We start from the raw sequence: 60,948 nt of genomic DNA, 5'->3' as shown, positions 1-60,948 counted from the left end.
AGGCTTTGAAAGTGGCTTATAAATGGGGGCACGTGTAACACAGGGGCAAACCGCGACTAGGCTGGATCATGACCTGCCCAGCGTCACACAGCGAGTCAAGCGCTGTCAGGTCTGGAACCCAGGAACTGGGAACTGCTGCTGAATCCTGTGAGTCACATAACACCATGTCAGGCAGGCAGCGCCTGTGACATGTTTGGAGGATAAGGCAGTAGGAGCTCGGCTGTTAATCCCATGAGGAGCAAGAGCACGGGCCAGGAGTCGCATGGCCCAGGGCAGCCTTTGTGACCGTCTCGGTCTGTGCCTCAGTTTCCCCTTTGGTGCACTGGGGTAACACAGTGCTCACAGCACAGCTAGTTCAAACCATTTGCCCTCCACAGGTGCACCATGCCAGGGCTCAGCCTCCCTACAGGGGCCCCTGGCTCCCCCACACAGGCTTGTGGGTGTTGTGCTTGCACTATGAGGCACCTCAGTCCTGGTGTGGCGACAGCCCCTGTCGTAACAGCACAGATGCTCGTCCCAGCTGCTACACCCCGGGGACGGCCCAAGGGACGATGAGCCCTGTTCCGCTCCTGCTTCTCCAGTCCCTGCCTCAGGCAGCCACTTACCCCAGTGCTAAGGGACTGTGGGGCTCGTATGCCCACAGGCCAGAGAAACCCTCAGCATGCACAATGTCCTAGGGCTGCCTGCCCAGCCGGGCGAAGGGCCCTGGGCCACACTGTGCCTAGCTCAGGTGATGAGCCTGCAGCATTTCCCCTTGGCCGCGGACACAGGTGGGCTGTGCCCCAAGAACCAATGAGGAGGGGTGCGCCCAGCCCCAGAGCACTGGAACTGTGGCACTGGGCCATGGCAGAAGAGCACCGCTACAGGCAGCACTGAGGGGTCTGTTCAGCCCTGGGTTGCGTGGCCTGAGGCTGGGTGGTTCTGGGGATGCGGTGCCCTGGTCGCTAGGGGGGCATCTACATTGCCACAAAACCCATCCAACAGTGGCGCCTCCAAGCACCTGGCTCTGCTGCTGGGTTCACACTCGGGCACTTAAGCTGGCAGGGTAGCTGTGCCCGGCGGGGTGGCGCTCGGGCTCTGCGCCCCATGGTGAGGGGTGTGCTCCAGAGAGAGTGGCAGCGTCCATACTAGTGTCAGTGGCCTAGTGCAAGCCCCAGGCTGGGCTCTGAGACCCACCACCGCTGCAGGGGTTTTGTCATATTGACGTCCCCTCAGTGGCGAGGTCCCACCCAGAGCCCGGGTCCACCTGTGGGTTTTACTTTGCATGGCCACAGCCCAGACCAGCAGCAACTGGTCCCCTTGCTGGGGTCCCAGCATGGCCATGGCCATGACAATCTGGCTGGCCCAGGTGCCTCACCCTGCCACTGCCCGGCCTGTCTGAGCCAGCCCCAGCACCACATGAACCACACGCCGGGCCGGCCACTGTTCCTAGACGTTTTATTACGTAAACATGCTAAAAGAGCCAGTCCTCGCAGCAACTGTGTCCGCGCTGCGGGCCGCATCGTCTCCCCAGGCGGGAGCTCTCCCCCCAGCGCTGCGGCCAGAGGACGGTGCGGCCTGGCTCCTCCGATCACTCACAGCTGCACGGCACTCCCTGGTGCTCGGGCTGCAGCTCCTGGCGGGCTGGGGTGGAGGCGGGGTGATATCAATGCTGGGGAACGCCGAGGCCTTACGGTGCTGGGTGCTGGGGTGGCTGTGCCAGCAGTAGGGGGCACAGCAGTGGGATGGTGTCAGCCCAAGGCTTGAGAAGGGCATGGGTGGAGGGGGACAAGCAGCTGAGATGCTGCATGGACTGGGGCCCTGGAAGGGAGAGAGGGGAGCCCCTATGGTTCCTGCCTAGGCTGGGAGGGACTTGGTGCCTCTCTTAATTTTTTTTTGGGGGGAGGGGGCACACCATGGGCTCCCAGTGCCTGGAGCTCCCCTCTGCTAGCTCCACTGGGGAATACCACCCCCTCCGGCTCTGGCTTACTTGTTCCTTTCTCCCTACCAGCCCTCATCTCGCGTCGATCCCAGCCGCCTTCTGCTACCTCCTCTTGCTCACAGCTGTGCCCCGCTCGCGGCCTCTCCCCAATCCCTAGTGCCCCCAGAGCCCTCCCTCCCCACACCTTGGCACCCAGCCACACCCATTGCGCTCAAGGTCGGCGTCCCCACTGTTCACAGTGGGGGAGGAGAGGTCCCCATTGTTCGCAGTAGGGGACAGGGGTCTGCATTCTCCCCAGTCGAGGGCGGGGAGTCCCCATTGTTCTCAATGAGGGACAGGGGTCTCCATTGTTCCCAGTTGGGGGGGAGTCCCCATTGTTCGCAATAGGGGAGGAGGGGTCTCCATTGTTCCCAGGGGGGAGGGGAAGGGAGTCCCCATTATTCCCAGTAGGAGGTGGGGGTTCCCCATTGTTCTCATTGGGGGACAGGGAGTTGCCATTGTTCGCAGTGGGTGACGGGGGTCTCCAGTAGGGGGGAGTCCCCCTTGTTTACAGTGGAGGAGGGGTTTCCATTGTTCCCAGTCAGGGGGTGGGGGAGTCCCCATTGTTCTCATTGAGGGAGGGTTCTCCAGGGAGCCAGGTGCCAACACACCCTGTGCTCGCTACGTGGGGCTCAGAACAGGAGCTCCCCAGCCGGCCGGAGCAGATCAAATCCTGGTTCCTGCTCCCCCACAGGGCCTGGATATTCCCTCCTTTCCCTCCTCCCCCCTCTGTCCATGGCCCCAGGCAACACCAGCCCAGGGGAGGGGTCACCAGCTGCCTCTGGCCCCCATGCTGCCTAAGCAAATCCTGGAGGGAAAGGTGACCTTGTCCCTCTCCCCAATCCTGGCCCAGACCCCCTCCCCTGCCTGGCCCCGGAGGGAGCCTGAAAATTTGGTGGGGCCTGACCTGTTTAGCTGCAATTCAGGCCTAGTCTCATGGGATTGGGGGCACCCTACAGCATCCCCCCAGCCTAGGGCCCTTCCCCCTCCTGGCCTGGCCATAGGCCCTGTTCCCCCACCAGCCCTGCCTGCCCCTCATGGTCCTAGGCCCACTCACCCCACTTGGCTCTGATTCCTGCCCCCATCTGGCTTTAGGGCCCTTCTCCTCCCCCTGTCTGACTCTGGACCTCTTCCTGACCCTCTCCTTGGCTCTGCAACCCTGCCCCCCATCTGGCCCTGGGCCTCTGACTGTCCCGGTCCCTGCGGAATGGGCCGGGGTTGATGGGAAGCCGCTCAGGATAGTGGGTGCTCAAGAGCAGACCCCCTCATGCCAGGAGTCGGCTTGGCCTGGGCTGATGGGCAGTCATATCTGACTGGCTCTGAATTCCAGCCCAGGACGCTCCCAGGGCTGCCCCCCTGTTGGCCTCCGGCCCGAGGCCCCCAAGAGGCACTGTCCACCCGAGGGCCCATGGCCCCTTCATGGCTTTGTGAGGATGGCACCAGGAGCCTGCCGTGCCGACATCATGGCTATAAGAAGAGGATGCCCTGCTTTCCCAGGCAGGAGCTTGGCATGTAGGTGCAGCTGGGTCTGGGGAGCCCTCATCCCCCGAAACCAGGTACATAGAACGTGCAAAATACCAACAGCCCACACTGGGCTGGGCAGGAGCGAGCAAACACGGGGCTGTGCTGGCAGAGGGGGGAAGGGGGACTGTGGGGATGGGGCAAGAGAGTTGCTCAGGGGCTGGGGTCCTTTTTCCGTTTCTGGAAGCGGCGGAACTTGCCCTGGATGGCAAGCGCGGCCTTCTCAGTCTCGGGAGCGTTCAGGTCGATGTCTATCTCCTCCTCCTCCTCCTCCACCTTCTTGGCGTTCCCGGCTTTGGCTGCAGGGAGAACCAGCTGGCAGTCACCCCTGTGGCTCTGCAGGGGCCCACACCACTCAGGGCAGCAGGGGGTGCTAACCTGCAACTCCTGCCAGCATCCAGCCCCCCACTGGACCAGCCCCACACTGCCCAGGGTCCCCCACCCTACTCCCATGGGCTTTGCCTCTCCAGTCAGCATCCTTGAACTTGCTCACTTAATGCTGATGAATGCCAAGTAATGCACATTAGGAAAGTCGACGTATACACTGGCGGGGTCTAAATTAGCTACTCCCACCCCCGAACGAGGTCTTGGCATCTCCTCAGACAGTTCTCTGGAAATGTCCACTCCACGTGCAGCAGCGTTCCCACGGCTAGGGAGGTTGGGACCTACCGCAGCCAGGCTGCTCCCAGGAGGTTAGAGAGGCAGCGTGGGCCAGGTGATAGCTTTTCTTGCACCCACTTCTGCTGGCGAAAGAGACAAGCTCCCAGCTCCACAGAGCTCTTCTTCAGGGCTGGGAAAGGTCCTCGGAGCATGGCTTTCCTCTTTTCCCAGCAGCAGTGGGTCCAACAACAGATATTACCTCAGCCCCCTTGCCTCTCTAGAAAAGGGACAGAAAATATCAGAATGCCTCTACAGTAATCCAGGGGGTCCCCACACTTGAATACTGCGTCCAGTTCCAGTCACCCCATCTCAACAAGGAAATAGTGCAACTGGGAAAAGTTCAGAGAAGGGCAGCAAAGGTGACCAAGGGTCTGGAATGGCTTCCAGCTGAGGAGAGACTACAAAGATTAGCGCTGTTCAGCTCAGTAAAGAGACAACTAAGGGGTACCTGACAGAGTCTATAAAATCTGACTGCTGTCTAGGGAAGTGTTATTTTACTCCCTCACACAATGAACAGGCAGAAGGTTTTATACAAAACGAGGAACAACACACAACTAACCTGTGGAACTCATTGCCAGGGGATGTTGTGACAGCCAGAAGTATAGCTGGACTTCAAAAAGAACTGGCTAAGATCCTAGAGGATAGGTGCATCAATGGCTAGAAGCCCACACGGTCAGGGACACAACCGGGGTGACCCAAACCCCTGACTGCCAAAAGGGGAAGATGGGGTGGATCACTCAATAATTGCCCTGTTCTGTGCATACCCCCTGAAGCTCTGGTACTGGCCATGCGTACAGACAGGAAACTGGGCTAGATGGACCACGCTGTCATCCAGTATGGCCGTTCTCATTGTCCCCCAGGAGAGGCTCTCCAGTCCCCCAACCCAACCTTCTCCAGCAGCTGCCTGTGCCCAGAGGGCGTGGGCAGTGTCCCCCTCCCAGGCTCCTGGATGTGTAGGGGAGAGGCCCAGCGGGGACGCAAGACACAGCCATGGCCCCAGCAGCCTGGGATGGCGTGGCATGCAGGTGGGGTGAAGGGACGCTGGGGGCAGCTCCCCATGGTGGGTGGGGGAGGGCGTGCTGCAGGCTGGCATAGAGAAGAGAGTGAGTGCAAAAATAGCAGCTACATGCCCCACACATAGGCGCCGACTTCTACCGGCATCAGTGGGTGATCCCCCTCTGCCTCTGGCTCAGTCCCGTCCCCTCCCACCCCTTCCCCAAAGTCCCTGTCCCAACTCCGCCCCCTCCCTGCCCCATTGGACTCCTTCCCCAAATCCCTGCCCTGGCCCCGCCTCCTCCCGAACGCTCCGCATTCCCACTCCTCCCCCCTCCCTCTTGGAGCTTGTTACACTGCAAAACAGCTGTTTGGCAGCGGCAAGCGCTGGGAGGTAGGCGGAGGAGCGGGGACTGGCGCACTCAGGGGAGGTGGCGGAGGTGGGGTGGGGAGAAGAGGGGAGGGGAGCTTGGCTGCCAGTAGGTGCAGAGCACCCACCAATATTTCCCCTCGATGGCCATGTGCTCGTCACAGTGATTTCCCTGCAGCGCTGAGGGCCCAGGTCAGGCTCTGGCATTCCGCGTGCCCCTCGTTAGAGCCAAGCACTTAACGAGGTGCAACGGGGGTGGGGCAGCTCCAGCACTCAGAGGCTGCAGCCAGGAGAGAGGGTTCTTCCCCAGGGTGAAAGAAAACCATGGGAGACCCGGGGCTGTAAGCTCCCCCTTCCCACCCCGCCTGTGCCTGCCTCCAGTCCAAGCCGGGTGCAGCCGGCAGCGAGGCTGCGCTGGTGCCAACCTGCAGTGTGTGCCCACTGGACAGCAAATGGACTCAATGTTCCCCATGGCAGGTGCACAGAGTCAGGGGGAGGGGACATCTCTGCCCCTTCGCCCCATGGATGGATCTGCTAGGCATGTGCCATGAAGGGCAGAGCCAGGTTCTGCTGAGCTCTCATGCCACCAGTACCAATGCCCGGGCAGGGCTGGTGGAGGGCAGTGATTTGGCTGGCTTAGACAAGACAGCAGTAAGACCGGCTGATCCCTGTCCTGCTGCCGCACCATGGGGAGCTGCTCGCTGGCCCCCTGTGGATGCAGGCTGGGGAAGCCAGGGGCAGCTCTGTCTCCCCCCAGGGAGCAGGAGTCCCTTCACAACTATGCTGGGAATTAGTTTCCTCTTTTTGCCCCAGGCCAATCGGATGAGAGTCCTGGGCTGTTTGCAGGGGGGTGTCCCTCTTTCTGGTGTATTGGATCCCCTGAGCCCTGCCTCTGGAAACACCCTGTGACGTTGCACTCTATATGATTTTATGAAAATATGCTAATGAGTGTGAATATAATGTAACTGGAATATGTTTCACGCAAAAGGTCTCTTGCATCATTGTATCATTACAAATGATACTTGTATCATTACAAATCTTATAATCCACTGAGTGTGGTCATCCTATTTGTATGCATGTATCTTTTTGTATCTGAAACTAGAAATATGAAACATAACTTATGGCCTATTGTAATTATGCAAAGTGTGGGCCATTAACAGTGGTTTGGAATCTTGGTGGCTCCCATCAATCAGGACAATTGACTGGATGGCTCTGTGAGGAATGAAGGCTTGAGGTCTTACAGTGCCATGTGATCATGTCATCTGAACTGGAATCCATCTTTAACCTGGTGCTTTTCCATTTAGAAGGGGGGTGGGAACCCAGAGAGGGGCAAAGGATTCCCACCTTGTGCAAAAGATATACAAGGGGGTGGAACAGTACAGAGGGGGCTGCAGTCATGAGAAATGCCCTAGCTACCACCTGAGCTGGAACAAAGACTGTCAGGGAAAAGGATTGTTCTCAGACTAGGAAGGCATCCAGTCTGTGATAGAAGCTGATTGAAACTTCTGAGGGTGAGGTTTTATCTGTATTCAGTTTTCTTACTGTACTTGGCTTAGACTTGCATGTTTTAATTCACTTTGTTCTGTTATCACTGGGAACCACTTAAATCCTACTTTTTGTATTTAATAAAAACACTTTACTTATTAATTAACCCATAGTATGTATTCATACTGGGGGGGCAAACAGCTGTGCATATCTATCAGTGTTATAGAGGGCAAACAATTTATGAGGTTAGCCTGAATACACTATACAGAGTAAAACGGATTTATTTGGGGTTTGGACCCCTTTGGGAGTTGGGCATCTGAGAGTTAGAGACAGGAACACTTCTTAAGCTGTTTTCAGTTAAGCCTGCAGCTGTTCGGGGACGTGGTTCAGACCTGGGTCTGGGTGTGCAGCAGGCTAGCGGGTCTGGCTCAAAAAGGCAGGGCTCTGAAGTCCCAAGCTGCCAGAGGAAAAATGGGCTCTGAGGTAGTCTCAGCCCACCAGGTGGCAATTCCCAAGGGAGTTTCCGTAACCCAATCCATCACACTCCCCACTGGGGCACAGGGCTTGAGGGATGGGAGCAGCCAGAGGAGCTGAAAGCCTGTGGGGGTCTATGCAGTTTGGCTGCACGTGCCATGGTGTGGGGATGTAGCATCTAGTGGCAGCGGTGCAGAGCTGAGCTGTGATGAGGGACACCACGGCAGGGCGACTCCCATGTGGAGCTAGACGGGTCCAAGCACAGCTGCAAAGTTGTTGCTCTGGGAATTTCCTTAGTCTTGGAGAAAGCGTTTGTCAGAGCCCTGCCCCAAGGGAAGCCACCAGATTGTTACATCCGCTTATGGGATCTGTGCCAGGGCAGAGTCCTACCAGTGAGTTTCTAAACCCTGCCAAGGCCTGCACTTTACAAGGGAGGGGCATCATCTCACCCCCAAGGGCGGTTAACTTCTGCCCAGTGCTTCTCAGCGCCCAGGTGTCCGCAGAGCTGACGGATTTCGGAGGCCTGACCTCAAACAGCTGCTCCCCTGAAATGAAACCGGTTCCGTCCCCAGCTAGGTGTCCAGGGCCAATCCCTGACATTGGCACACTGGCATAGAGCAGTCGAGGTGATGCCCAGCCATGGTGCCAGCGACAAGGACTCAGGAATGGGAGAGAGCTCATAGTAACTAGCGCTGGATGGAAGTTGTTCATACACCGCACTGCCCGCCCCCGCCCCCAGGGCCTGGGCACAGCGGCAAGCTCTCTGCCAACCCCCCATGAGCTGCGGCGGGGCAGCCTCTTCACTCACCTTTCTCCTCGCTGCCGGGAGCCTGGCTGGGGGCTGGGGACTCATTGGAGCGGAGCTGCAAGAGGAGAGAAGGCGCCTGTTAGCACATACTGTGCACAGCCAGGCTCTCCGGCACCCTGGCACTACCCGCCCCAGCACACAGCTGCCATGGCTGCCTGCCAGCAGCCCACACCAGGGGGCTTGGGATAACAGCTGTTGCAGAGGGGGTGTGGATCATGCAACCAGCAAAGAGGGACTGGCACAGGCATGGAGGGGACCATGGATCACAGCCTGTGGGGGCCACCCCGTCTCTGTGTTTTCTAATCAGAACCTGAGAGCTCCCTGCCTCTGCTGTGATCATCTTCTAGCAGTCCTGGTCGTGGAGGGCCTCACCCCACGCCTGGAGGACCCTGCTGGCTTGGCCAAGCAGCAGAGTCTGCGCACACCCAGTGGCTGGACACACAGTGCATCCGGGGACCTGCCCCATCAGCTCCCCACACGCAGCCACTCGAAGAGCGGGACCAATAGGCAGCATCCTCCAGGCCAGGCAGGTAGCGGGGAGACAGCTGTGCCAGTAGAGGGCGCACTGAGCCAGTCCCAGCCGGGAGCGCCCCCTGGCTGTGCCGGTAGAGGGCGCACTGAGCTCACCCAAGCTAGGCGCACTCCCAGGCTGTGCTGGGAGGGGGCACATCGAGTCAGTCACCTCCATGTGAAACTCTGTTATACAGCACACTCACGCCCCCCCACCCCGACTGCTCCATCTGGCAGGCAGTTGGGATCCTAGGGGCTCAGCCAGGGAGGCAGCTCTGCCTACTGCACGCCTCAACAGCAACTCCCAGGAGTCCTGCAGAGACCTGTCCTGCATTCCCGAAGGGATCATTGTGCTCATCTAGTCCAACCCCCTGGGTAACCCAGGCCAGAGACCTGCCCCCAGCTAATTCCTAGAGCAGAGCTGTTAGAGAAACATCCCATCTCAATTTTAAACTGGCCAGTGACAGAGAATCCACTGCAACCTTCAGTCACTTGTTCCAATGGTTAATTACCATTCCTTCCAGTCCGGATTGGTCTAGCTTCAACTTCCAGCCGTTCCAGTGTTAGACCTTCCTCAGCTAGACTGACGAGCCCATTGTCAAATGTTTGTTCCCCATGCAGGTACTTCTAGACTGATCAACTCACCTCCTAAACTTCTCTTTGTTAAGCTAAATAGATTGAGCTCCTTGAGACTGTCACTATAAGGCCTGTTTTCTATTCCTTTAATCATTCTCGTGGCTCTTCTCTGAGCCCTCTCCAATTTATCAACACCCTCCTTGAATTAGGGACACCAGAACTGGACACAGGATTCCAGCAGCGGTTGCACCAGTGCCAAATACAGAGATAAAATAACATCTCTGCTCCTGTCGAGATTCCCATTATGCACCCCATGATTGCTTTAGCTCTCTTGGCCAGTGTCACACCTAGAGCTCATGCTCAGCTGATTATCCACCACAACCCCCAAGTCTTGTGCAGAGTCCCTGCTTCCCAGCATTTCCCCATTCTGTAAGTAGGGCTACATTTCTTCTCCTAGATGTGCACATTTAACCATATTAAAAACACACTGTTTGTACCCAGTTTACCAACCAACCCAGATCGCTCTGTATCAGTGACCCACCCTCTTTATTATTTACCGCTCCCACAATTTTTGTATCATCTGCAGATTTTATCAGTTGTGATTTTATGTTTTACTCCAGATGTTAAATAGTGCAGGGCCAACAACCAATCCCTGCAGGACCCAACTGGAAACACCCCTGCACAATGACAATTCCCCATTGACAGTTACATTCGGAGACCTGTCTTTTAATCCATTAATATGTGCCATGTTACTTTTATATCTTTCTAGTTTTTTTAATCAAAATGTTGAGTGGTACCAAGAGAAAAGCCTTACCAAAGTCTATACATCAACACTGTTACCTTGATCAACCAAATTTATAATCTCAAAAAAAAGGTATCAACTTAGTTTAACAGGGTCTATTTTCCATAAACCCATGTTGATTTGCATTAATTACATTATGCTCCTTCAGTTCTTTATTAACGGAGTCTGGGTATCAGCCACTCCAGCATGTTGCTGAGGATTGCTGTCAGGCTGACAGACCTATAATTACTTGGGTCATCCTGTTTGACTTTTTAAAAACTGGCACAACATTAGCTTTCTTCCAGTCATCAGGAATTTCCCCAGTGCTCCAAGATTTACTGAAAAACAACATTAACAGTCCAGCAAGTTCCTCAGCCAGCTCTTTGAAAACTCTTGGATGCAAATTATCTGGACCCTGCTGCTTTAAAACTGTAATTTTAGTGGCTGCTATTCAGGCCTTGTCCCAGGCAGAGTGCCTCAGGATGTGTGCTGGCAGCTGTGCATGGGATCTTCCATGGATGCTGCCGGACCCAGACAGACCCTGTGCTCAGTGCTTAATTTGTGCCAGGGATTAGCCACATCACCTCTGGGCTTGGCAGTTCATAGTCCTGGCATCTCTGGGCTTGCTGCGTCAGGTATGAAAGTTAAAAAAAAAAAAAAAAATTGCTTGAGCCCTGGCCCTTCTTTCATTACAAATTAAACACTGCCCATGGTCCTCTGGCTCCCAGCCTGCGTCACGACACAGACTCCCTACGGCCTGGCTTGGAGAGAGCAGTCCCAGCAGGGCTCTAGGCCCCAGCTCAGCCTTTCTGTGCTTCCTCCCCCTCCCCACAATGGCCCATGCAGTCAGCCAGAGTGTTATGGCACTGCTGGGGCCAGAGATGGGCCTGATCTGCACTCTGTGGAGCTAATGGAGAGTGGGCCATTTCTCCCTCCCTCAGCTTCTGCTGAATCCTGGGCCCTAGTCTAGCCAGCACAGGGCCCAGCACTCCCCAGTGACCTGCAGCTCTCTGCCTCTACCCACGTGGTGTGCTGCAGAGTGCGGCTCCTGGTCAACGCCTATGGCCAGAAATCTGGATCCCACTGAGTAACCAGCCCCTCCACCAGTGCCCCAGCTCCTGGCTCCCCGAGAGTGAGCGCCAGGAGCATGATGTGTGGGAGGGATATGGGGTGCAGGAACTGGATCCCAACCACCAGGGATGAGCAGCTCAGTGCCCAATGAGACAGCTTCCACTGCAAACCCCAGCCAGGGAGAATCAACCCATCGCCCAGCCTGGGCGGCAGCAGGAGAGGAGAAGTGCAGACACCACAAGGACCCACCTGGGGCTGAGTGGTGGACGCAAGGCTTGACCCATGACCCCTTCTGCCTGCAGCACTGGAGTGGGGGCTCTGCTATCCCCAGGGCAAGCAGCAGGGCCAGCCTTTCCCCCCCCACCCTGCTTTCCACCAACCTGCCTCAGCCCAAAAGTGATCTGGTCTCCCCAAGCCTTGCCCTCTCCGCTGAGGCAGCCAGTTGTGAAGATGGGAACGGGACAGGGGCCCTGGGCTGCAGCTGGGCTCCTGGGGCCCCACAATGAGATAAACCAGGGGTTTTTGAATGGAGGTACAGCCTCCTTTGGCCATCTCCAACATAATCCGCAGACCACAGGTTGAAAACCACTGCACTAGGACAACAGAACAGACTGCCTGCGGAAGTCATGGAAACTCCTTCACTGGAGGTTTCCAAAAGGTGGCTGGAGCCATCTGTCTTGGGTGGTTTACACCAGTGGTTTTCAACCTGTGGTCTACAGCCCCCTGGGCAACCGCAGACTATGCCTGAGATTTCCAAAGGTGGCCACACCTCCATTCAAAATATTTTAGGGGTCCACAAATGAAAAAAGGTTGAAAACCACTGCACTACTGTTCTTACCATTAGGAAGTTTTTCCCCGAGATTTCATCTAAATTTGCTATGCTATAGTTTTAACCCATTGCCTCTTATCCTGCCCTCCATGACAAGACAGCAACTTTTTTCCATCTTTTTATGGCAGTCTTTCAAGTATTTGAAGACCTCTATCATATTCCCCCTTAATCTCCTTTTCCAAACTAAACATACCCAGTTCCTTCAGTCTTTGCTCAGATGGCCTGTATTTCCTCCCTCTGATCTTTGTCGCTTGCCTCTGGATCCTTGCTGGCTTTTCTACATCCTTTATATACAGGGGTGACCAACTCAAAACCGGACTCACTACTCCAGCTGAGGCCTAACCCGCACTGAGTAGAGCAGTTCTATCAATTCCCGTGACTTGCAAGCTTTGCTTCTGTTAATGCAACCTAAAATTGCATTTGCTTTTTTTTTTTTTTTTTTTTGCAACAGCATCGCATTGTTTACTCATGTTGAATTTGTGATCCACCACAACTCTCAGATCCTTCTCAGCAGTGTTGCTGCCAAGCCAGGTATCCCCCAGGCTGTATTTGTGCATTTGGTTTTCCCTCCTTAAGTGCAACACCTGACATTTGTCTTTGTTAAAATTTCATTCTCTTGTCTATAGCCCAGTTCTCCAATTTATCAAGATCCCTCTGCATTTTAGCTCTAGCCTCATAAGTGTTTGCCACCCCTGCCAGCTTTGTGTCATCTGCAAATTTGATCAGTGTGCTCTGTCTTCCTACAACCAGGTCATTAATACAGCTGTTAAACACCAGATCCAGAACAGATCCCTGTGGAACCCCACTTGAGAGCTCCCTCCCATCTGACACCATTCCAGTAATAGCTGTGCTTTGTTTGCAGTCATTTAACCAATTATGTATCCACTTAATGGTAGTTCCACCGAGCCCACATTTCTCCAATTTGCTTCTGAGAACATCATGTGGGACTGTCACCAGCCTTGCTGAAGTCCAGGTATGTTATTTCTACTGCGTTCCCCCATCTACCCTGTGTGGAAAGCTCTGGGAGGCAGTGGTCCCACTGCCGAGAGACTCGCACACACATACAGGGCCGGTGCAAACACTAGGTGAACTAGGCGGTCGCCTAGGGCGCCAAGTGGTTGGGGGTGGCGGTGGAGTGGAGGTGAGCTGGGGCGGGGGGTGCGGGGAGGGCTGCCTGCAGCAAGTACTGGGGGGTGTGGTGCAAAGGGGAACCGCTCCCCTTCCCTGGGGGCTCCCCCCACTCTGCCAGAGACCTGGACTCCCGCCCTGCCCTGCATCAGACACAGGCGCCTCCTGCTAGGGCCCCAAGCTGCTTGCGCTGTGTTTACCAGCCTGGTCACTGCCCTCCTCCCAGGACCTGATGCTGCAGCCCCCCGGCCCAGCCCCGCTCCTTAGGATGGGATGCTTCAGTGCCCCCCACCCAGCCCCAGGACAGGATGCTGCAGCGTGCCCCTCCCCCCCCCAACAGGATGCTGTGTGGCTACAGCAGCTGGTTGTTTATTGCTCCCTTGGGGGAGGGGGGGTTATGATAAATGAAGCTGTTAACTCCCACTATGCAAATGCCAGCAGTGCTGTGGAGGCAGAGCCAGAGCACAGCCTTGCATGCAGCCCACTGGGTCAGGGCTGGGGGAGCTGCACCGGGGCAGGGAGGAGAGTGGGGGGAGGGACCCCTGGTGCAGGGAGAGGGGCTCACAGTGGAGGGAGATGCCCCAGGGCAGGCTGCCTGTCTGCAGCTCATCCCCCCACTAAAGGCTGGGGCAGGATCCGTCCCACCCCTCCCTTGTGGCTGACAGGGCTGCCCTGCCTGGGACCGAACCGCTCGCAGGACCAGGGCTGAAAGGGTGGGAGGTGAAATGAGGATGGGGATTAGCCGGAGTCCTGGCATCCTGCCCCAGGGGAAGGCTGGAGCTATGGGCGAGGCTGTGGGGAGGGGTACTCTCTCCCCCATGCCTCTGACTGGAGCCCAGTGCTTGGGCTCTGCATGCAGGGCCAGGCCCCGCTCCCCGGCTCATTTCTAACCCGCTTAGTGATCTCTTTATTGGTTTTGATCTCATTAGAAACCCAGCTCCCACCTGCCCCACACGGCTTTGGGCACATACCCAGTCACATGGCAGGAGATCCATCTCTGGTTGTTGGTCCACCCCCCCCCCTCGACCTCGCTCTTGAGAGCACTGACATCACAGCGACCCTCTGATTTCTAAGGGTGCTTAAACCTGCTCTGTACACCCCTGGGAGCCTGCCCATCCCCCTTTCAGCCCCCCAGAGCAGCACTAGGGTCCCTACATGACTGTCATTGAACCCAAAAGTCTACACTGCTCCCCACAGTGCCCCCTGCAGGGAGGGGTGGGTGCTGCCGCCTTCTCCCATGAGAAGAGGGAGAGTGTGGCTCCCCTTTGTTTTCAGGGCATGTCCTCCCCCCTGCCCCAGAAAGAGCTCATGGAGCAGTTTGGTTCCACTCCATTGTGACTCTCCCTGGGGCACAAGCTGGCAGCTCTGTGCAGCAAACCAGCTCTTTGTTGCCTGTGACAGGCTCCCATTACTCACACAGCCCCTTGCTGAGATAACTACCCAGCCTCTGCACAGCCTGGGGCCTGACTCCACTCCCCTGCCCCTCGGCCTAACGCGAGGGACAGCTGCACCCCAGCACTAGGGGCACTGGAGCCCTCCCCTCAGGCCAGGCTGCAGTGCATGAGTTGCTCCTGGTCCTGCCAGGGAGCAGGGTGGGGTTTGCATGGGGCTTCCACCCCTGGCCAGGGGATCGTGGAACAGCACAGCCCCGATGGGTCCCCACTGGCAGCAACAGCCCTGCCTGGGAACTGTGGGGATCCCAGCCAGGCTCTGCAGCTACCTGAGCTAAGGGACCACGCCTGTTAGCGCTAACTGGAGTGCCTCTCACCCCAGAGGGGCCTGAGCAATACAGGGGCATCATGTGGGGTCATCCAGGTATATTACTGTGCTATGCACAGCCCCCTCAACTGAGATCAGGGTCCCCCCTGGCATCACATAGACCCACCCCTGCCCTAGCTGTGGGTACCCCAAGGCACCAGACACCCCACCTGCCAAGATCAGGGCCTCTCAGAGCACCAGGTCCTGCACAAACACCCAGCGAGAGCCAGTCCCTGTGCTGAAGAGCTCAGAGGCCAATAAACTAAACAGACCTGGGGCCATTCCCTTCCTGTGACACAGCTGAGAAAGAGGGGAAGGCGCTGCCCCAGGTCACACTGAAGGCCCAGGTCTCCCACATGCCCATGTGGTGCTGTATCCATTGGAGAACACTGCCGGACAGAGGTGCCACAGACCACTGGTCCCAGAGATGGCACTGTGTGCCACATGCCCACATGCATTGCTATCCCTTGGCGAAACCCCCTTCCTGACCGTTGGCTATCCCTGCCCTGAAACTTGTGGCACATGAGCCCTGCTGTCCCTGCAGCCTCCAGCCCAGCCCCCCACAGCATGGATGGATCCAGTGCAGAATTTTCCCATGCCCAGGGAGGAAGGGGTTGGCTCGCCCCGTGACCACGTGAGATGGGCCCAAGCAGACCCAGTGCTCAGCCTAGTTCCCAGGGACTTGCCTCATAGCCCACAGGGAAAGGGCAGGAGCTCTGCCTGTAACAGAGCACCTCTGAGGCAGAGCCAGCCCTGGAGAATGGCAGCTGAGCTGGGCAGGCTAGCCAGAGGCAGGAGGAGCAGAGGAGTCAGCGATGCTGCTCCGGGGTGTAAGAGCCCCCCTCGGCCGCATGTCTGGGCTGCCCCAGAAAAAGGGGTCCAACCCTGATGGAAGCCGCAGAGCCCTGAGCTGCTGTGAGCACGTGCAAGGGTCGAACGACTAACAACCCTTTGCCCGGCTCTGAAGCCTGCCCCGACACAGCCTCAGGGTCCAGACATCAAAGCTGCCCTTATATGGGAAAAGGGCCCATGCGCTGCCAGCCCCTTGGCATGGTGGATGCAGCATCCAAGACAAACAGTCCCAGGGAGAAGGGGAGGCCAAGAGGGATGGGGCAGGGGTCCCTCTGCTCTGCTGATGAGCACAGCGGAGAGCCCAGACCTGGAGATGTAGGGGTGTCAGCCTCCTCCCCCTGGGCACCATGCCCACTGCTCCCTGCAGGCTGGGGAAGCAGCATACCGCTCGACCAATAAGCCGCTCAGCATGAGAAAATCCCCCCTCCCAGGACAGGCTTCCTAATTACCCTGAAAGCCAGAGCGCACCAGGCTGCCAGCTGCTGACAGATAACTCCCCCCCCCCCCCCCCCCATCCTCAGCACCCGGCTCCCCACTCCAGGATCCCAGCACCGCATGGCTGGCTCTTCATCATCCCCCTAGCTTCCCCCTCCCGCCCCACTCCAACCTGTCACTCACTGGGCCAGGTTTCACCCCCACCCCAGCCCAGATCAGCCTCTCAGCGCTGCCCCCAGGCGCTCCCGGCTCAGATGTATTTTTCCGCAAGACGGATTGCTGCAGTTAGAGGCTGCCAGTCCCCCCTCCCCCCCACGTGCAGCACAGCGGCTTCCCCTGCGCTGGGGACATGCTCTGCTACCTGCCTGGGATTTTCCATCTCAGACTTGGCTCAGTCACAGAACCATTGTCTGGAGCCATTTGTTCTAGGTGATTAAAGACAACTGTGTGCTTCCCAGGGCACCTACTACACCAGGCATGCAGTGAGCCCTGCCAGGCCTGGAGTAGCCAGGAGCTCCCCACATGGCCAGTGCTCCAGCACCCCCTACAGCAGCCCTCTCACCAGGGCCTGTATGGGCAGCCCCCTCCCCCCCACATGCCCTGTGAAGCCTGGAGAGCCCACCAGTGCTGGGGGGCACTGGAGACAATCTCAGCACTGGATCTGGAGCCATTCCCTGCTGCTCTTCCAGTTCCCAACAACACAGTTCCTGCTCAGCCCTTCAGACCAGCCCTGCCTGCCCTCCACATGTCAGCTGGATCCCCGGGGCATGAGCAGGGGCTCTGCACAACACCCTTCCCCCACCCCACCCCTTGGCCCCACACTGCTGGGCTATTGCTATGCACCTCTTGGCTGCTCCACCAGAGAGGCAGCTGCATGCCCATGGTGCTACAGTATGGGCAGAGCTGTTGGGATGTAGCATCCCACCCAAAGGCCCCCTTGCCAGTGCTGTTACACTGCCCCAGCCACCCAGCATGGTCACTAGGCCACTTAGAGCCAGTCAGAACTTCACACAGTGGCAGTGACAGAGCACCTATCCTGCTGCCCCAACAGCAGAAGGAGCTCTCACAGGAGCCAAGGGAGCATCTCTGGCAGCAGCAGGTAGTGCAGGGCCTATGACACACAAGGGACAGTTCTGATTCCATACATGGCCAGACCCAGACACATGCCACTTCAGGCCCACCGAAGTGAAGTCCTCAGGTTTCGAGTTCAGAGACACCCATTGCCCCAGACTCGGCCCAATGCAAGCTGGCAGAGCCGTTCCCGGAGCCAGTCCTGGCACGTCTTCAACGCCAAGCCAAGGTCCAGGCAGCATCAGAGCTGCATCGTCAGCAACTCAGCCAGCAGGAGAGAGACCGGCCCCAGCCACAGAGCTCAGGGCTGGAGCCACTGGATCCAGTTGGCCCCACGTCTCGGGCCGCTTCGCCCCTGCGGGTCAGCTCAGGACTTTCCCCAAATAGCTGGGATAGTTGGGAGATTCTCTTCCCTCTGTCCCAGCAAGCGCCTGCCAGCACTTGCACTCGGGGTAGAGGAGCAAGCCTACAGGTGTGCCCATCCCAGAGAGTCCATAGGGGAGAGGACAGACAAGCTGTCACAGCCAGGGACACCACCACAGGGGAAGAATGAGCCAATCACAGCCAGAGTGTGAAACTCCTCTGAGGGAGTGACACTCAGCCCCATGGGGAGCCGCTCAGAGCCCCAGGCACATGCTGTGCTTCCCCTCACTGGGTCTCCCGCAGCTTAGGTACCTATGGAGGCAGCTGAGCTGAGCCACAAAGGGGGCAGGAGGCACCGGGCAAGCTCCACCGCTGGCCCGTAATCCCAACCCTCAGCCCCACTATGCCTGCCTGCCTTCCACACCCCCTTCTCTGCCACTGCCCCACACTCCTGACCCACAGTGCCTAGCCAGGGACTCTACACGCCCAGCTCTGCCAGTGCCCCTCAATTCCGACCCACAGCCCCATGGGCTCCTCCAATGAAGGCTGCTGGCTCAGCCATGGCAGAGCAGTTAGTGGGGCAGAACAGGTGAGCTGCGGAGGAACATGGCATTCAAACCGGGTTCAAAAACGAACTAGACAAGTTCCTGAAGGATAGGTCCATCAATGGTTATTAGCCAGGATGGGCAGGGATGGTGTCCCTAACCTCTGTTTGCCAGAAGCTGGGAATGGATGACAGGGGATGGATCACTGGATGATTACCTGTTCTGTTCATTCCCTTTGGGGCACCTGGCATTGGCCACTGCCGGAAGACCGGATACTGGGCTAGATAGACCTTTAGTTTGACCCAGTGTGGTTGTTTTTATGTTCTTCCTCCTTGCGCCATCCCAGAGTAGCACCTCCCCCAGACAGGAGGAGGGAGGCCCCACCTGTTCCCTTCAGGGCTGTGGCTGTGATCAGAGCAGCAGTGGTTCAGAAGCAAGTGGGGCCAGGAGGCACACGGTATGGCAGGGTTCACCCGTCAAGCCATGGGGACCATGCTCTAAGCAACCCAGGGATCAGCAGGTTAGGGTTAGCCAGGGGAGCATCCAATCTGTGGGGGAGGGGGAGTCTGCTCTGTAGCAGGGAGTGGGAGGAGCTGGAATTGCTGGGGTCAGAGCTGGAACCCATCTGTGGCCAGGAGACGTCATGTGACTGGGGGCTCTGATCAGGGGGATCTCTGATTGGGGGACCTACACAGGCAGTTGCTCCAAACCCAGCCCTCCAGTGCCCTCACCCCCCTCCCACCACACACACCTCACTGCCAGGGCCTCCCCTTGGGCAATGCCAGCTCCTGCACATGTTACCACTGCCCTCTCTTAGATGGGCTCAGCCCTGCCAACCCAGGTCACCGGCTCTGCACTGCTAATGGTTGATGGGGATTCTCCTGCTCAGGCATCAGGGCCTAGGCTTTTGGAGCCGGGTGGTGGCGCTCTGGGCCCCTCTCACTGTGCCGCACAGCTTGCAGGCAGGGCACACGTACAGGCAGCTGGGAAGTCCCTGTGGTCAACGCATGAAAGAAAACCCCCGAGACACAGGAGAAAGGGAGTGAACTTGCCGCCCACCCACAGCACCTGCCATACAGGGCATGGTGGGGAGTCTGAGAGTTTCTTGGGCAAAGCTTCAGCTTGCAGGGAAGCACCGCGCCCCACGCCCCAGCAGAGAAGGAGCAGCCCCGCAAGGGAGCTAACACAGTGCAAGGGACAGAGGACCCAGGTGTCCTAACAACCCTTGCTTGAGCCCCTCCCTGCTGCATGACAATGCAGGGACCAGCCCCAGTGCCAGCCTGGAGGGATCCAGGCATTTTGGGACACCTCTGTTTTTTTCTAGCCAGCTGTCAGAGGCAGGAATGCTCCGTCCCCCGGGAGGCGCCGTTGTGCTGCTCCCTCCTCTACAGTGACGGGCACCTGGGATTTGGTGAACACACAGCCGGGAAGCAGCCTATGGCCGCTTGAAGAGCCGTTGCTAGTGGGGCAGGAGCAGGCAGCTGGTGCCGGACAGCCTGACGCACTGGGGTCAGGTAGTGCAGTGGGTCAGGCAGACTTTGGCACCAGAGAATCAGCCAAGCAGCCACCCTCTGCTATGAGGCCCAGGGGGATCCACACTGCAGCCACACTTTATTCCACCTTTGCATCACCCCACAGGCTCAAAGCTGCAACTTGACTTCAGCAGGACCCTATACAAGCTTCCTACAGCAAAAGTTTAATACCGTTGTCCGCAAAGAGCTACTGGGGGCTCTATACCAACAGGCAGAGCGGGGTCCAAAAGCCCAACCCTGGGGCTTGCACTCCGGGTGCGTGTCTCCCCCTCTGTCTGTCCATCCCTATCCCTACCCCTTCTTCTGACGGTCTCCCTTTAGAGACGCACCACAGCCTGGAACTCTCACTTCATGTTTTGTTGCCTCATCTCCACAGGGAGAAGCTCTGAGAACAGAGCCAGGAACAGATTCAGACTCGCTTCCATTCAGGGCCCCAGAGACTCGGTGTCACTGCAGGGTGCTCTTTGCCAGGCCCTCCCACTGTGCCTGGGTCATGATGGCTCCTAACACCACTAGTGCTAACTGGCTTCACTTGCTGCCCAGGGCTGTATGAGCCATGCAGCCAGAAGCCTCCTCTGCCCCTAGAACAGGATGTGGGGAAACTGAGCACTGCCCACCCGCTCTCACCTCCCTAGGGGAGGGAGCCCCATGCCCCCTCAAGGCCCCTCCCTCTGCATCTTCCTATCACCTGCACATTTACCTGCCCCTCGCCTGGCACTGGCAGGACAGCAACAGAGGGCGGCGGCCGGCCAGCCCAGGGCTGCCTCTGCAGTTACTGCCCTCAAGGGAGCCCTGCAGAGTGACGTCAGCCTCATGCTCCCCCCCACACCCAAGGAGCGTCAGCCCAGCAGTGCTCAGCTGCGGCTGGGAGAGCCCAGCTGGGGTGGGTCCGGGTTAGGGTGCCAGGGCATCCCCAGCAGCTCCGGGCTGGTGCTAAACTTCAACTTAAGCTGCAGTGGAGCTGTCCCAAGAGTGGCCAAGCCTGGGACCAGCAGGACTTTCACACTGAGCGCCGGAGCCATGCACACAGAGCCCAGGGCCAGCTCCACCTGGACCAAGCGCTCCGGTCGCCAGGATACCACTAATCACACTTGCCGCTGTGTAGGTGGGGGAGGGGCGTTACCCGATGAGGGTGTAGCTGGGATGGGAGCTCACCGCCCCCCATGCATCCCCACCACATGCAGCGTTGCCTAGTCAGGCAAGTGGACTCACGACACAGCAGGCTCTGGTGCCGGATTCCCCTGGCGCCCAGCCACCCACAGGGACTCATCCATCAGGGGACAGAGCCCAAGCAGTGACAGGAGGGGCACCCCAGGGTCTTAGAAGGGCTGCCCTCTGCCCAGCCTGTTTCTGGGTGCACCGTGTCCAGCCATATGATCAGCAGCCTTTCCCCAGGGCTTCGCTGTCACCAGGTAGGGAAGACCTGTGGCCGGCCACCCCCCAGTGCCCACCGCTATTCCCCCTGGGGCACACTCAGCCCCTGCAAGAGGGCAGAGACACCAGCTAGGAAGGATCCTGTCTCCAACGGTGGGGCCAGAGCCCCAGAGCCATGGGGCTCACTGATGGTGATGCTAAGGGGGCCGGGGCTGAGCCAGGTCACCCCCCGTGGGGTCTGGGCAACAGGGGGCCCAGCCCTCTGGAGGCGACTCCCCCACCCCCTCGACCAGCCAGGGGTGAAGGGGTCACCAGCCCCCGACGCCGGCATCTCTGGAGCCAACCCACGGAGCTGAGCGCGGGTGCCCGTCGGGGGGCGGAGGGTCTCCCGGGTTCCCCGCAGCCCCTCCGCCCATCGCCCGGCCCAGACCCTCACCTGGCTCATGGCGCTGCGCGGGGCGGGCCTGTCGGAGACGCTGCGCGACGATCGCGGCTCCGCGGGTCTGGAGCCGGCTGCGCCCTCGCCGCCTTTATAGCATATGGCCGGACCCCGCGCGGCGCCCGACTGACAGCCCCGGGCAGCCAATGGGGGAGCGCAGCGCCCTGCTGCATTTCCAAACTAGGCTAAGGCGGGCCGAGAGTGAACAGGAGCCGGGAGGAAGGGGGGCTGGGGACCGAGGGGGGGCTGCGCTGTGTCCAGGTAGCTGGAGGGTGGGCAGGGGGTCTGGGCTGTGTCCAGGCAGCTGGGGAGAGGCTGAGAACTGTGGGGTGGGGGGGCTGTGTGCAGGCAGCTGGGGGGTGGGCAGGGGGTCTGGGCTGTGTCCAGGCAGCTGGGGAGAGGCTGAGAACTGTGGGGTGGGGGGGCTGTGTCCAGGCAGCTGGGGGGTGGGCAGGGGGTCTGGGCTGTGTCCAGGCAGCTGGGGAGAGGCTGAGAACTGTGGGGTGGGGGGGCTGTGTCCAGGCAGCTGGGGGGTGGGCAGGGGGTCTGGGCTGTGTCCAGGCAGCTGGGGAGAGGCTGAGAACTGTGGGGTTGGGGGGGGCTGTGTCCAGGCAGCTGGGGGGTGGGCAGGGGGTCTGGGCTGTGTCCAGGCAGCTGGGGAGAGGCTGAGAACTGTGTGGTGGGGGGGCTGTGTCCAGGCAGCTGGAGGGGGTGGGCAGGGGGTCTGGGCTGTGTCCAGGCAGCTGGGGAGAGGCTGAGAACTGTGGGGGGGGGGGCTGTGTCCAGGCAGCTGGAGGGGGTAGGCAGGGGGTCTGGGCTGCGTCCAGGTAGCTGGGGGGGTGGGCAGGGGGTCTGGGCTGTGTCCAGGCAGCTGGGGAGAGGCTGAGAACTGTGGGGTGGGGGGGCTGTGTCCAGGCAGCTGGGGGGTGGGCAGGGGGTCTGGGCTGTGTCCAGGCAGCTGGGGAGAGGCTGAGAACTGTGGGGTGGGGGGGCTGTGTCCAGGCAGCTGGGGGGTGGGCAGGGGGTCTGGGCTGTGTCCAGGCAGCTGGGGAGAGGCTGAGAACTGTGGGGTGGGGGGGCTGTGTCCAGGCAGCTGGGGGGTGGGCAGGGGGTCTGGGCTGTGTCCAGGCAGCTGGGGAGAGGCTGAGAACTGTGGGGTGGGGGGGCTGTGTCCAGGCAGCTGGGGGGTGGGCAGGGGGTCTGGGCTGTGTCCAGGCAGCTGGGGAGAGGCTGAGAACTGTGGGGTGGGGGGGCTGTGTCCAGGCAGCTGGGGGGTGGGCAGGGGGTCTGGGCTGTGTCCAGGCAGCTGGGGAGAGGCTGAGAACTGTGGGGTGGGGGGGCTGTGTCCAGGCAGCTGGGGGGTGGGCAGGGGGTCTGGGCTGTGTCCAGGCAGCTGGGGAGAGGCTGAGAACTGTGGGGTGGGGGGGCTGTGTCCAGGCAGCTGGGGGGTGGGCAGGGGGTCTGGGCTGTGTCCAGGCAGCTGGGGAGAGGCTGAGAACTGTGGGGTGCGGGGGCTGCACCCAGGCAGGTGGGGGAAGGGGGCTGGGGGTGGGAGGGAGCGGCTGCGCCCAGGCAGCGGGAGGGGGGTAACGGAGGGGGGCTTCCCGGGCAGGTGCCTCTCGGCTGGGTTAGCCCTCCCCTCTCCCCAGGCGGCCCGGGCCCCCATTCCCGGGCTGTGGCCGTGCCCTGTCCCCGCACGGGATCCCTTCCCCTGGGCTGCGGCCGGGCTGACCCCAGCACAGCCCTCGGGCTCCTGGGAGCGCACGCTCCGGAGCGACCCAGCCGGGGGGCTCCGGGAGCTGCTGGCGCAGTTACATAACCCTTGGGTACCAGCCCCTGGCTGGGGCGCCCCGGCCCGGCTCCGCAGGAGGCGGCCGAGCGGAGACGGAGATCCCCGCAGGGGCTTTTCCAGCCCGCGCAGGGTCCCTTTGCACCTCCGCTTCCTTCCTGCTTCTTGGCACCGCCCAGAACCCGCCGATCTCCCGTGTGTAGGCAGCCCCGAGGGCAGACACCGTCTAACCGCCCCCATCTACCAACGGGACGCCCCTCTAGCTCCCCGGGACTCCCGCAGCGCTGGGGTGAACCAGCTCCTGCGCTCTGGGCCGGGTTATCGGCCCTGTGCAGCGCGGAAATGGAGCTGTGTAACTTGTTCAAGGTCAGGCGCCGAGTGAGAGCTGGGAATTGAACCCAGGAGTCCTGGTGCCCCCTCCCGCACTCCTTTCTGTCACACTCCCTCCCAGAGCTGGGCATGGAACCCAGGAGTCCCTTGCTCTGGAGGGGCACCAGGACTCCTGGGTTCAATTTCCAGCTCTCTCTCGCTGCCTGACCTTGAACAAATTACTAGATTATACTGATTATATATTATATCTAACAAATTACTAGATTAGATTATAGCACCTGCCAAGGAGGATGGGGGATGCCAGGGGCTCTGTGGGCACCCACTGGGTAACACGTGGCTCCTATTTGTCTTTCGAGCTGTTCCCTGGGACTCCTATGAGTGCTGGGACTGGAAATCACACTGCATCTCTGGGCTTCCCTAAAACAGTGATGAAACCTAGTGAAATCCAGAGGCTCTGACCAGCCCATCTCACCAGCTTCAATGCCAGCTCTCAGGCAGCAGCCACTGATCCTGTCCTGCACAGAGCCCGCTCCAGATCAATTAACTCTGCACAGGTGCCAGCTAGAACCTCAGTTGCAACCGTGTATCATCCTCAGGCACTTCTCGCCAACAGGAGCTCAGGCCCCCACAGAATCCAGCACCCAGCCACCCATACTTAATGCACCGGCTTAATGTGTGAGAGCGTGGCGCCCCCTAGCGGCCAGTACCGATAACAGCGTCTGCTAACAGAGTTACCCGTTTAGCTCAAGCTATAGGGCCAGTGTTCTTGGGACTGCAGGTTCAATCCCTGCTCTGGTCAGGCCCGGTTTCATCTGTGCTCTGTGAGGTAATTAACCTCCTAGTTACTGAGATCAATTGTAATACTAAAGAAAACAAAGTGTGTCACTCTGGAGCATAGGACCCTTTCCAGGGGTGCTCCAGAGAGTGGGGAGCCGAAATTAGAGCCCCACGCTACACTGCCAGGGGTTGCTGTCCTGAGGTGGGAATCTCATCTCTGACAGCAGGGGCTGCCCTTCTGCAAGAGGGGGAAGTAATGGAGTCCTGCTGCTATGACATCCCCTGTCCTGAGACAGCCCTGCTTTGGATCCCCTGGGAGGGGGGTCTGTACCACATGGCTGGCATGAACCCCACAAGGAGGAGCCAGGAACCTCAGAGAGGCTGGAGCCTGAGCTGAACTCTGTAGGCTGAATTGAGTGGAGCTGTCCTCAGGGGGATCCCAATCTCCCCTACTGCCCAGCAAACTTGTTCCCATGGCCCCTGCGTGGGCTGTCCAGGGCTGAGCCTGGCAGTGCTGTGCTGGCTTCTGCTCCCAGGTAGCACTCGCTCACCCATTTGGATGTGGCTAAGTGCTGTCTGGCTTTGGCTGCTGCTTTTGCCTCATGTTTAATTTAAGGCAGAAGCTGCAGTTGATAAAGAATTCATGCAGTGGCACCGAGGTCAGGGAAGGTGCCAAGGTTCCCACTGGCAGCAGCAGGCCACAGGACTCCCTGCTAGTGCCAGTGCCACACACCCTATCTCCTCCGTGCCTTGCTCCTCTGCTGTGCTCTAGTCTGGAGCTGCCGGGCAGAGGTATTTGGCCTGGTGGACACCCCACCCTGGTCCCACCACTCCTGCTGGGGTATCGGGCTTGTCCATAGACAACAGGCTTTGTGCTGCTCATCCAAGCCACTTGCCCTTCCCCTCCTCTCTGAGCTCACTGCAGTCACAGCTTCAGATCCCATGGTGTCCCGGCTCCCCCAGGCCTGGGCAGGTCCCAGTGCCCAGACTGACTTCCCCTGCCCTAGGCAGGCCCCAGCACCCAACCCAGCCCCCCTAGCCCTGGGCAGGCCCCAGTGCCCAGCCTGGCTCCCCTTGCCCTGGGCAGGCCCTAATGCTCAACCCCAGTCTGGGGCTGGTGGGAGCTGACCCGCAGCACAGACTCACCCCCTGGTACAAACAGCACAGTGACTTCAAACTGACCATCACATTCACACTTGTATCGACATTCAACACTGACCATCCTCCTACAAAGTGACACACATGGGCTCACTCTGGGGCTGAAACACACTCATTGGAGCTGACACTCACACACACACTGGGGCTGACACACTCTGGGGCTGACACATTGGAGCTGACACACACACACTGGGGCTGACACATGCTCTGGGGCTGACACAAACACACGGCTGATACACACTGGAGCTGACACACTCACTGGGGCTGACACATTGGAGCTGACACACTCACTGGGGCTGACACACACATGCTCTGGGGCTGGCGCACACACTCACTAGGGCTGACACATACACAGAGGAAAAGACTAAGTCAGTCTGAGGCCTCCTACAGGCAGCGCTGTCTGCCCTCCTGCAGCTGCATACCCCATCCAGGTGAACCTGGGGACAGACACATTGACCACCAAGACCAGCAGGGCCGAACCTCCCCATGAGCCAGCTCTCTGAGCCACTGGAGGCGCAGCCCTGCCCCAAAGCTGGAGGGGTTTGGTCCTGCCCACTCTACCAGCAACTCCCCATTCCCTCTCCGGTCAGGCATGCTCATTCTTGGCACTGCCTGCACACACACACACATACTGCACCTCTGTATTCATACACACACTGCACTTGAACATACATTCATACCACACACACACCCCAACACACTCATTCATAGAACAATCACTTAGTGTCTCTGCTTATCAGCCCTTCACACTCCTATGCAGCATCTCCCTCCCCTGAGGATCTCAGAGCACTGGACAGGCAAATGCTAATGAGCTGTGTGCCTCATCCTCTTGGCTCGATGTGGGTAACCCTCTGTGCCTCAGTTTCCCCTCTGTGGTGGGGATAATGCCCCGAGGGCTGGGAGGGTAAATCCATTCATGTCTGCAGAGGCACTGAGCTCCCCACATGGAGATGCCAGTGTCCCATGCCTGCTGGGTGTGGGGTCTATGTGGCTCTGACAGATGCCCGTGCATCTTCACCACGGTGCCCCACCACCGCCGCCCAGGCAGGTAGTGTCCACTGCGTGCCCGGTCTTAACTATTCCGGGGCGGGGGTTGGCTGCCCCTGTTAAAAGGTGGCCAGCGGTTCCTTTGTTGCTGCAGCGATCCAGGCTTCGTGGCCTTTCCCCAGCGAAAGTGGAGTCCCGGGGGCCCGTGGGGCAGGGGAGGGGGCAGGACAGAATGGGACTGTCATGGGAAAATAACTGTTCCAAACAACTGTGGTCCTGGCCTGAGCCATTGCATCGAGGACGGGGGGAGCCAGGCAGAGTGGAACGGCCCTGAGCTGCTCAGTGCAGATTAATGAAGCTTTTCAAAGTTTCATTAGCAGGAAATCGGTCTTGATCGCCCAGGGATTGGAGCATTAATCAGGTCAGCCAGAGTTTGCTCTGCGCAATTCTCCCCAGTGCCAGCGGAATATTGGGTGGGAGCTGGAGCCAGGCCCTTCTCGGGGATGCTTATCTCCTGATGCAGATTGCAGCTGGAACATGGCTTGTGGGGGTGTCTCCATCACCAGGATGGGGCAGCCCCACACCAACTGTTCCTCCAGCCTGGCCCAGCCCTGCCTGGGGAGGGAGAGTTCAGTCCATGTAGTGGTGCATCTCTGGTGCAAGCACCAGGAGCCAGACTGGCCGCCCCCAGATCATTTCCTACGGGCTCCCAATGAGCCCCTGCTGGGTGCTTTCATCACAACTGCCCCGGCCTAGATTCAAACAGGGAAATGAGAGGGGAAGGGCTCCGTACTCACCGGGATTGTCAGGCGATCCCAGCTGACACCTAGTGTGCTAAGTGCCTTTGGAAATCTGCCCACCCCCTCCCCCATTCCCTGGTCTAAATGACAATGGAGTGGCTGGGGTGGGTGCATGTGAGACAGAGTGCTGCCCCCTAGTGGATGAAGTTGGAACTTCCCCCACTTTGTGTCATGGCCCCACACTGATTCTCCATAGCCCAGGGCAGGGCCTGTGCTAGGGGAGCAGGAGTGTCTGTTCTCCAGCCCTGTTGCAGCTGCAATGTTCCCCTTGGCCTGCTGTGCCACACCAGGACAGCCCTGGGGGCCTCAGATTGGTTCCAGTCTCTCCGTGTTCCTGCATGGCCAGGACCTAAGCACCATGGCCCATTCCCACCCCCTGAGCCTGCAGCTCTTGGTGTAAACCTGAGATTCCCCAGAGCATGGAGTTCACACTGTGGGCCCAGAGAGCAGGGCTCCAGCTCAGAGATCTCTATGGGAGCACCAGTGCCCAGCCTCAGCCTGGCTCCCCTTACCCTGCGCTGGCCCCGGTGCCTGGCCCCAGCCTGGCTTCCCTGCCCTGGGCAGGCCCTGATGCTCAATCCCAGCCTGGCTCCCCCTGCCCTGGACAGGCCCCAGTGCCCAGCCCAGCCTGGTCGGGTGGAGCTGAATCAGACTATCCTCTTTCCTGAGCTGCAAAGGGAGTTCCCGGAGTTTCACACTCTCTGAGCTGAGAGCAATGGAAGGGCAGTACCAGTGGGTGCTGGGCTCTGCCTGGGGAAGGAGGCTGAGTCTAGCCTGCTGGAATGGGGGCACTGAAAACCCATGAGTGGTGACAGCCAAACACCTCCCTCTCAGACTGCTAGCATTGGCCTGGCACTTCCCCCAGTCCAACTTCCCACAAGAGTCTGTGACTGGGGAGTGACCAGGGGACAGGCAGGGCCGACTTCTCAGCCCTAGGACATTAAGGTAATGGGTGTCGGGCAAGGGTTTCCACCCCTCAGGCTGGGCTGAGTGTGAATGGGAGGCTGCAAGCCCCAGAGTGTGTGTGTGTGTGTGTCAGCCCCAGAGAATGTGTATGAGCCCCTGCGTGTGTGTGTCAGCCCCAGAGAGTGTGTGAGTGAGCTCCAGTGTGTGTGTCAGCCCCAGAGATGTTTCAGAGTAGCAGCCGTGTTAGTCTGTATTCACAAAAAGAAAAGGAGTACTTGTGGCACCTTAGAGACTAACAAATTTATTAGAGCATAAGCTTTCGTGAGCTACAGCTCACTTCGAGTGTGTGTCAGCCCCTTTGTGTGCCAGTCCCAGAGTGTGTGAGCCCCAGTGTGTGTGTGTGCCAGTCCCAGTGTGTGTCAGCCCCAGAGAGTGTATGTGAGCCCCTGTGTGTGTGTGTGCCAGTCCCAGAGTGTGTGCATGAGCCCCGGTGAGTGTGTAAACCCCAGAGAGTGTGTGTCAGCCCCGTGTGTGTCTGAGCCCCAGAGAGCATGTCAGTTTCAGAATGTGTATGTGTGTGTATCAGCCACAGAGAGTAGTGCGTGTGTGAGCCCCAGTGTGTGTGTGTGTCAGTCCCAGAGTGTGTGTTTCAGTCCCAGAGAGAGTATGTGTGTCAGCGTCAGCCCCAATGTGTTACCTCTCAGGGGCCACCCAGGACACATACTGTCCCCATGTGCCCAAGGTCCTCTCCCTGGCTGCTCCCACTTCCCTTACCCTCCAGCTGATCCCCCCTCCCTTTGCCCCCCCCCGATACTCCCCGCAACCCTTCCCTGCTGCTCCTGGCCTCCACTCCTTGAAGTTCAAAGTTCAAATTCCACCCAGGCTGTGAAATAAATCAATCCAAATCTGTCTGTGCGAACGCCGCTGGGGAGGGAGCAGAGTCCTGGCCTGCAGGGAGCCTGGGAGACAGCCCCCCACCTGCTCCCAGCCACACACCCCCAACCCACACCATAGGTGAGCGGCCACCCGGCATGGCAGGGAGGGGCGGGGGGGCAGCTAGGCTGAGGGGCTGGGGTGGCACAGGGTCTCCGCCTGTGTTTCCATGTGTCAAGAAGGGACAGAGACAGGAAGTTGAAGTTAATGCCCCTCTTGATTCAGGGCCAGCCAGGCGAGATCCCCGGGTCTTTGCACCAATGGGGGTCCCAGGCGAGCCACTCCGGAGAGTGAGAGGGAGTGCTCAGGAGAGTGAGAGAGACTGGGGCCAAGGTGGGTGAACAGCGGGGAGACTGATAAGGCAGGTCTCTGGTGGGGAAAGGGGGCTTTGAACAAGTGATTTCTGGGGAATCATGAAAGCTCCGCAGCTACCCCTGCCCCACCACAACCAGGGGACCACCCAGCCCCAGGCCTTCAGCCTCCTCCCTGCCCCCTCTGTCCCCCTCTGGGTGCCGATCTCTGCCTGGTGCTCCCAGCCCTAGAAAGCTGCCCATTTCTAATGAACTTTGCCTTCTCCAGGCCGGCTAATCTCCCCCCACGCTGGGTTAACAATCCCCGCCCGGGCCCCAGACTAACCCTGTCGGGGAGGGGACTGTGTAGACAGCTCCTCACAGCCAGGCAGGCCACCTTGGCTCCCAGAGCAGCCTGCTTCACCTTGACGAGGGGGACCAAGTGCAACAGGCACCAAGAGGTTGGGCTCCTCCTGACTCCAGCAGGGCAGGGCAGGTCTGGCCCGAGAGGCAAAAACTGCCCCTGCTGGGCAGGCACAGAGTGTTGCACACACATTGCAGTGATGCTTGGCTTGGTCTAGGAGGGGACTTGAACCCAGGTCAGCCAGGTGAGTGCTCTACCCACTGGGCTAGTATGAATAAAGCTGCTGCTACTGCTGCCCCTCCTCCTTGGACAGTTTGCTGTGGAGCGAGGCACCTGCCTCTCTCATTCTCACCAGAAAGGCCCGAGGTGCCAGACGCCATGTGAGCAGCTCCCAGGTGACTGGCTAGCAGAGCTGGGCATCTCCTTGCAGCCGGGGCGTAGGTGCCAAGCTTGGTGAGGGGGTGGGGCTTAGCTCACACCCCTTCAGTTGGCATCTCCCATTGACTGGCTTAAGTGGCTCTCCCCAGCGTGTTGGAGTGTGGGTCGCAACAGTGTCAGGCAGCCCTCTCCCCCTTCAGTGTATGGGAGTCCAGACCCCTAGCTCTGCCTGTGTGGGTCACAGTGTCAGGCGCCCCTCCCCCTCCAGTGTATGGGAGCCCAGACCCCTAGCTCTGCCTGTGTGGGTCGCAGTGTCAGGTGCCTCTCCCCCCATTCAGTGTATGGGAGCCCAGACCCCTAGCTCTGCCTGTGTGGGTCGCAGTGTCAGGCGCCTCTCCCCCCATTCAGTGTATGAAGAACAGGAGTACTTGTGGCACCTTAGAGACTAGCAAATTTATTAGAGCCACAAGTTCTCCTGTTCTTTTTGCAGATACAGACTAACACGGCTGCTACTCTGAAACCAACCATTCAGTGTATGGGAGCCCAGACCCCTAGCTCTGGCTGTGTGGGTCGCAGGGTGTTCCTGTGATTTGCTAGGTCCTTAAAAGTGAGTGCTGTCCCAGCTCAGCATCACAGCGTCTCAGGCCCTCTGTGAAGCCAGCCCCTGCTCTCTTGGGGCTTCCTGCCCATCTGTAAAGTGAGGAGCAAATGTCCCTACTCCCCAGGGGCTGAAAGGAGACAACCTATAAACCATTGTGATGGGGCTTGGATATAGCAGTGAGCAGGACCAGCTATGTACTGAGAGAGCTAGATCACTAGGTAGATAGAGGCGTGTATGGGGACAAAAGGGTGCTTGGGGGGGGATAGATGGGTGGGTATGGGGACAGAAGTGGGTATATGGGGATAGATGGGGGTGTATAGGGATAGCCAGAGGGGTGTATGGGGATAGATAGATGGATGTATGGGGATAGCCACAGGGGTGTATGGGGATAACCAGAGGGGTGTATGGGGATAGTTGGGTGGTATGAGGATAGCCTGAGGGGTGTATGGGGATAGATAGATGGGTATTTGGGGATAGATGGGGGTGTATGGGGATAGATAGATGGGGGTATGGGGATAGCCAGAGGGGTGTATGGAGATAGATAGATGGGGGTATGGGGATAGCCAGAGGGGTGTATGGGGATAGATAGATGGGTGTTTGGGGATAGATGGGGGTGTATGGGGATAGCCAGAGGGGTGTATGGGGATAGTTGGGTGGTATGGGGATAGCCTGAGGGGTGTATGGGGATAGATAGATGGGTGTTTGGGGATAGATGGGGATGTATGGGGATAGCCAGAGGGGTGTAGGGGATAGATGGGGGTGTATGGGGATAGAAGGGGGTATGGGGATAGCCAGAGGGGTATATGGGGATAGAAGGGGGGTATGGGGATAGCCAGAGGAGCGTATGGGGGTAGATGGGGGTGTATGGGGATAGCCAGAGGGGTGTATGGGGATAGAAGGGGGGTATGGGGATAGCCAGAGGGGTATATGGGGATAGAAGGGGGGGATAGCCAGAGGGGGGTATGGGGATAGATGAGGGGGTATGGGGATAGAAGGGAGTGTATGGGGATAACCAGAGGGGTGTATGGGGGTAGTTGGGGAATAAAAGATGGATTCCCTGCAGAGCGTGCTCAGCTGTGGAAGGGGGAGCTGGCCGCCAGCCAGGCTTATGCACTGGCAGCAGTGTTCCAGAGGCAGCAACACACTGTACAGTGGGGCTGCACTGCAGAGGTGGAGGCAGGATGTGGGGCCAGTGGGGCTGCCGAAGGGTAACTGGGGGCAGAGAAATGCTGTAACTGAGAGTGCTGCCCCCAGCTGGCAGGTCCTGCCTGTTCCGTAGTCCCCGTGGCGTGAGATGGCCCCCGAGAGGCCCGGTTCACTTGGTAGAAGATCCCACATGGGTAGGTGACAGGCAGTGGAGCCATCTGACCGCTGCCATCTGCTGCCTCCCTCGCTGGCGTTGGCACAGTTCTGGTTACTCCCGGCCCAGCGGTGCAGAGAAAAGCTCCCCCTAAGGCTCTTTGGGGCATGGGGGCTGGGCTCTGTGGCCCAGCTCCCAGGGACCCTGGCAAAGGCTGGGCACGGTCCTAATAGAACTTGATACGGGGTCTCCCCAAACCCACTCGACCAGGCTTTGAAAGAAACAGCATGTGTGTGTGTGTGTGTGTCTGCATGAATCAGGAGTTATCCTGCCACTCACCGCCGCAGTATCTGGGCACCTGCCACGTACAACCGACAGCAGCTAAGTTGTCATGTGACTGCACAATGCCTGCAGGAGCATAAACAACGGGGAAGGGGGGGCTCCGTGACTGTGATCCGTGGGGGGCCTGTCCCTGGGGAAGGGAGGGTGGAGGAGGAATGGGGCCCCAAGGATGGGGAGCCGTCTTCTGGGGGAGGGCCAGGAGACCAGGTTGAACTGGCCTCTATGGAAGGACCACATGGCATGACCTGACCTGGGCCATGTGGGGTCTGCTGGAGCCTAGCCCTGTCGCTGACTCTCCTCTCCCAACAGCAGCTTCCCCGTGGATGCCTGGGGGTCAGGAGCTGCCATGCTCAGCCCCTCTGATAGGGAGAGCAGCAGCAACCCCAACGTGCTGTGCCTTGGGGCTGGGAGCAGGGAGGACAGGGAGCCGGAGGGAGAGGAGAAAATCTGTGCCGTGTGCGGCGACCGAGCCACCGGCTACCACTTCCATGTCATGACCTGCGAGGGCTGCAAGGGCTTCTTCAGGTGAGAGCCCCCCTGGTGCCATCGCCCTGCCAACTCCAACTCCCTGGGCTGAGTCTTTCCATCCCATGGGGCTGGCGAGGATAAACACTGCCTCCTATTGGCGCTGCGCAGGCAGGGCACTGCCCTGGGTCACACCCAACACCCCTCAGAACAGGGAGGGTTAGGGTGTGGGGGGGTTGCACTGGTGTGTGTGGGTGCAGTGGTGTGTATACATGTGTGCATAGGGTATGTGTAGTGTGTAATCGTTTTTTTATGTGCTTGTATGTGGGGAGGTGTGCAAGGAGATGTGCGTGTTTGTAGGGGTTTGACTGATATTGCGACTGCATGCAGCATCTCAGGGGACCGTGCTGTATCCAGTTTATGAATGGTTGCTGTATCTTTGTGCCCCGGGATTGGAGCAGCTTAATGGGAGAGGGTTACCACAGCTCTGCCAGGAACTAAAAACAGCAACAGGGGGAGGTGATTCCTACAGCCCCAGTGATTGTAAACAGCTCTGGAGAGGTACTATCCTGGGGTGGTTTGCAGAGACTGGTTTAGGGCAGGGCAGTCACAGAGGACAAAGGAAGAGGGTGCGTTATAAAGGCTGAGTTTGAACCGATTCAGGTCTGAACCTTGCTGAAAGGTTGGAAAGGCGGCCAGGCCCGGGCCTGTCTGGTTAGTGCATGTGCACAGCTCTTTCTCACCGTTACCATACCTGGGATGCTTTTGTCCTTCAAATACATGTGCTCTGCTGGGGAAGGGCTGGGGGGTCACTGGTAACAGCCCAGGCACTGTCTTTGGCGAGAAGGCATGATGCAGGTCCTGGCCTTGCTGGGGATGTCACAGTGTAATGCGGGGGGCTGTGCAGCCTTAAAGCGCTGCTCAGGAGGGAGCGAGACATGGGTCTTGGCCCAAGTGAGGTGATGGCTGGGAGCCGGAAGCCTCAAGAAGGGGCCCTCAAGGGGCCACAGAGGGGGAATACAGGTGCAGTTACCCTCAGCTGTGTGGGAGTGTAGTGTACAAGGTGTATGTGTAAACTGGTGTTTCTGTAAGGTATGTGTGAGTATGTTGTGGATGTGTATGGGTGTGTGTGTGTTGATGTGCATATTTGGGGTGTGCATTGGGATGTTTATGTGAGTGTGTCTGTGCGGGAGGGTATATGAGTTGAGTGTGCATTGGGATGTGTCCGTATAGTGGGGTGTGCAGGAGTGTGTTATGCACTGGCGTGTGTATATCAGGAGTGCACATTGGGATATATATGTGGGTGTTTCACAGATATGCATATGCATTGGGGTGGGCATGTGTGCACAGCATGTCTGTGCATTGGGGGAGGGTGCGGTATGTGTTTGTGTGCACACAGGCAATGCCCTGGCTCAGTGTCTGTTGTCTCTGGCCCTCATGGCAGCTGCCCTGTGGCTGTGCCATCCTGTGGCTCACAGCCAGCCATGTGCTCGTCTCCACGAGCATTTGTTGCTGCTGACTTCAGGTTTATATCAGCTGATACCCAGGTGAGCACAGCCGTGGCAGTGACGCAGGGTGCAACTTGGACACTCTGTTGGGCATGACTGTCCAGGCCTGTCCCTCCCTGCAGGGCTCAGCTGGCACTGGCTCAGCTTGGATCCCAGGCCCTTGTCCACTTGCCCAGCCCCCCAGATTCACCCAGGCCAGTTCTGGCTCCAGCCAGGCTGCGTTTCGGCAGCTCTCAGCAAGGTCCCTGCTCTAGGCCACTGTGCAGATTCCGGTCACGTAATGGGATGTGTTGACTGAACTGGGCCTCACCGGCTGCCTCCTGCAGCTGCCAGCCTGAGACATGTGCCTGCCCGAGCCACATGCCAGCCCTGATGGGCAGCAGCATCCCGGCATGGCTAACCAGGGTAATTACCCACTGCACAGTACTGCCGGCGACCCGACACCCACACAGCACTCCCTACTGTGCCTCCACCCTGATCCCTGTGGCCCAGTGCCCCCTAGTGCCAGTCTGGGGCACTGGGGTCCTCGCTGGCTGTGCAGGGCAAGCGACCCTTCTGCTCCTCCACCCTGCGCCCTGCAGCACCGTGCCCCCAGTGCCACGCTGAGCCACTTGCACCACTTCCTGCAGCATGCTGCATGTTCCTTTGAGGTCTCCCATCCCCCTGCCCCAGAATGACTCTGTTTCATTGTGAGGCTTATTCTCAGGGAAAGGTGTTGGGGTTTCAGGGCTTTGGGACAGCTTTATTGCTTGTGGCTTCTCCTCCACGCAGGGAAGAAACAGTTCTAGACTCCCTGGTTGAGCCAGATGGGCTTGTCCCGGGCATTGCAACTGACTGGGACAACCAATGCCTGAGATGACTACTGCGGGCAGGGCCCAAAGCCTCTTCCCTATGGCTTCTTGCAGCACCATTTGCCATTCTGTGTGTGTGTGTGCGCACATGCTGGCATAGCCATCTGTCTGTTTGTGTGTGCTGGAATAACCATCTGTGTGTGTGAGAGCGAGCATAGGAGGTGTGGGCTTACCCATCTGCGTAGGGGGCAGAGAGCTGGCACACCCCAACGTGTTGGCATGTTACATGTCTGTGTTGCTCAGTACCTGTGCCAGCACCCCCCGCCTCCCTGCCCAGGCACACAGACATGGCGGCCCTGCATCAGGGGAAGCGTAGCTGGGACGGTTTGGTGGAGAGGAAGCTAGGAACCAGCTCCCCCAGCTCTATCCCACAAAGCAGTGCCTTGCAGCTGGAAATGACCCAGAAGCCCCTGCTCCTAGCAAGGATGCTGGGTGTTGGGTTGGGCGTCCAGTTGGGCGTCCAAGTGCCTGGATGGGAGAGGAGCAGGAGCAGCGGGCTGTGCTGTGCCTGGCAGCGATGCAGCGCTGCATGGAGCAGGCAGGGGATGAAGCCAGCAGAAGGCTGGGAGGGGACGGCGGGTCACTGAGGAGTGCCAGGGCTGCCTGCCTGAGTTGCTCTGAGCCTTGCGGTGCCAGGTCCAACGGGATGCCCACTTTGGGCTCTCGCTTTGAGGGGCGGGGAGGGCTCCCTGACCCTCTCCCAGGGCAGGGGGTGTGTCTTCTGTTCCCCAAGCCCTCCCCTCTTTTGCAGGCGGTCCATCAGCAAGGGCGTCTGCTTCACCTGCCCCTTCACCCACAACTGCACCATCACCAAAGCCAAGCGCCGGCAGTGCCAAGCCTGCCGCCTCCAAAAGTGCCTGGCCGTGGGCATGAGGAAGGACAGTAAGTTGGGGCTTGGCTCCCTGCCCTCCTGCAGTTGGTGTCTGGCCCTGGGGAGGTTGGCAGGGGAGGTGTAAGGACCACTTTCCCCAGGACATTGGCACTCAGGGAGTATCTGTGCTGCAGCCTTGTCAGCCTGGGGATGCTCCCCGCTGGGCTCAGGCACCTTCCGTTAATGAACGCCCCAGCGGGGGGGATGCCAGGCTAGAGTGCAGGGTTGATGCTGTGCGGGAATCCCAGCACAGCACAGCCATGCAGGGGGTTGGCTAGCAGGGTGCTGGGCTGGTGCCATGCAGGGGGTCCTGGCTGGCAGGGCACTGGGCTGGGCTGGTGCCAAGCAAGGTATTCCAGGTCACTGTTGCCTAGTACTCGCCCCTTGTTGCCCCCCAGCAGCACCCCTGCTGGTGACAGCAGAGCCACCCAGCCACTCTCCGCTGCATCTGCTCTGTCCGCATCCCCACCCAGCACCTGGCAGGGAAGGAGAAGAGGATCAAGCCATCAGCAATGTCAGGGCACGAAGGGGCCTTGGAGCGTCACCCAGAGGAGTAGCCCCTGCGTCGCTGGGTGCTGGGCAGATAACTCGGTGGGGGGGATTGGGCAGATAGGTTGTTGGGGGGCTGCATGGATAGCTCACTGAGGGGCTGGGTCCTGAATGGATAGTTGGCTGGGTGGATAGCTCGCTGGGGGGGTTGGGTGCTGTGTGGATAGCTCGCTGGGGAGGCTAGGTGCTGTGTGGATAGCTCGCTGGGGGGGCTAGGTGCTGCGTGGATCGCTCACTGCAGGGGCTGCATGGATAGCTCACTGGGGTATCTGGAGATTGTGTGGATAGCTCACTGGGCTGCTTTGTGCTTCCCCTGTGGAGCAGCCAAGGTCTCTAATTTGCAGCAAGTATCCGCTATCTGACTCCAGTAATGGCTCTGGAGTGTCTGCCTGCCCGACCCCGAGTCCCTCCACCTTCTGCTGGTGCAGCCCCAGCTCAGAGAAGGGTGGCTGGTGGCCCTGATGCATTTAAAGCAACCCTGTGTGGCAGGGGCTGCATTGGCCCCCTGAAAAACTGTCCCATAGCACTGGGGGGGGGGCCCTCCTGGTGGAAGTGACTCTCCTGTCTTTACTCCGGTCACTGCTGAGCGTCCGGCTAACACACGCTGCCACGTCCCTGGCAAATGCCGGGAGCACCCAGGCTTGTAGGGCCACGAGGCCATACCCCTTCCTCCAGACTCACAGCACTCCAGCATGCTGCCGTGGAGCAGGCAGACTCACCCAAGGGCACTGATGAGCCCCGTTGAGAGCTGGAACCCAGGAGAGACTCCCAGGCACCTGCTCTGCCCACTAGATCTCTCTCTGTCCCACAGCCAGGAAGAGAACCCTTGCAGCTTAGTTGCAGCCTCCCTTTTTATCCACTAGACTCCTGTCCTTTTCTGGTTGGAGTTTCTTCCTGGCTCTAGGATGAGCCCAGGAGTCCTGACTCAGCCCTGCTCCTCCACCACTCTCCCCTCTAGACCCCTCCCCAGCCCAGAGCTGGGATTAGAACGCAGGAGCCCTGGCTCCCAGTCCCTGCTCTCCCACTAGGCCCCGCTCCCTCCAGCTGGTTTGCCCAGAGGGCCATGGAGCCCACAGCCCGGGCAGCGCCATGCCGAGCTCCCCAGGCTCTCGGGTGGGGCTCAGGGAGAGGAAGCTGGGAGGCATCTGTCAGCGTGGGCCTGGGGAGCCGTTGCTGGGGCCAAGCCCCTCACCCCTGCCCCGCGGCCTGGCAGTGATCATGTCAGAGGAGGCTCTGCAGATGCGCCGAGTCCTGCGGAAGCAGAAGCAGCAGGAGCGGGAGCTGGCGGGGGAGCCAGCGGAGCTCACAGAGGAGCAGGAGCAGCTCATCAGCATCCTCATGGAGGCCCACAAGAGGCACTTCGACTCCGGCTTCTCCCAGTTCGTGCATTGCCGGGTAAGCGCCCCAGCCCCCGCGTGGCACCAGGGCAGCCACACCCCCGGTGGAACCAGCCCCCCCCCATACACCAACCCCGCTCCCCCGCCCGCAAGCAATGGGGCAGCCACTGCCCCGAGAGCCACCCCCCGAGGGAACCAGCCCCCCCATACACCAACCCAGCTCCCCCCCCCCGCAAGCAATGGGGCAGCCACTGCCCCAAGAGCCACCCCCCAGTGGAACCAGCTCCCCCCCCCGCAAGCAATGGGGCAGCCACTGCCCCAAGAGCCACCCCCCAGTGGAACCAGCCCCCCATACACCAACCCAGCTCCCCCCCCGCAAGCAATGGGGCAGCCACTGCCCCGAGAGCCACCCCCCGAGGGAACCAGCCCCCCCATACACCAACCCAGCTCCCCCCCCCCCGCAAGCAATGGGGCAGCCACTGCCCCAAGAGCCACCCCCCAGTGGAACCAGCCCCCCCATACACCAATCCAGCTCCCCCCCCCGCAAGCAATGGGGCAGCCACTGCCCCGAGAACCAGCCCCGGGCACATTGATCCAGCTCGACCGCGCTCCCCGCCTTCCCCCTTCACTGGGGCTGGAAGCCAAACAGCTGCTGCAGCAGCCTCACTCCCCACCGTTGAGCCCAGCTGCCATTGGCTACCTGAGTCACATGCTGGGAATCCTGCTCCCTGATTGGATCGGGCTGGTTACTGGGCCACGTGCTGGCACGGGGCAAGTTTCACATCTGCTAGGGTTGGAGTCTGTTCTCCCCACAGGGTGCCCCCTCCCCCCACGTCCCTCCTGTCCACATTCCCTCCCCCATCCCAGCCACGGGTGGGCTCAGGCTGCCCTGGGCAGAGCCCGCCTGCAATTCCTGTGGAAAGGGGCAATCCGGGAAGGTGAACAGAGAGGCCGCCTGGGCTGATGCCAGCAGAGCTCCCGAGCCAGCCACGTGTCTGCACCCTCCTTGCTCAGGCCCAACTGGGCCTGCAGCTGCAGCGTCTGTACTTGCAGATCCTGTGCACGCAGTTCTGACCCCCAGGTCCCAGCTCCGCCCCGAGGGAGGCCTCGGCAGAGGACCCCCAGCCACGCTGTGGGGTTTGTAATCCATGGCGTCTGCAGGGCTGCACCCCGCCGGGGCGTGGGAATTGGGGCAGGTGCACCCAGCAGTCCAAGGCTCAGCTGTATCACAGGGCAATGCACCAGGGGGCTCGCCACACCCCAGAGCCAGCTGCCTCTCCACAGGGCCAGTTCCACTGACAGCAGCAGCACTAAGGCTCTGACTGGGGCCTCTGTCTCCCCAGCCCCCGGTGCGATTGTACATCCACAGCCTGAGCCCCCAGGAGCCAAGGGTTCCCCAGGGGGTCTCCCAGCCTGAGGAGGGCGGCCCCCTGGCCCCCTTGCAGAGCCTGCCAGAGGACATGCTGCCTGACATCTTCTCCCTGCTGCCCCACTTCGCCGACCTCAGCACCGTCCTCATCCAGCAAGTGATCAAATTCGCCAAGGAGATCCCAGCCTTCAGGTCAGCACAGCTGGGCTCCCGCACCCTGAGGAGTGGGGGCAGCTGGGGGCAGGCAGCTCAAATTGCCTGGCTGGAGGGAGAGTGGGAAATAGGAGCTGAGGCCCAGCTCAGCATGGCTAGCATCTGCTTTATCCCACTCCTACCCCTGCATCTCCCTCAGCCCCGCCCTGCTGCACTCCTGCTCCATCCCTAATCCCCCCTGCACCCTTCAGCCCCGCCCTGCTGCACCCCTGCTCCCCACCCCCAGCCCCACCCTGCTCCCCACCCTACTACATCCCTAATCCCCCCTGCACCCTTCAGCCCTGCCCTGCCGCATCCCTGCTCCCCACCTGCTGCATCCCTAATCCCCCCTGCACCCTTCAGCCCTGCCCTGCTGCATCCCTGATCCCCACCCTGCTGCATCCCTAATCCCCCCTGCACCTTTCAGCCCCGCCCTGCCGCATCCCTGCTCCCCCGCCCTGCTGACTCCCTGTTCCCCCCACCCCAGTGCCCCCCTGCACCCCTCCCTGCCACATCCCTGCTCCCCCACTGCCCCTCAGCCCCACCCTGCCACATTCCTGTTCCTCCCACCCAGACCCCTGCCCTGCTGCATCCCAACTCCCCACCCCACTCCCCTCAGTCCTGCCCTGCCACATTCCTGGGTCCCTCACCCCCTGCCCCCCACCGCTCTGCACCTTATTAACCCAGGACATGTCCCTGAGCCCCTCCCACCTGCTCCCCCTCAGCCCCACCCTGCTGCATCCATAATCCCCCCCTGCCCCCTTCAGCCCCACCATGCCATATCCCTGCTCCCCAACCCCCCTCAGCCCCACCATGCTGCATCCCTACTTCCCATCTCCCCCCCTTCAGACCTGCCCTGCGGAATCAGTTCCCCCCACCCCAGGGACCTGCTGCATCCCTATTCCCCCCCCTGCACCCCTCCCTGACACATCCCTGCTCCCCCACTGCCCCTCAGCCCCACCCTGCCACATCACTGTTCCTCCCACCCCCAATTCTGCCCTGCTGCATCCCAACTCCCTGCCCCACAACTCTCTCAGCCCGCTCTGCTGCATCCCTGTTGTCACCCCCAAGCCCTGCCCTGCTTCATCCCTGAGGTCCCCAGTCCCTGCTCCCCCACCCCCTTAACCTCCCCGCAGCCCTGCTTCATCCTTGGGCCATTCCCCACTCCCCTATTGCCCTGTACCCCACTCAGCCCTGCCCTACTACACCCCTGGGACCCGCAGTCCCTGCTCCCCCATCTCCCTGCTTAGCCATGTCCCCAGGCTCCCCGACCCCTGATCCACCACTCCCCTCAGCCCTGCCCTGCCACATTCCTGGGTCCCCCACCCCCTGCACCCCACCACTCTGCACCTTATTCACCCAGGCCATGTCCCTGGGCCCCCTCCCATCTGCTCCCCCTCAGCCCTACATTTCCATATGCTTGGACCCCCATCCCCTGCTCCCCCTGTACCCCAGTGTACCCCCACCCCCCTGAACCCCCTCATCTCAGCCCCCACAGGGTCCCTACCCCCACACCCCCATTTTGCACATGGCCTATGGCCCTGGGCTGCTCTGTGCAGCTGCTCCCAGCCTGCTCTCATGCTCTCTCTCATTCTCCCTGGGAAGGAGTTTGCCAATTGATGACCAGATCTCGCTTCTCAAAGGCGCCACTTTGGAGATCTGCCAGATCCAGTTCAACACGGTCTTCAACGAGGAGACCAAGGCCTGGGAGTGCGGCCAGCACTGCTACACCATCCAAGACGGTGCCCTGGGTGAGTCCCTCTTGCGCAAGGGGCAGGGACTGGGCTGGCCCAACTCCCCCGGGTTCTCTCTGCTTCTAGCTCCCTGCCAGGGGGCCCCAGTGTCCCCCACAGGGGCTCCCACGGCCTGGGCTAGGGGAGCCCTGGAAGGGAATGTGGGCTGCCCTGCCTAGAATCCCCTGACAAGAACCATGGTTCCCCCTACGCCACGCCACAGCTCTGTGCCCTGCCCTATGGGGGACCCATCCCCGGGCTGCAGGGGGGGGCTGGAATAGTGACTGACACAGCTACAACCCTGCACCTCATGCCGCACAGCGCCAAGCAGCGAGTGGCTGAGCACTGACGCTGTGGAAATGCTGCACGTGCTGCCCCCGAGGGACTCGCTGCCGCAGGGCATACGGGGCCCAGAATCGCTGCCCACTGCCACATGGGTGAGATCAGGTGGCCGAGGACATTTCCCAGGGCAGGGCCAGGCTAGGTGCCCTGGGGCCCATCTCCCGGGCAGGGGTGGCAGAGCAGCGGCCTGCTTCTCTCTGCGCTTCCCAGGCTGGAAGGCTGCAGTCCCCAAGGAGCAGGCCCTTCCCCGTCCTGTCCTGTCCTGCAGTGCAGTGCACCTCTCCTAGCCGTCCCCCCAGCTCTGCACAGGCCCTGGCTCCAAACAGCCCGACTTCCCCGGGCCGCAGCATGCTGGCAGCTGAGCTCGGAGCCCCGGCCCCAATGGGGAGCCCAGCCAGCGCAGCTCCCCCATCACCCCCATCTCTATCTCCAGCCGGGTTCCAGCAGATCTACCTGGAGCCGCTGCTCAAGTTCCACATCAGCCTGAAGAAGCTCAGGCTGCACGAGGCTGAGTACGTCCTGCTGCTGGCCATCGTCCTGTTCTCGCCTGGTAAGCCCCTCCCCCAGCCCCCAGGATGAGCCTTGAGCCCCCCTGCCCAGCCCCCACCATGGGCCCTGAGGCCCCCCCCCCCGCCCTCCCACCCTGCACCACCCCAATGGGCATAGTACTGGACAGTGTGATGGTACATGAGGGTGTATCCGTGGCCTCATCATGTGACCAGTGGAACTCACTGTGCCCTGTGAGCAGAGGGTGGGCACTGAGCCCCCGGGGCTTGCTCTGTCTGCACAACAGGGTAACTCCCGCCCCTGGGCTTCCTGAATTGAGCCCTCCACATACACGCAGGTGCCCCCGACCCCAGGGTACATGGCCCCTGCTCTGCCTGCACGCTCATGCCAGGGCTGCCTTCTCCCAGACCACCCTGGCATCACTCAGCGCCACACCATTGACCAGCTGCAGGAGAAGATGGCCCTCACGCTGAAGAGCTACATTGACCAACGGCATCCGCTCCCGGAAGGCAGGTGAGCAAGGGACTCCCTGTCCCGGGTCCACAGACTTGGTGCCACATCCTGGCTTTTTACCAGTCCTTGATGGTGCCAGTCAGTGTGCCAGGGGCCCCGCTTTTCCACAAGGGCAGGCCATGTGGCCTCTCCGCCTCTGAGACTGAGCCCTGGGCCCCCTCCTCCACCCTGCGAGCTCTGCCCAGACAGTCCAGCTGAGCCAGGCTCCTGGGCAGAGACTTGTTCCCTCTTCCTCAAGGAGCTGGGCACCTCGGCAACACAAAGAGCCGCTTTCCAGCCAGAGCAGGTTTATTGATGCCTTGGAGCATGGAATGGGGAGGCCTTAGGTAGTCCAGAGCAGCACGGGGGAGGAGATGGGCCACGCGGTCCAACACTAGGCTCTGCTCCCTGTACCTGTGTGTGCCCCTGGCCTTCTTCCCAGACACCTGCTGTCTCCCCCATTGTCTTCCTGCTGAGTTCATGCCTCCACTGCCCGCTGGGACCCCCACTGACAATGGCAGGTGTGGAGCCTTTAGTCCTTGGGGTTTGCATTGTCTCTCCAGGGTCCCAGCCAGCCCTTAATTATCCATCTATGTCACCCCAGGCAGCTTCCTCATGGCTCCTGCTCTTTACACTCAGGGCAGAGCAACACCATGCCTGGAGGAAAACTGAGGCACGTAGCGGAATTATAAAAATATTACCAAAATTCCCACATTCTTCCCCTCCTGGCCCCACATGGGCAGGTGAGTGAGGGTCCCCCACTAGCTTGAATAACAAAGCTGGGTCAGGAGGGGGCTCCTGGCTGGAACAGGGCCCAAGACACTGAGCAGCCCAGCAGGGGATACTCACTACCATAGCCCAGCCTGCATGTCCTCACCGAAAAGGGCAGGGAGAGCCCTTCCTGGAGCTCAGGTGGGTACCCGGTCCATCTCTGGGGTGTCTGGGCCTGTTACTTATGGGTGGGCTTTATCCTCACCCAGCCCCAGGAGAGATCTTCCCCCTGTAGGGCTGGGGACTGAGAGATTGGAGGGCAGATGAAGGGTGCCAGGGCCCTGATGCAGGTTCACGTGGCTGAGTTGGGAATTGAGGCCAGCTGTCCTGGGGCCCAGCCTCGTGCCCCACTGGTGGGGTGGGATCAGAGTGAACCCCGAGTGTCCTGGGCCTAGCGGGTGCAGCAAGCAGCCCAGGGAAGGAGGCTAGAGGCAAAGGCCATCAGATGGGGCCGGGCGGGGAGACGAGGTTGTTCAGGGCCTCTGCCCATTGCCTGGATGTCCGGGCTTTCCCAGGAGCTGGGGGCAGCTGGCTCCTCAGGGGTCACACTGACATGTGCGGGAGGAGGGAGCTGGGCACTGGCCCATGGGAGCCCTGATGGTGGCTCCAGGGTGTGGCGAGGCCAGGGGCCCAGGGCCAGGGACTGATTGCCCTTTTGCCCTCAGCACCCTGAGGTTCAATATCTTGGGGTTCGTTTTCAATAATATAACACAGAACCAGCTCGAAGCCCCATCCAATAACCTGGGGAAATTACACACCACCCCAGAGCTCCTATGAGAGGCAATACACAAGCACAGAGTCTGTGTGTAGAAAGGTTTTAGAGTAGCAGCTGTGTTAGTCTGTATTCGCAAAAAGAAAAGGAGAACTTGTGGCACCTTAGAGACTAACAAATTTATTAGAGCATAAGCTTTCGTGAGCTACAGCTCACTTCATCGGAATGCATCCGATGAAGTGAGCTGTAGCTCACGAAAGCTTATGCTCTAATAAATTTGTTAGTCTCTAAGGTGCCACAAGTTCTCCTTTTCTTTTTGTGTGTAGAAAAGAAACTTTTAATGAGAGAGAGAGAAGTCACCCAACATTAATTAGAGAAAATGCCACAAGCAGGAGTCTTAACCATAAAACTTTGAGCAGGACACCAGAGTGTGTGGGGCAGTGCCTTCTGTCTCATGTTCTTGAGTTCTACAACCAAAAGTTCCTATACTGTGCCCCCTTCTGGTCCCCCAACAGACCTCACTCACAGTGATTGTCCTTGGTCAGTGAGGACCCAGGGTTCAGAGGTGCAGCTTGCTGTCTACCATCTGAGCACTTGTGCTGGCCGGCTGCCCCGCCAGCTGCTCATTCCTCTCCGCCTAGCCCCACCAGATGACTGGTTGCCACTTTCACTGGCCGCTCCTGCCAGCCACCCACCTTCTGCTGCCATCTGCCCCTCTGCTGTGACCTCTGTGGGTCAGTCTCTTGGTAATTTTTTTTAGCCCTCAGCAGGCTGGGCAGAAACACTGCCCCACCACAAGGGATGTCAGCTCTTCTTGAGTACTTAAAATAACAAAAGACTCCGAATGAAGCCTATTGAGCGTTGTTTTGAACAGTGGGGAGAACCAGGTTAAACCAGACCAAGAACCCTTAGGAGGAGGCCACATCTCCTGACTAGAACACTTGTCTCCACCCCTCTGACTTTCACAGGGCTCTGGCCTTCCAGCCCTGGCTTAGCGAGTTCCTTTCAGCTGAGGGTGACCCCCTCAATTGGGGCAAGTTCAGTACAGTTCTGCTCCCCTTTAGTCATACAATGAAGATAACATTTCACTAGGTGATTTGTAACCCAACACCAGCCAAAGCTGATCACTTGGAGCTACACAACTGTCTGCTGGATATGTCGGGCAGAGTAGCTATGTTCATGGAAATACAGTTTGCTCCTGAAGTCTCTCCCCTGCCCCAACTAGCTGTCAGGGGAGAGCTCATTCAGACCCTGCTCACACTTGTGTGCACAAGGCCTTATCACTAATATGCAGCCCTCTCCAGCCCCCCCCCCGCCCCAGACACCAGAGGTTGGTTTGCCTTTGGGCAGCTGGAAGCGAAAGGGCCTTTGTTGTGGGTGAGGGCGGTGCAGTGCTGGGGTCACTCTCCCTAGCCAGGGAAGGGGTGGGCTCAGCCTGGGAGCCCCTCTCCCCAGTGGAACCCAGCCAGCTCCTACCCAAGGGGCAGCGGCTTAGTCCAAAGGTTTTCAGTCTAGCCTCCTCTTCCCCCCCTCCCCCCGTATTCCAGCCACATGCACCTCCTGTGAAACAGCCAGTTGGGGCTGGGGGGATGGGAGTTGGGACAGGACTCCCGGGCTCTAGTTCCAGCTCTGGAAGGGAGTGGGGTCTAGTGGGTTCATAGCCGAGGGGCTGGGAGTCAGGACTCCTGGGTTCTGTCCCTGACCCTGTGCATAGATAGGTCCCTTCCCCCTCACGTGCTTCAGTTTCCCCTGTCTCTTACCCAGGCTTTGTGGAATGGAGTCCTGGCAGGGGGGACGGGGCTGTTCTTGCCATGGTGCAGAGTGACCACTGGGGCAGGCGGACGCCATGGCCACATGCAGGGCTGACACTTGGCTCCCTCTGCCCCAGGCACCTCTACGCAAAGCTGCTCTTGCTGCTGACCGAGCTGCGGACGCTCAAGGTGGAGAACACCCGGCAGATCCTGCACATCCAGGACCTGACCATCATGACACCGCTGCTCTCTGAGATCATCAGCTAGACCCCAGAGACAGGACCTGCTGGCCAGCCCCTCTCGCTGGGCCGGGCCCCCACTGGACCGGGTCTGCCTTCTCGCTGGGGCCAGGACCCCCACTGGACTGGGCCCATCCCCCTACTTTCCAGGCCTTTCTGCTGCCCCCCAGGAGCTCAGGGACTCCTCGGCTGAGCCCCGCAGCCAGACCCTGCTGCCCAAACTTGTTGATCCTCTCCCCTCCACTCAGCGAATCCGACCCACTCTCAGCTCCTGGGGCCTGGGCCAGCTGTGGCTCTGAGGAATCAAAACCGACCCCTCGGCTCAGCTGCGCCCCTGCCTGGCCAGCACTGCTTGTACAGAGCAGCCCAGGGACACGGCTGAAACAGGCCAGAACCAGCCTGCGTCTGGACCAGACCCGAGCCTGATGCTTGAGCCCAGGCAGGCCCAGATGCTAGATGCTGCAGCCGGGCAGAGGTGGGACGGGCATGTGGCCATTCGGCTGGACCTGCAGCTTTGGGGGCTCTAGCCTGTCTGCCCAGTGTCACCTCGGGCCAGCGTCTGCACCGGAGCCTAGCCAGGCCCAGTGCTGGGAGTAGGAGCGCTGGGCATGGCTGAGAGTAAGACACCAGGGCAGGAAGGGGAGTCCCACCCACAAGTGGGGCAGGCCCTGTGAATCCCCATGGCCTGCTCTGGGCCCAGCAGGCATGGTGGGGCTGCCCACTGCAGCTCACATGCCTGGAGGAGGGCCCTGCCCAGTATGTGCCAGCACCTGCAGCCAGTCTGGCAAGAGAGCTTGGCATGAGGTCTGCATCCCCCAGCCCTCCCCACCATACAGTGCCCCCCCCAACCCTGACCCCTGCCTGCCTTCCCCATTCCAGATCCTGCGTCTTAGCAGTGCCCCACCCCAGCACTGCCCCCTGCCCCATACAGAGCATGTCCCCTTCCATGCAGGTGTGACCCTCAGTCCTGCCCCATCCTACAGGGAATGAGCCCCTCAACTCTGATCCCCCACCCCACTGTGGGGCCTGCCCCCCCAACACAAAGCCTGCCCCTCAGCTCTGCCCCACCCCAGCACAGGGGCTGCTCCTGTATGGGGCCTGTCCCTCGGTCCTGCCACACTTTCCCACCCCAGCATAGGGCATACCCCCCTCAGACCTGCCCACCCCAGTTCAAGGCCTGCCCCTTGACCCTGCCCCACCCTAGCAGAGGATCAGTGCCCTCCCAGCCTGCTGGCCTGCACATGATTGACCATTTTAAACAGGGAAACTGAGGCACCAAGCAGTGCTGTGACTTGAGCCTCTAGCTATTGGTTTCTCAGCCTGGAGCTCCTGAGGGCCATGGCTCTAGCTGCCATGAGCCCAAAAGTGCAGCCAGTGAAGCCGAGAGGGGCCCAGCTGGGGGCCAAGAAGATCGGCTGCCCTTGTAGGGTGGGCATGGTCTTATTGACTGGGTCCCTCCTGCCCTGTGGCCCTGGACATGGGGAGGGTGTTTGTTTGAGGGCTGTTGCTGGAGTTGTGAGTCCTCAGTATAGGCCAGTGCCCAGAGGCCCTGGGGTCAATGGGCATAGAACCCAGGTGTCCTACCTATCCCGGGTGCGGCCGTTTACTCCAGCGAAACACTCCCAGTGTAGAGCAGGGGGGTGTTGGGCACCAGCTTTACCCAGGCCCCAATAACCCCCCCTTCACCATGCGGGGTGATGTCACCCCCTGCCCTAGGCACTTTTCCCTCCATCAGCCATGGGCCTGGCCCACACCTGGGACATCGCCCATGGCCACCCTACAGCTCCAGGTCATGCCACCATGCCAGCTCCCTGGCTGTGTTTGGGGGCTCATGAGGGGCTGGGCTGCTGGCAGCATAGGCAGGGACATGGCACTGTGACTCCTGGGGGCATAGCTTGGGGGGGACACATGACAGGCTGGGCTGCTGTGGGGGGGTGGGTAGGGCCATGGTGCCTGGGACATGTCTGTCACTAGCACACTTTAGGGGCCAAATTAAAGCCTCATTTATTTATTCACTCTCTTTGTGCCTCTAACGGGGGGCAGCCCCCCAATCGCTCGCAGGGCCCACCTATCCCTGACAGCTACTCCTCTGGGGCAGTGACTTGGTGCAAGCCAGGCACCTGCTTGGGGGCACAAGTGGGGGAGGCATTGAAAACATGGTCTACTCCTGGCACACCTCATTCACCCCACTCTCTGTCAGGCCCCCCATCCAGTGCAGGGCCATTCTCCCCATTGTACACAGGGAGAAACTGAGGCACAGGGAGGGGACCTGCCCAAGGATACCCACAGAAACAGTGGGAGGTGAACCCAGGAGTCCTGGCTCCCTGGCCCAGCATTCAATTGGTCTGTTAGTGTCTCTCAGTCTCCCCCCACACCCTCTCCCAGTCAAATGGCCTCCTGGGGTATCTGGGAGACCCTGCCCCCTCCCCAATTCTGTCTCCTCCCCTCCCCCAGTTCCAAGGCTTCCCTCTCCCTAAGCACCTTTCCCAGGCAGCCTCCCCACCCCCACTGGCTCTCTGTCCTTGGTCACTGCCCTTCTGGTTTCTGTCCCTGACCCCTGCCCCCCATCACTGCCCCTGCTCCTCCCCTCCCGCCAATCCCAGGGCCCTCCCACTGCCCTCCAGTCACTGACGCCCACCTGGCTCCACTCTGCTGAGCCAAGGCTGCCTTGCTGAGGTGCCCTCTCAGGGCGCGGTGCAGCCGGATGCTAGTCCCAGAGCCAGGCCTGGCCTGCGGGGGCTGCTGTCTGGTCCTGGGCAACGGGAAGGATGCCCGAGACACTGAGCAGAGCCCAGCCCTGCCCATGGGCAGCTCTTGAGCCAGCGTGGGGGATCATAGATGCTACAGGAGGGAGGGCAGCCCAAGTAGTGCCCAGTTGGGCAGGGGTGCACACTGGGCACTGTGGGGCTGAGCAGTGGGGTGGGTTTGTGAGTGTGTGGCGCTCTGCAGCTGGGGGGGCATGGGTGTGTGTGTGGCTAAGGGGGGTTATGCTGTGGTGGGGGGGCTAGCACTGCCCCTGCCATACCCTGCTCCTTCTCAGCCTGGGTGCTGGCTGGCTGCACATGGGGATGGGCTGGCAGCAGCTGCTGGTTTGGCTCTGTCTGCTGCCCTGGGATGTGCCATTCCCCACCCACGTGCATAGCCGGACACTCACCCACCAATCGCCCGTGGGGGCATGTGCCGGGGCCCTGGCCCTGTTGCCCCTGGATTCACTGCCCCCCCCCACACACACATACACAGTGGGCACACAGCCCTGGCTAGAGAGAGCCAATGCCGCTGCCTGCCACTGGGGGCCAGCCGTGCCAGCTGAGTCATGGTGCCCGGTGCAGTCGGAGGGGGATGTGCGGATAAGGCCTTCCCCGGCGTCCAGTGAGGATGCAGGAGGCCGCGCAGATAAGAGCTGGGGCACATGACCAGGCATGACCAACACATGGCCAGGAGCAAGGGTCAGTGAGTGAGTCCACGTGCATAGCAGGTCTGAGGTGTGTCTATGTCAGGGTGTGTGTCTGTGTGTGAGGGTAGGTGGGTGTGCTAGTGGCAAGATGTGTGTGTCTCTGTGTGTGTGTGATAGTGGCAGGGGTGTGTGTGTGGGTGTTAATGGCAGTGTGTGCATCTGTGATAGTGGCAGGGTGTGTGGGTGTGTGTTAGTGGCAGGGTGTGTGTATATTACTGGCAGGCTATGTCTGTGGCGGGAGGGTGTTAGAATCATAGAATATCAGGGTTGGAAGGGACCTCAGGAGGTCATCTAGTCCCACCACATGCTCAAAGCAGGACCAATCCCCAACTAAACCATCCCAGCCTGGGCTTTGTCGAGCCTGACCTTAAAAACCTCTAGGAAGGAGATTTCACCACCTCCCTAGGTAACCCATTCCAGTGCTTCACCACCGGCCTAGTGAAAAAGTTTTTCCAAATATCCAACCTAAACCTCCCCCACTGCAACTTGAGACCATTGCTCCTTGTTCTGTCACCTGCTACCACTGAGAACAGTCTAGATCCATCCTCTTTGAAATGCCCTTTCAGGTAGTTGAAAGCAGTTATCAAATCCCCCCTCATTCTTCTCTTCCGCAGACTAAACAATCCCAGTTCCCTCAGCCTCTCCTCATAAATCATAAAAAGAAAAGGAGTACTTGTGGCACCTTAGAGACTAACAAATTTATTAGAGCATAAGCTTTCGTGAGCTACAGCTCACTGCATCGGATAAATGCATCCGATGAAGTGAGCTGTAGCTCACGAAAGCTTATGCTCTAATAAATTTGTTAGTCTCTAAGGTGCCACAAGTACTCCTTTTCTTTTTGCGAATACAGACTAACACGGCTGCTACTCTGAAACTCATAAATCATGTGTTCCAGTCCCCTAATCATTTTTGTTGCCCTCCACTGGATGTTTTCCAAATCCTTCTTGTAGTGTGGGGCCTGTCACGGAGTCCCCGGGCGATGCTCTGGAACTGCTCCCTATGAAGCCAGGCAGGACTCTGGGGAAGTCTCCTTTCTGGGAGCAGCCTGTCTGCAGGACACACAGCTCACACAACTTCCACCTTTCTGGATCTGACCTCGGAGCACTCAGCATCCTCTGCCCCTCGTGCGCTTCCCACAGCGAGTCCACCCAGGTGGGCTCCTGGGGAAGCCAGAGGGTCCTGCCCCCCAACTCTGCAGTCAGACGTGACTCTCAGCCAGCCAGTAAAACAGAAGGTTTATTAGATGACAGGAACCATTGTCTAAAACAGAGCTTGTAGGTGCAGAGAACAGGACCCCTCAGCTAGGTCCATTTTGGGGGGCAGTGAGCCAGACAACCATGTCTGCACTTCACTCCATGTCCCCAGCCAGCCCCAAATTGAAACTCTCTCCAGCCCCTCCTCCTCTGGGCTTTGTCCCCTTCCCGGGCCAGGAGGGCACCTGATTCCTTTGTTCTCCAGCCCTTTATCTCTCACCTTGCAGGGGGGAAGGGCCAGGCCATCAGTTGCCAGGAAACAGGGTGTCGGCCATTCTCTGTGTCCAGACCCCTGCACACACCTGCCCTCTAGGGCTCTGCAACGATCATACACCCTTATCTCACCACCTAGATACTTAAGAACTGCATAGGGGAAACTGAGGCATCCCCACACTATTCAGAGGAAACATTAAGAACAGTCCTGCTTCATCACAGGGCCCAAAACTGGACACAGTACTCCAGATGAGGCCTCACCAATGTCAAATAGAGGGGAACAATCATGTCGCTTAATCTGCTGGCAATGCCCCTACTTATACATCCCAAAATACCATTGGCCTTCTTGGCAGCAAGGGCACACTGTTGACTCATATCCAGCTTCTCGTCCACTGTAACCCCTAGGTCCTTTCCTGCAGAACTGCTGCCTAGCCACTCAGTCCCTAGTCTGTAGCGGTGCATGGGATTCTTACATCCTAAGTGCAGGACTCTGCACTTGTCCTTGTTGAACCTCATCAGATTTCTTTTGGCCCAATCCTCTAATTTGTCTAGGTTCGTCTGTATCCTGTCCCTACCCTCCAGCGTATCTACCTCTCCTCCCAGTTTAGCGTCATCTGCAAACTTGCTGAGGGTGCAATCCACACCATCCTCCAGATCATTAATGAAGATATTGAACAAAACCGGCCCCAGGACCGACCCTTGGGGCACTCCCCTGGATACCGGCTGCCAACTAGACATGGAGCCATTGATCACTACCCATTGAGCCCGACAATCTAGCCAACTTTCTATCCACCTTATTGTCCATTCATCCAGCCCATACTTTTTAACTTACTGGCAAGAATACTGTGGGAGACCGTATCAAAGACTTTGCTAAAGTCAAGGAATAACATGTCCGCTGCTTTCCCCTCCTCCACAGAGCCAGTTATCTTGTCCTAGAAGGCAATTAGATTAGTCAGGCATGACTTGGCCTTGGGGAATCCATGCTGACTGTTCCTGATCACTTTCCTCTCCTCTAAGTGCTTCAGAATTGATTCCTTGAGGCCTGCTCCATGATTTTTCCAGGGACTGAGGTGATGCTGACTGGCCTGTAGTTCCCAGGATCCTCCTTCTTCCCTTTTTTAAAGATGGGCACTACATTAGCCTTTTTCTAGTCGTCTGGGACTTCCCCCGATCGCCATGAGTTTTCAAAGATAATGGCCAATGGCTCTGCAATCACATCCGCCAACTCCTTTAGCACTCTTGGATGCAGCACATCTGGCCCCATGGACTTGTGCTCGTCCAGCTTTTCTAAATAGTCCTGAACCACTTCTTTCTTCACAGAGGGCTGGTCACCTCCTCCCCATGCTGTGCTGCCCAGTGTAGCAGTCTGGGAGCTGACCTTGTTCGTGAAGACAGAGGCAAAAAAAGCATTGAGTACATTAGCTTTTTCCATATCCTGTGTCACTAGGTTGCCTCCCTCGTTCCATAACGGGCCCACACTTTCCTTGACTTTCTTCTTGTTGCTAACATACCTGAAGAAACCCTTCTTGTTACTCTTAACATCTCTTGCTAGCTGCAACTCCAAGTGTGATTTGGCCTTCTTGATTTCACTCCTGCATGCCCGAGCAATATTTTTATACTCTTCCCTGGTCATTTGTCCAACCTTCCACTTCTTGTAAGCTTCTTTTTTGTGTTTAAGATCAGCAAGGATTTCACTGTTAAGCCAAGCTGGTCGCCTGCCATATTTACTATTCTTTCTGCACATTGGGATGGTTTGTCCCTGTAACCTCAATAAGGAGTCTTTAAAATACAACCAGCTCTCCTGGACTCCTTTCCCCCTCATGTTATTCTCCCAGGGGATCCTGCCCATCAGTTCCCTGAGGGAGTCAAAGTCTGCTTTTCTGAAGTCCAGGGTCCGTATTCTGCTGCTCTCCTTTCTTCCCTGTGTCAGGATCCTGAACTCGACCATCTCATGGTCACTGCCTCCCAGGTTCCCATCCACTTTTGCTTCCCCCCTACTAATTCTTCCCGGTTCGTGAGCAGCAGGTCAAGAAGAGCTCTGCCCCTAGTTGGTTCCTCCAGCCCTTGCACCAAGAAATTTTCCCCTACACTTTCCAAAAACTTCCTGGATTGTCTGTGCACCGCTGTATTGCTCTCCCAGCAGATATCAGAGTGATTGAAGTCTCCCATGAGAACCAGGGCCTGCGATCTAGTAACTTTCGTTCGTTGCTGGAGTGTTAATGGCAGGGTTTGTGTGTGTTACTGGCAGGCTCTGTGTGTGTGTGTCTGTTAATTGCAGGGTGTGTGTGTGTGTGTTACTGGCAGGGTGCATCTGTGGGTGCGTGTTAATTGCAGGGGGTGTGTGTGTGTTACTGGCAGGCGTGTGTGTGTGAGGGTGTGTGTCTGTGCGTGGGTGCTATTGGCAGGCTGTGTCTGTGTGTGTGTGAATGGCAGGGTTTGGGGGGGTGTAACTGGCAGGGTGTGTCTGTGGGTGGGTGTTAATTGCAGTGTGTGTGTGTTTCTGGCAGACTGTGTCTGTGGGTGGGTGTTAATGGCAGGGTTTGCGTGTGTTACTGGCAGGCATGTGTGTGTCTGTGAGTGGGTGTTAATTGTGGGGAGGGTGTTACTGGCAGGCTGTGTTTGTGCGTGTGTGTTAATGGCAGGGTTTGTGCACGGATCAATATCTCTGTGTGTCACTTAGCACTGGGTGCATTTTTTCAGCTGACAAGTTGAGTTGCTGAAAAGTGCCGTGTCAGCTGACTTGAGTCTATCTGGCAATTTGCCATGACTTCACCAGCCAGTTCTGTCTAAAACACTTTGGGGGTGACTTAAGGGCTAGTTGTACACCGGGGTGGAGGTGGCACCTCCCTTACAGCCGGGGGTTAGTGCGCTCGCCTGGGGGAGCCAGGTCCAATCCCCCTGCCTGGTGGGGAGAAGGGCTTTGGGTTTCACCCCTCCCAGGCGAAGGCTCCCAAGCTCACCTCCCCCTGCGGTGCCACTCTGCATAAATCATGAAAGAGTCGCTGGGCCAGGGAGTGCCGGGGGGTGTCATGTGGGCACAGGGAGACTAATTTTGTGTTTGTGTCTATGGGCAGTGTGTGCTGCATGTCTGTGTCGTGTCTGTGCGCAATGCGTGTTGTGTGGTCGAGTTCAGTGTGTGTTGTGCTGTCTCCATGTGCAGTGTTGTGTTCTTTGTGCAGTGCATGCTGTGTGTCCACGTGCACGGCGTGTGGCCCATGCTGCTGTTTGCTGTGCCTGTCCTGGGGGTACCTAGTATGTCACCAATGAGTACTGGCCACGGGGAGCACCAGCCTTCCTGGCAGCTGCCTCCCGACATAGGTGAGTCCCTGCCAGCCCACAGGTGCTGGGACAAGAGGCCTGGCACCTTCTCCCATGGGTTGAAGCCTCATGCGGCCCCTCCCTGCCCCCTGCGCACTGGCTGCTGCCTGGGAAAGAGGCTTCCAGGCTGCGCTGAGCAGCGGGCACTGCCCCCAGCCGCCAGCTGGGTTGGTTTCCATGGTCTCCAGTGTGTGGAGTTGGGCAAGTCCCGGGGGATGCACTGCAGGCATTGGGGAAACATGTTCACCCCTAGCCCCTGCTGACTCGTCGCCAGTCGTGGTGCCAGCCCAGCCGCTGCTTGCTTGTCATCAGTTGTGGCTCCAAACAGCCAACTTCTGGGCTGAGATCAGCTGGGGGCAGAGTCTCTCTCAACCCCACAGAGGCCTATCAGTGAGATCCCAGCCCTAGTGCCTGCTGCACCCAGGTGCCACAGGGAGCCAGGCCCTGCCCTTCAGCTACACGCACACATGGGAGCAGAGCAGAGCTCTGCACCTGCAGGTCACAGGAGCTGCCACGGGGGCAGATGCTGGAGCTTAGTGCTCCTTTGCAGGGCAAGGACCCCGGAGCAAACACTGAAACAGGGATGCCTGGTCTGGGACGCTCCGGGGCGAGAACCGTGCTGCAGCTGCAGGGCACACAAAGTGGTGATGGTGGGGGGGAGTTGACTGGGGCTAAAGATGGAAACAAGGGAGCCAACCCGCTCCCTCCTGCCTGCTGGGGTCTGGTTTCGGGGGAGGGGAGAGGAATGTGGGGGGAGGGGAGGGGTGTTGGTCCCTGGGGCAGGAATTTGGACTTATGAGAGTGCTGCTAAAATGAACAGTGGTGAGAGAGTTAGTGGCGCTGCTCGCATTTGAACGGACATCAGCGTTAATGCCGCTTCGCCACGAATAGGGCAGTTTGCACCGGCCCCAGCGCTCTGCATTCAGGCTCCCAGTGGACCCAGGCAGCCACCTCTGCAGCCATTAGCCTCATGGCACCTTTCCAAATTGGGGGTGAGGGGCAGCTTCTGGGGTGAGGGGTAGATTCTAGGGGTGGGGGCAGTTTCTGGGGTGAGGGGTGGGTTCTGGGAGGAGCAGATTCTGGGGTGAGAGGTGGATTCTGGGGAGGGAGAGCAGCTTCTGGGGCTCGGGGTGGATTCTGGGGCAGGAGGGGGAGCAGCTTCTGGGGCGAGGGGTGGATTCCAGGCAGGGGAGCCGCTTCTGGGGTGAGAGGTAGATTCCAGGGGGGGTGCAGCTTCTAGGGTGAGGAGTGGATTCTGGGGGGAGCAGATTCTGGGGTGAGGGGTGGATTCCAGGGGAAGGGGGAGCAGCTTCTGGGGCGAGGCTGGATTCTGTGGGAGGGGGGAGCAGATTCTGGGGCGATGGGTGGTTTCTGTAGCTGCACAGCGCCTGGCATCTTGGCAATGCCTCTACGGCGGAGCCAGGGGGATGCAAAGCGACACCAGGAATAATTCCTACAGGAGAAGAACATCAAATTCATTGAAATGTGTGGGAGCCGCTGGGAGCTGAGGGGAGACCTGCCCTCTTGGCCCACGGGGAACCTCATAGACAAGAACAACCCTGCAGCTGCCCGGGCAGAGTCTATACCCATCTCATCGCCCCACCGCTGGCCAGGGCCCTGCAGCTTCCCTCGCCAGCACCGCCAGACACTGTGATGCCACCACAAGGCCCCAGGTATGCCCTCCCACCCATGCATGCCACTTGGCCACTGTCCCACCCAGCTGGTGAGGTGTCCAAAGAGCCCAGCTCTGCCAGTACCCAGGGCCCTCAGGGAAGGGGGCGCTGAGTCGCACACCAAGAGCTAGATCCTCAGAGGGATTTATGCCCCAAACCCCGCTCAGCTGCCACCTAACCCTGGTGGTGCTGCTGGGACATAAGCCAGCAACACACAGCACCTCACTGCTGCTGAAGCCCTGGCAGGATTCACATGCTAGGTGCTCCCCTGCCGAGCCCCCAGCAGTGCACAATCAGGCAGGGTCATTGGCGCAGGGCCTACACCCACATCCCGGGTGAGTGCCTCGTGCTGTCCCAGCCCCCAGAGTTAATTATTGATACACTGTGGAACAGCTCCAAAGAGCTGGCGAGAGCCCTGGCCCAGGATCCACTGCAGCCTGATGGTTCGGGTACTTGCTGGGGAGTGGGGGAGACCTGCTTTCACCTCCCTGCTCTGAATCAGGTCGAGGGAGAATTTGCCCTTATTAGCAAAGGCCTCAGCCCTCAAAGGAAACCGTCCGCCACGTGCCCTGCCTACCACATGCTAATTGAACGAGCGTGAGTCCAGAACTGCAGCTTACAGTCAGCATCCAGCTTCCCTGGGGCAGGGCCCAGAGCTGCAATTGTGGGTAGGGCACCCTTGAGGCAGGTGAGCGCTGGGGCTGGCTGGCTGCAGTAGCCTGGGGGCAGTCATGTGCCCTTCCTCTCCGCATTGCAGCCATCCTGAAAGCAGAGGGGAAGAGGCCAGGAGAAGATGCATGGAGCTTGGCCCCTCCCCTCTGCTTTGGGGGTGGGGGCACAGGGTGCTGCTCTGGGGCAGAAACCAGCTGGTCCATCAGCACCTGGAGCAGCTCTGCTCAGCCAGGGCCAAACAGCAGGAGCCTCCCCGAGCTGCCCGTGCTGTACTGGGGCTCACACATCCGAGTCTTGCCCCCAGCTCTGCTGCTGAGTTGTAACCCACAGGCAGCACCTGCACCTCCCTCCACAGGCTGCTGCACGTAGGGGATAATAACCTACTTATGCTGCCAGTGACTGCTTTAGGGGCAGGGGGCCAGGCCTTGGGTCTGCAGCTCCTGAAAGCCATGCAGGAAAATGCATTACGTGACCTTATTATTAAAGATGCAGCATGGGGGAACCTTTGTGTGAGCCTGGTGCAGGGGGAGACCTCACTGCATCAGCCCCCCCACTCCCCGGCCAGCACTTCCACTGCTACATTCCAGCCCCAGCCAGGTCAGTGCTGATAGGGCCTGATGATGCACTGCAGATGCACTTTCCCTTCCAGCCCCCCAGTGCAAATCCAGCGCAGCAGGGATCAGAGCTGCTTCTCTCCCATGGCTGGCCGGTGGCCACAGTATGTGATAAGTTTGGTGGGTCTCAGAGCCACACCATGCAACATCCCCCCACCCCACCCCAGGCAGGAAGGCTGCACCCTCCTTGCCCAGAAGCCTGGCAGCAGTTTGGGGACTAGCTGCAGATGCAAGGGTTAGGCCAGAGGTGTAGGATTTGTGAGGCCATAAGCCATTAGGTGTTGCACCTGGGGAAACCTCCTCCTGCCCCAGGGACAACTGGTTCCTTACAGAGGGTGGCTCACAGGGCCTCTCCAACCCAGGTCCTGTGAGATCAGCCAATGAACCAGGCGCTCCACCCCACAGGCAGTGCTCCCAGCTTGGGAGGCAGGGAGCAAACCTACAGTACGGGGAGGATGGAGGAGCTATTGGAGACTTGTGCCCTTCTTTAATTTAGAAAGTGGCTGAGTTTAAGACTTAAAACATATCAAATAGGTGATGTCTGCTCTCTGCAGGTAAGGAGTGTGGTCTATGGCTTGCACCCTAAAGCATATGTGATTGTTTTTCCTTCACAGGAGTGTAGATTTTGGATGGATCTGGCAATATTTAAGTGGAACAGAACATTAAAAATAGTCTTAATTCCCCCCACACAGTCACACACCAGCTTGTGCAGAGAAAGCCATGACATGACAAACAAGAATGTTTTTATGGCTGTAAAAATCTAACTTTAGAAACTGATCCCAAGTTGGTGAAAAAGAGCACTTTGTTTGGAGATGAAGGGCACCAGTTGTAGGGTAACCACATTAAAGTATCATGCCAACCTATGCCTAACCTCTGCTATTAGTGTCCTCCAAGAGGTCACACGCTTTGTTGGTTTTCACTGGTCAGGGGAGTGTGAGAATCCGAGTGTCTGGCTCCAGTGCACCTATTATCCTGGCTCCGTGGGCTGGGCTGTGCTGAGGGGTGGGGGTGGAGCACCCCCAGCCAGATGAGGCTGGAAGAAACAGAAATCGAATGAAGAGTGGGAGAGAGGATTACACAGCTCTTCCTGCCCATGCGGGGGGGGCGCTCTCATGGTCAGCATGGGTATGTGTGGGCAGAGGGGACGTTCTAGGCTCAAGAAGGAGTTAATGTGAACTGTGGGGGAGCTCATGCACCATGCCCAGCCTCCCCGGCACCCCAAGCACATTGTCCCCACTCATGTCCCTCCCCCCAGGCATTGCCATCCTCCCCCCCAGCCTGCCTGGCCTTGCCAGCTCTCTGGGAAATCACCACGCTTCTTTAGGCTCTTGCCCTTCCATGGATGGAGGCACATCCCTGTGCAAGGGGGCCGAGGGCCTTGCTGGGAGAAAAGCCCCTTCTCCTGTGCGGGTCCCTCTGCCACAGCCCAGTGAGCAGGGTGGTGCAGCAGCCACCCTCGGAGGGTGGGGGCGGGCAAAGGCCCCTGCCTGCCCAGCCAGCCAAGGAGCACTGTGCAGCCCCAGCCCAGAGGTGCCTTGCATGGGCTGGAGCCTATGTGGCGTAGTGCTGCTGCCCTCTAGGGGTGGGCTCAGAGCAGCCATCTGTGTGTCCAAGGTCCCATACTGCCCACAGCTTAGGGGGACTCCCCCTTACTTTTAAAGGTGTTTCGCGCAACAACGCCCTGAGCAATGGGGCAGACCCAGGCATGGAGAGGGTCCCCCCATCTGTATTTTCCCCACTGAACCTCTCCCAACCTGCAGCAATGGTTCCTACAGGAGCAGAGAGCTCCCAGCCCAGGCCTGGCTCTAAACAGCCCTACAGAGCTACCTTGAGGAGCGAGATCCCAGGGAGCATCCAGCCCAGCCAAGCCCCAGCAGAAGCCAGGGGACAGAGTCGGGTCAGCAGGATGGACCAAGTCTTGTCCTCTGGCCCAGGGAGCAGCCAGGGTGGGGTGGGGGGTGTCCAAATCCTACCCCAAAGCCACTGACTCCAGCCGCCCCTCAGCTCAAACACTTTAATCGGGTTCCAAGTCATTGTACACGGAGTGAGAACATCACACAAAGCGGCGGCCCCCCGAACCGCCTCACAGCACAGGGTCCCCCACCCAGGGCACCAGGTATCCGATGCCCTCTCGACAAGAGCAGCCACTCAGGGCAGGACCAGCTGCAGGCCGGCCCCAGCAGGGTGCTGGCTCCATGGCACAAAGGCTCCCTGAGACAGGAAGGCGGTGGGCAGGCCCCCGCCCCCCCCCAGGCTCTGGCGAGCGGCCCCGTCCCACCACATGGCCAGGATCCTGCTCCCGTCAGAGCAAACCAGTCAGAATCCACTTGGCGCCAGGCTCTGCCCTGCCCCCACTGGCTGGGCCAAGAGCAGGGAGCCTCGCGAGGGCACTGCCCCCTCAGCCCACGATGACGCTGAAGCCGCAATGGAAGCGGTTCTTCCAGTGGTTGAGGAAGGCGCCCAGGGCCAGGGTGACGGGCAGAGGTGGCAGCTTCTTCTCCAGGACGCCTCCCACGCACCAGTTACTGTCCAGGAGGCCTGCAGGGGAAGGGACAGGAGCCAGTGGACAGCTGGGCACATCCCCACCCCCAGCAGCTGAGAGATTATGCCCCAGAGCCCAGCCCCCACAGCTCAGACCCCCCCATTCCCAGCTGGAGAAACCTCGGTTGGGTCCCAGACTCCAGGTCATCCTGCTCTGCCCCAGAGCCCAGCACAGGGCTGCTCCTGGCCCCGGTCCCTGGGGCTCCGGCCGGTTGCAATGGGATCCTAGCCCCCAACACTCACAGCATGTCCCCCCGGGCAGTGGAGCCTGCTGGGAGCCCCAACAGCGCAGCGGGCGCCTTGGGGCCATGAGCAGACCCCCAGCACGCCATCTGCCTGAGCCTGGGGAACCAGATCGCCAGCTCCTCCTCCCTGGCCCCAACTCCTCTGGGGCTGTTGCTGAATCAGGGGAGCGAAGGGCCAGGAGCCCCAGGCCAGAGGAGCTGCCAATGGATCAGGAGCCACCAGCCAGAGTGGGAGGGGGGGAGCAGCCAAGCAGCCCTGAGCGCACTCAGGGGGGACACAGACAGGGGCGAGGCTGAGCATCGATCAACTGCTGCCCCCTGGCAGCCCCACAGGATAAGTCACAGGGCACGCTGGCTGCTGTCTCCACCTCTAGTGCTCCCAGCACTCAATGCGGTTGGGGGTTGGCCCCACACAGCCAGGCTGGTGCCCCGCTCTGCAGAACAAGCAGCAGAGACAGGCCCTGTTCCTGAGGCAGGGCCTTTCCCCTCTAGGGGGCGCCAGCTCCAATCCAGCCCAAGGGCGAATGGATTGACATGGGGGATATGGGGCCTTTCTCCGCTAGGGGGTGCCAGCTCTGATCCAGCCCCAGGGAAAGGGAACCGACTGGCTTGGGGGAAATGGGTCACAGGGCTTTTCCCCTCTACGGGGCACTGGCTCTGATCTGGCCAAAGAGCGAAGGAACTGACCTGGGGGATGTGGGGCCTTTCCCCTCCAGGGGGCGACAGTTATGGTCCAGCCCCGAAGTAGGGGGCGCTTACTGGCTCAGGGGGAGATGGGATATGGGG

At 59.4% G+C, this 60,948-nt stretch overlaps 3 protein-coding genes across 5 annotated transcripts in view; 1 reads left to right on the top strand and 2 right to left on the bottom strand.

Moving 5' to 3' along the window:
- Positions 1-1,420: 1,420 nt before the first annotated feature.
- PCP4L1 (Purkinje cell protein 4 like 1) lies at positions 1,421-21,677 on the bottom strand. The gene is made up of 3 exons (XM_038383282.2): positions 21,533-21,677; positions 8,272-8,326; positions 1,421-3,780 (listed from the first exon to the last, which is right to left on the bottom strand). The coding sequence occupies exons 1-3, from the start codon at positions 21,539-21,541 to the stop codon at positions 3,635-3,637; spliced, it is 210 nt and encodes a 69-aa protein (XP_038239210.1). The 5' UTR covers positions 21,542-21,677; the 3' UTR covers positions 1,421-3,634.
- Positions 21,678-32,542: 10,865 nt separating this feature from the next.
- On the top strand, positions 32,543-48,704 carry NR1I3 (nuclear receptor subfamily 1 group I member 3). Of its 2 annotated transcripts, none has more exons than XM_038383279.2 (8): positions 32,543-33,015; positions 36,066-36,196; positions 37,948-38,129; positions 39,415-39,632; positions 41,238-41,383; positions 42,141-42,257; positions 42,622-42,727; positions 46,078-48,704. In XM_038383279.2, the coding sequence occupies exons 1-8, from the start codon at positions 32,837-32,839 to the stop codon at positions 46,205-46,207; spliced, it is 1,209 nt and encodes a 402-aa protein (XP_038239207.1). In that variant the 5' UTR covers positions 32,543-32,836; the 3' UTR covers positions 46,208-48,704. The 2 variants fall into 2 exon arrangements, 1 of the variants encoding a protein (XP_038239207.1); XR_006276903.1 differs by having other exon boundaries at positions 32,650-33,015; positions 42,141-42,219; positions 46,078-46,214.
- A 10,672-nt stretch (positions 48,705-59,376) lies between these two features.
- TOMM40L (translocase of outer mitochondrial membrane 40 like) overlaps positions 59,377-60,948 on the bottom strand; it is a 9,592-nt gene continuing 8,020 nt past the window's right edge. For both annotated transcript variants that reach the window (XM_038383484.2, XM_038383485.2), the window contains one exon: positions 59,377-59,914. In XM_038383484.2, coding sequence (XP_038239412.1) covers positions 59,775-59,914 — 140 coding nt within the window. In that variant the 3' untranslated portion in view covers positions 59,377-59,774. The remainder of the gene's footprint in view (positions 59,915-60,948) is intronic.

Source organism: Dermochelys coriacea, chromosome 24 (genome assembly GCF_009764565.3).
Source record: "Dermochelys coriacea isolate rDerCor1 chromosome 24, rDerCor1.pri.v4, whole genome shotgun sequence".
NCBI lineage: Eukaryota > Metazoa > Chordata > Testudines > Dermochelyidae > Dermochelys > Dermochelys coriacea.
The sequence above is the reverse complement of the archived record's forward strand: the minus strand, read 5'-3'. Positions and strand labels throughout refer to the sequence as shown.

What these genes read in the sequence shown, in the direction of transcription:
- PCP4L1 (XM_038383282.2), bottom strand. An exon ending in TCCCGGCAGCGAGGAGAAAG is followed by an intron (nt 3,781 to 8,271) that starts GTGAGTGAAGAG and finishes TTCTCCCTGCAG; the next exon opens with CCAAAGCCGGGAACGCCAAG.
- NR1I3 (XM_038383279.2), top strand. Translation starts at nt 32,837, where the DNA reads ATGCTCAGCCCCTCTGATAGGGAGAGCAGCAGCAACCCCAACGTGCTG. An exon ending in CCCAGTTCGTGCATTGCCGG is followed by an intron (nt 38,130 to 39,414) that starts GTAAGCGCCCCA and finishes CTGTCTCCCCAG; the next exon opens with CCCCCGGTGCGATTGTACAT. An exon ending in AAGGAGATCCCAGCCTTCAG is followed by an intron (nt 39,633 to 41,237) that starts GTCAGCACAGCT and finishes CTCCCTGGGAAG; the next exon opens with GAGTTTGCCAATTGATGACC.